This window comes from Bidens hawaiensis, unplaced genomic scaffold, assembly GCF_021521415.1.
Source record: "Bidens hawaiensis isolate Kalapana, Puna unplaced genomic scaffold, B.hawaiensis_p1.1 tig00014233_1, whole genome shotgun sequence".
NCBI lineage: Eukaryota > Viridiplantae > Streptophyta > Magnoliopsida > Asterales > Asteraceae > Bidens > Bidens hawaiensis.
In genome coordinates, this window is record NW_027492227.1 from 284,379 (window position 1) to 356,467 (window position 72,089).

Below are 72,089 nucleotides of genomic sequence, written 5' to 3' on the forward strand. Positions count from 1 at the left end.
CAAATTTTTGTTACCAATCATGTGCCGGGAACAGCCGCTGTCTACAACCCACAGATTGTTTACTGCCCTGTTCAACTGTTCCTGCACAGTTAAAGAAGAGATTAAAATCTAGGGACCCAATTAAATCTGTCAAACGGCATCCCGTACTTTGATTGCCCAAAGGCAGTTTGAGAGTAGTTTCTATAAGTTCTGAAAGGATACCTTATTGAGAATTGACTATGAGGCCATCCAAACCTTACTGGATTAACTGAGTTATAATTGTTGGTTTGGTTGTTAACTGGGAAAAACTGAGATTGATATCTTTGAAATCTTGGTTTAGTCCAATGTCTGAACTTTGGTGAGTTAGCATTCTTACCATTATAGTAATTTCTATTCGTTTTATTCTCAGTTTTCTGAGGCCTCATACTTCTGAATCTCTGATTTAGAGGACAATCAGCAATCAGGTGTCCTATTTGATTGCATCTAAAACAACTCTTGTGTTCAACTTTCGTCTCAACAGTTGTTTCAGACGTTGAGGTGGCATTACTATTCGTTGTCTAACATATGGTGGGACAAACGGGTCTAGGGGAGAGTTCTTTTCAGTTGGCTTATATTCCTCCCCAAGTTTTAGTAACACTACCTCTTCTTTTATCTCACTAGATTCGGATGTCTTGTCCGAATTTAATGAGACAGAACTAGGAACAGAAATCTTAACATTCGAAACAGGCTTACTCGTTTCGTTTTTACTAACTTCAGGTTCTTTAATCGAAACTTTGACATGAACTGTCTGACTAATCTCAACATCAACAGATTTCTGATTACTAGGATCATACGTATAGTTATGGTTATATGGTGGTGGAACTTCAGAAAATCCAACTCCCCCTTTGTTAACTGGGGAACGTTGAACACTTACGATGTGATCAAGCATTGCTGAGGAATTTCTAAACTGTTCAATTTTTCTGTTTAATTCCACCACTTTTACCTGGTAATCAGCTATCTGTTTATCCCTTTCAGCAATTAGTTTGGTTTTTTCCTGTAACACTTCATAACTAAGATCAATTACTTGTATTTTTTCAGCTAGACTGGCTTTAAGACTTCTGATATCTTTTTCACTAGCTTTTATTTTTACCGAGTAACTGTTTTCTCTAGTTTTAGTGTAATGATGATCTTCTTTTAACGTTTTAAATTGAGCGTCCAAACTAACAAACTAATCAGTTACTGTTTTCAATTGTTCAGACAGATTTTCACATTGCATACAATGAAGTTCAGAACTTACCTAAGAGAGCTGATCGTTCACTTCTGCCATATAAGCTTGATTTTCTCCAGTCTCTTTCTCACTTCCTGCAGTTTCGATGTTCACCAAATTTGCCTGTTCGAAGACTTCCTCAACCTGTAGATTCCAGTTATACCCACCATTGTGTCTAGATAACATAGCCCTATTCTCACTACCTCCCCCCTTCTGTTGTGCAGGCCTGTTCTGACTACGTTCGACTCTCTCATTGGTACATTCCTTGGCAAAGTGACCATTTTGTTGACAGTTGTAACATCTAACCTTTGATTTGTCAAACCCTGGTCTTTCTCCAACGAACTTTCTGCCTGTTTTCTTTATGAATCTTTTAACCCGTCTTACTATCATAGCCATCTGCCACTACAGATCCATCTCTTCTAGATCATCAGCATCAATCTGATCATAGTCTTCATCCAACGTTGCGGGATCGACTATTTTACCTTTGATGTAATTCTCATAAGATGCAATGAAAGATGCATAGAGAGCAAACTGCTGTTCAGCTGATTTAACACTCATGGGCATCTGTGAGTAGTTGTTGGTTGGAACATTTGATGAACAGTTACCAGTTGTGGCTTGAGGTTTTGAAGAATTATTTCCTGCAGCTACGAAACATACATCACCATCCATGTTGAGAGTCACATGACCATCCTGAGTTGAATTTGAGTGTGAGTCTCCCTTTGAGTAATAAGCAGAGGATTCTGACTTTGAACTTGAACTTGAAGTAACTTTCGCACCATACATTCCCGGATCCTGAACCTGATCAGTTGGTGTCTCTTTCCGAACCATGTTAAGTTCAAAAGTTCTTAATTGATTGACTGCTGTTTCCAAATCGATATTGGCAAACTCTTTATCTTCTCTCATCAAAACCGTGTACATTTCCCATTTCGGTGGAAGAGCATCAAGAAGTTTCTCTACGATCTCCTCTTCTTTGTATACAATGGAGTAATTGCTTAGTTCGGTCATCAGGTGATAATATCTTGTGATGATATCATCAAGTGATTCATTTTTCAAATATTTGAACACCGACAATTGGGTTTTTAGTAGCTTAATTTTGGATGCACGTATCCCCACATTACCTTCATATCGATTTTCTAGCGCTTCCCATAGCTCTCTAGCGGTTTTGTATTTCCTGAAGGTGTGAAGAATCTCTTGTGGAAGAGCCATGGTGATCGCCGCATGAGCTTTACTCTCTGCCTCATACATTTTCCTCTCCTCCTCATCCATCTTACTGTACTTCTTTATTTGATCACGACCCTCAAACAAGGCCGTTGGTGGAATGTATCCATTTTGTATGCACACCCACATCTTAGCATCTTGATATTTAACATACTGTTCAAACCGATCTTTCCAAGCAACGAAATCGGTACCCTTAAGCATTTTCGGAGCCTTAGTTGCTGAACCGGCCTCAACTTCCATTTTCACCAGTTCCGTAATGTTTATCGAAGTCATTGCTGAAAGTAACACAACTCAAAACACGAGGAAAGTATAAAATATTTTTTTTATTATTTTGAACAGTGCCCAGTAGGCGAAGTTTTGCTTAACTTCGCTTAAGCTTAACTTCGCTTATACTCAACTTCGCTAAACCTTAACTTCACTTGCTTCTTAACTTCGCCTGATGTTAACTTCGCTTAATTCAAGCGAACTTGTGAGAAAAGCGAAGTTAATGATAACTTCGCTTAAACTAATATCTTCGCCTAAACCCTACGAACAGTGACGGCAACTTCGCCTGATGAACACAAGGTTTTTGCAGGTTTTAATTTGACGTATTGCGAGGTATGCGAAGGTATAATGGGTTATATTTGATAGTGGGAGATGGGTAGGACACAAAAACTCGGTATTTCAACGTAAACTCGTCCCGCGAAAAGTCGAACGGAACGATTTCTACACTCGTGTGATAATCCCGAACCACACAATCACGAGCAAAAGCTCTGATACCAATTGTAGGTTCCCAGCCGGATCTACACGGAAGTATCTCGTACTACGTAGGTGCGGAATCCCTACGTAAGACGATACGAGCGTAGGATGCGATATACGTTAAACCCAAGCACAAATACACGTTACAATACTTAAAAGACACGTTGTATTGCAACTCCTTTAACACGTGATGTACAAATCACAATTACACGTTCTTCCAAAACTTACTTACAAACAAGCCGTAACCTAGAATATAAAGACCTCGACAACTTCGCCTAACAGACTAGGCGAAGTTGTCACTAACTTCGCTTGTCCACAAGTTCGCTTATAACAGGCGAACTTGTGAGACAACTTAACTAAAACATCAAAACAAAACAAACTAACACGATTACAGACACTAGATACTGAACTACTGACATCATGTACCAACAGAATTGTCTTGGATGCATTATTGTCACGGGTCTTTTTTGAAGAAAATAATAAAAATATTAACTTTTTAAGATGATAAAAAGGATATATTGAAATATTAGTTTGTCTAACAACTAGCAACGTGTAACCTGATTATATGACTCTAGTGACCATTTGAATACAAATTAGGTTGTTTTAGCTTTTTTTTTTCTTATCACCTAAGGGTAAGAATGTCGATTTTTTTTATATTTGTCACTCAGTCTTTGAGCATTGGATCTTATTTTAAAATTCATTTTATACTAAGAGACAGTGTTCTTGAACGAAAGAAAGTTTGGCTTGGACTGTTAAACAAAATAATGATGGTTTCGCTCAGAAGACATTTTTGTGTAAAGATTACAACGAAAGTGTCAAGTGAATGTTGCGGGTTGAGAGTACACAAAGGCTAGAATAGGGACATAATTGCAATGTCCTAGTGTATGTGGGATCGTGGGGGCAGTGAGGGTGTAATTAGGGGACAATTTCATATATATCCCTATAAAATTAGAAAATATCATATATATCCCTTCAAATATTAAAATATCATATATGTTCCTTTCTAAAAATAGAAATGCCGAACATATCATTTTTATAATAATTAAAATATTATATGTATCCCTAATTAATATATTTCATTTTTTTTTTACTTTTTTTTATTTTCGCCTTTTTTTGTTTTATAATTTTTTGTTATTTTTCAATTTTTTTTGGAATGATTTGTTAATCCTTTTAAAGAAGTGGGTAATTTATCATTAATGAAAGTTTATATAAAAGTGACATATATGATATTTAAAATTTTGCAGAAATATATATATATATATATATATATATATATATGATATTTATTAACTTTGTAGGAATATACATGAAATTAATCCTATAAGTAAAGTAGGATGCTAGCACTTATTGATATACAAGAAAGGAATTAAAGAAAGTATCGTATTGTGGTGTTGATTGCTCTGCTTGATTCACAGGTATCCCTCACAGTCACGAATCCTTGGACTCTGCACACCGGTTCGTGATACGAACATATAGTTCACCGGTTTGAAACCGTTCAAACTAGGTCCTAATAGCCCACTTGATGATACTTTAGGAAAACTTAGTTATTCAAGTTCCCAATCATTTTAGTGATGATTGGAAAGTCTCTCTATACTGTTATATAACTTGATCTTTTCAATGTTTCATATATTTATATTAGTACAAATTTACAATCACATTCAAATTGTCATTCACAGACATATAGACCATCATCGACTAACACAACTGCCTCCTCAGCACAAAAGCATGTATTATGAACCAACACCCTTTGGGTTCCATCTTAACCTACTCATCAAATATGTCAATCTATTTTTTTTAAACCACTACAAGTGCCCTTGACGAGCACAACCTATGGTCCCTTTTGTTTTTTTTTTTGGTAATATGACATGTAATCGTAACACATAACATTGTTGTGACAATTAAACGTAAGAGGTAATTCTCTTCACTTTAAAAATTCACGAACAACACATAATCGTCCCTTTTTTAATTTAGAACGCTATAAACTTTGGCAACTTCACATTGTTTGGGAAGATATATTTTTTTTTCCAGGAAAAGAAACGATTTGAGCGATAAACTAAGTAAATGTTTTGAATGATGATCGATTTGATTGGTTTATTATTATTTTAGTGAATACCTTGTAGGTTCTCAAAATGACATTTTAATCACTTTACACAAACTTAATGAATTTTTAACCAAAGCTGCTCTTACATAAGTATATCACAAACATGTTAAAAAATTAAAACCTTGTAACCCACACTTACTTTGAAATGTGAATTGGCCCAAAGTATGAGAATTGAGAACCATTAGTGTAAGCAAGTACAATAATAGAAAGTTACGATAACTTTATATTAAAAATAGTTCCAATTACAAAAAAGAGTCAGGTAAGCGGGCAACAAGCTGTGTTGTCACCCCCTTTTGAATGGCAAAACCGATCATACTGAAAACAAAGTTATCGTTCTTCGGCGTCGATGAGTTACTGTGCACGACCCGCTGAACTCTTTTTAGAAACGCAACAGCATCGGGGGCAAAAGACCCAAATGTGTCAAAAGCAAAATGAATGAAGGCGTGTTGATTCTCCACACACGCCTTCTCGTGCTTAGCAATTTTTCCTGCTTCTGCCTTTAGCACGACATGCCTAGCAACAAACCCGGTGTCCCTAAGCCCGACAAGAGGGGACACCCCAGTAAGGTCCACACAAGCATGCTTCCCCCCGCCCATCCAAACACAAGAATGTCCGCTGGTTGGAGAGTAGACCTTCCTTCACGTGGATCCGACAAGAAATTCACAGGAGCCTCTTTACTTGCCGAGATTCCCGCCCGTTTTAACACATCACAAAGGACATCTCTGACCAAATCATGTCTATATTTGAACCCAGGGAGTTCTTTGCAATGAATCGCGTGTTCACCAAAATTATCTAAACAAACCTTACGACAGACCGGGCATTGCTCATCAACTGGGAACAGTGGGATCATTAAACGATATTTAAGAATGGCTCGGTACTCCACTGCTGACATGTGCTGGCTTAACCCTTCGATTGGGGTGACAGTCAAAAAGTCTTGAGCATGAGGAGCCTGAAGACATTCTAATACCGCTCTTTGACGAGAGAACATACCAAACTTTTCTCCCAAACTTTGAACGGTTTTACTACAAAGGGCACTCGCCAAAGCATTTCAAGTGAGAACCTCCCTCCCAAGCACTTTAAAATGAAAAGCATATATTTTCAAACTTCTTGAACGGTTCGATTATTTTTTAATATATAAATGGTTTTCTAAAGCTTACAAACACAATCATTTATACAAAATAATCTTAAAAAATCACTATTTATTTACTTTATGTCAGTAAAAAAATAAAAAATAAAACAAGTATCTAAAAAAGGAAGATGAGACTTCAAAGTTCAAATTTCAAAACTTCATAGTCAGTTAAAAAAATAAAAATAATAAAAAACAAAAATCATTATTTATTTACCTTATGTCAGTTTAAAAATAATAAAAAAATAATAAAAAACACAAGTATTTAGAAAAGTTGAAATCTTTATACTTGTTTAGGCTGAGGGGTGTGGGGCGCTAACCTGGGCGCGAGAGCCCCTCCGCTCGCGCCTCGGGGCGCTAACCCCACACCACCGGGGCGCGAGCCGGGGCGCGAGCGCGGAAATCCAGGCAGGCGTGAGCCTGGTCGTGGGAGAAGAGAGAGAAATAGCCGTTGGGAAGTGAGAAAATAGCCGTTGGGAAGTGAGAAATTAAAAAAAAATATATTTTTTACCTAAATTTACATATTATATTGTTATAACAACTAGAAAACTATATTCTTTTAATTTATGGTGTGATTTAATAAAAACTTTATTTTCTTTCAACAACTTATTATGTCTGCGTCAGTTTTTAGAGCCTGTATTATTTTGTTTATAATTCTCCTATACCATCTGATTTGTTGATGAATTAATTTTTTGTCTTTTTTTATCAATCTATTAATTCATTTTTACATACAGTATATTAATCTTTTATTTATTAATATTTAAAACTTTAGTTAACACTGACATCATTTTAGTATGTCATATTAAAATTTATACAAGTAATTAAACTTTAACCATTAAAATAAACTTATTTAAAAATGTGTACAGGTAACAACACTTTTAAAATATGTAAACAATTTTAAAAATCTATTTTTTATAGATAGATATACTTTTACGAATATAAAAATATGTAAACTTTACTAAAAATATGTAACACATTTTTAAAAACATGTCAACTTGTTTAAAAATTTGTTACTTATTTACGTTATATATTTTTATAACATGTAACTTGTTTAAAAGTATGTAAACTTATTTAAATCTATAACTACAAAAAGGAAAAAAACACAATATGTAAATATGTAAAAAAACATAGACAGAATTACAAATTTTGTCCTTTAAAAAAAGCCAAAAACCGGTTCGTGTCATTTTCTAAGTTTCCTTGCAGGCGGTGTACTTTAAACTTTTTTTTTCTACACGTTATGTCCTTTACGCTAACTGGGTTAGAAAAACACAGTTAAATGCCCTCACGTGAGGTGCATGTGAGGGCATATTGGTCTTTTTACCATCTTCTTCTTCTTTATTTCTCCCTTGTAAACCTTAAACACCATCTAAGCTCCATCATCACCACTACCACCACCACCTCCTCAAATTCCGGCCACTACCAGGATCTTTCTTCTATGTTACCGCCAACCACCCTCTGAACATCACAGCCGCCTAGAATCCGTCTAACTACCATCCAATTCACCTGTAACAATTACCCCCTAAACCGGATCTAAATCAGAAACGAACCCGCGGCTCTTTCTCGCTTCGTCTTCTCGTTTTTCCGGCAGCTTCTAGTCATGGTGGTATGAGTTGTTGCTCTTCCGATTGGTCTTGCAGGTCTCGATATTCAGATTTGGAAGGAAGAGATCCGTGGTTGTTGGTTCACAATAGGGATTCCAAGTTAGGGTATAGGGTTTTTGCAGGAAGATGGTGAAAAGATGATTCGTGGGTGGCGATGGGGGGTGGTTGGTCGGAAAATTAATTAATGGTGAGGAGGCGGTGGATTACCTCTAGTCCAAATTCCGTTCGATTTGTTAATCGATTTGGCGTTGGTGACCAAGACGAATTCCCTTACCGCTCCTGTATCTGAGCCAATCGACATTCATAGAGATATGGATCTAGGCTTTGCATCAGGTGTGACTACAACTAATCTTTCGATTTCTGGTTCGGTTGCATCAAATACGAACAACACTCAATCAACAGATCCTCAATTGATTGATCTAAGTTCTTCACCACTCTACACCGATCCTATTTTTGAGCAGACCGACCTCAATCACGAGGATAATCTGGATCTCGGGTATGCTATCGCACCAACTGTGACCACTGGTCCTCCAATTTCTGGTTTGATTAATTCTCACAATGAGGTTGCCAATCCTCATTTGATTATGCACACAGTAGGTTGTAACAATTATCACCCTCACACTTCTGTGAAAATGAAGAAGTAGAAGTAGAAGAAGAAGATGGTAAAAAGACCAATATGCCCTCACATGCACCTCACGTGAGGGCATTTAACTGTGTTTTTCTAACCCAGTTAGCGTAAAGGACATAACGTGTAGAAAAAAAAAGTTTAAAGTACACCGCCTGCAAGGAAACTTAGAAAAGGACACGAACCGGTTTTTGGCTTTTTTTAAAGGACAAAATTTGTAATTCTGTCAAAAAACATATGTAAATATGTAATAACAATATAATATGTAAATTTATGTAAATTAAAAAAATTCGCTGGAGCCCCTGCTGGTGCCCCTCCACACCAGGGCAGGGGCTCCAGCGGGGGCTCCAACACCCCCCTTATCCAGTTTCTCTCTCTGCCATACGTCACAATATTATTGGCTGGAGCCCCCACTCGCGCCCCCGTTAGAGCCCCCACACCCCTCAGCCTTATAGGGTTCAACTCACTTTATTATTTTCTTGACCAACCCATACATTCTCACTGATACATAGAACCTTCAAGACACACACTCTCATATCTATGTCCGACGACAAACCCACCGCCACCTCGCCGGACCACCCGGCGGACGACGGAACGCTAGAAGCCCCACCACCACCACCACCGCCGGAAATGGATCAAGAAACAGAAACCCCACTTTCACCACCACTCATTTTAACAAGCAAGGAATCCACCTTTTCACCACCACCGCCGCCGCCGCAGCCTCCGTCAACCACCGTCGGAGACTTAATAGAACAGCCGGAAAACCCAATAACCAAAACCCCAGAATCCATGGTTTCTTTCAAAGAAGAAAGCAATCATACCAAAGATCTTTCAGATTTCCAAAAAGCATCACTCACTGAGCTCAAACAGATGGTTCAAGAAGCAATTAACAATAAAGATTCAAACTTTTTAACAAATCAAGAAACCCATGAACAGATCTCAATCTGGGGTGTTCCTCTGTTGAAAGATGAAAGAACTGATGTGATACTGCTTAAGTTCTTAAGGGCTAGAGAGTTCAAGGTAAAAGATTCTTTCTTGATGCTTAAGAACACATTGTTATGGAGGAAAGCTTTTAGCATTGATGGTTTGGTGGATGAGAATCTTGGTGATGATCTTGAGAAAGTTGTGTTTATGCATGGGTATGATAAAGAAGGACACCCTGTTTGTTATAATGTGTATGGTGAGTTTCAAGATAAAGAGCTTTATAATAAGTCATTTGGGGATGAAGAGAAGCGAACTCGGTTTTTGAAATGGAGGGTTCAGTTTCTTGAGAGGAGTATTAGGAAGTTGGATTTTAGGCCTGGTGGGGTCAATACTATTTTTCAGGTGAGTGATTTGAAGAATTCGCCCGGGCCCGGTAAGCGGGAGCTTCGCTTGGCTACCAAGCAGGCTTTGCAGGTGTTGCAGGATAATTACCCTGAATTTGTCGCGAAGCAGGTGAGTTTTGGATGTTAATTGTTGGTTTTGGTTAGTTATTGATCTATGCTATGCTTGTTTAGGATAGAAAATAAAGAAAGTTTGAATCTTTAAACATGGAGATTGAGATGGATTAATGGTAAGTAATTTGAGCAAGATTACATCAGAAGTTTGATTAATAGGGTTTAAAACTTATTTACTGTTTTGAGTGGTAACTTGAATCCTAATTTGTCAAGAATTTGGGCTTTTAATTGGTTATTAATCTATGTTATGCTTGTTTATTATAAGTAATAGAAAAAAGTTAAAATCTTTAAAGAAAGGGAGCTTCATGCTCGTTTAGAAGTTAGAGAATTTTAATCTTGAGTTTGGTCAATGATTTTAAAGATTAATTTTTGTTTTGGATTGTTAAAAGAGTCTTAAGTTGACAAGAATTTGGGCTTTTTTTTAATTGGTTATTGATCTATTTTGTGCTTGTGTATGATAAATATTAGAAAAAGTTTGCATCTTTGAAAGATAGAGAACTTCATGCTCCTTCGGAAGTTAGACGATTCAAATCTTAAAGTTAATTAATGATTTTAACGATTACTATTTGTTATTGATTGGTAACATAAATCTTAAGTTGGCAAGAATTTGGTCTTTTAATTTGTTATTGATCTATGACGTGCTTGCTCAACATAAAAATAGAAGATGCTCAAATCTTGAATCATAAAGTATTTAAATCTTTTAACTTTGATCATTGATTTTAAAGATTAATTGTTGGTTTTGATTGGTAACATGAATCTTAAGTTGACAAGAATTTGGGCTTTTAATCGGTTATTGTCTTATTGATCTATGCTATGCTTGTTTAACGTAAAATTTGAAAAAAAGCTCAAATCTTGAAACATAAAGAATATCATCTTCTTGATTTTTTATCAGTAACTTCAATCAGAATTTATGTTGTTAAGCGGTTAATAAAAACAAATGAAGAATGATGCCCTCTATATATGACTTTCGTATTCGAAATGATTTCAGAATGTGGAATTAACTCCACTTATGAATTGAAAATGACATCTTTATTGATGTTTTGATGTTTATTTAGTGGAAGTCTTTTCACATGTGCACTATTTTGGTGTTAACTTGATGCACACAAAGTCACAAAAGTTTAATAAACTCTAATTCTTTTGTGGGATATTATTTTTAAGGTTTTCATTAATGTTCCATGGTGGTATATGGCTTTTTATTCGATGATGAGTCCGTTCATGACTCAAAGGACTAAAAGCAAGTTTGTGTTTGCCAGCCCCGCAAGAACCGCAGAAACCCTTTTCAAGTATGTTCATTTTTTTCTTTTATTTCTTTGAAATATATATTTTGTTGTAAATTTGTACTTTGACATTGGTCATTTTTGTTGACTTTTCACTAGATATGTGAGTCCCGAGCACGTCCCTATTCAGTATGGTGGGCTGAGTGTGGATTATTGTGATTGCAATCCAGAATTTACTGTTGATGATCCAGTTGCAGTTGTTATTATTAAACCGGCCACCAAACAAACTGTGGAGATTATCGTAAATGAGGTAATTGAAAATATAAACTCACTAGCATAGTAGAACATGTATCATCATCGGTTGTGACCCAAAACTGAACCCAAAACCTAAAAGTTTGGTGGTTTCGGTTTAAGCTTTGTGTGGTTAATTCAGTTATGGTTCACAAATGGGTAAGTCTTTCGGTTAATCGGTTTGACCATCATTTTGGGCTCGGGGCTAATGGTGAGCAAACTAGTTGATTTGGGCCCAATAAAGATATAACAATATTTATATAAGTAAAATAGCGGCTCAATATAACATGTTAGTTTATAATAAAACTATAAAAATAATTTCTTTTACATAAAATTAAGACGAGGTTCCAACAAAAAAAAAAGACAAAGATCTATACATATGCCATTAAAAAAATCCATACTTTACATATATACCAATGTCTTTCTGATTAAAAAAACATGAAATATACCGAAATCTGAATTAAGTTAAATCTTGAGTAAATGTGTTGCCAATATTATAGAAATGCATTGTCATTTATCATTAAATGGTTGTCACACCCCAATCTACGGCGGAAATGCCGGGGCGCGAACTGACTGTCACAGCTCTCAAGGTTACTATCATGCACAATATTTAAATGACAATATCTATCAATTGAATTCAATTATCAAATAAATCAAATACAAGCAAGTACATAATTCATACAACAATACAAATTTTATATTTTTTGATTAAAATATTCTTCTAGCTTAATCCTTCACTAAGTCTTCACCAACCTGCATATGCGTATAAAATAAAGTTTTGTCAACAACACATGTTGAGTGAGCAACACACCAGTTTAAGTGTACATATAGTATAGTATAAAAATAAGTATTTGCAACAAAGTCATATGAGAATAACAAATTAACCAAATGAGAAAGTATAACTGAGATGTCGAGAAGCACAAAGGCTAACGACTGGTGTATGATCATACTAGACTGAGATTATGTTGGACATCTCCGAATGCGGAAGCATACAAAGCAAATAAGCACATAAACAAGTAAGGTATAAGTTGTCAATACATAAGACAAAGTTGCAGTTTTTAGTATAAGTATGTATGAGAAATATATTTACGCATGTGTCCCCAAAACGTGGAAAACAAGTAAAATAGGGGAATATGGTACTCACCTCAAAGACGAACAAAGGGAGATTAAGATAACGGGAAGACGGAAAAGGTCACACGCGAACGTTAAATCCTAATGAGAAGCGAGAGCAAACGAATATGCTAAGTAACGAGTTTATTATGATTACTAGTTAAACAATATTATAATGTTTTAATATTATATATCCAAGATTTATTATATAAAATAATTACTCTACTTTATAAAGAAAACATAACTTAATAAATATTATTTATAGTTTCATAAATATTCTATAAAAATTAGTTTACTTGATTAATAAATATATATTAAACATTAGTTTTGAAGTTATATTATACTTTTATATATATATATATATATATATATATATATATATATATATATATATATATATATGCCTTTAAGAATAGACATGAACGAAAAATGGAAGTTAAACGAATATTACATGGTCGGCTTCTATTAAAATAATATTATTTAGTTATTATTATTAATATAAATAATAATTGGTTTAAAAGCATTTTAACAAAAATTTAACTAAAAACTGGGGGTGTAGGGGGTCAAACCCGCGACCTCCACCCCTTAACGTGCGTCCTTAACCAACCGAGCTACCAAACACAATTGTTTATGAACTGATTCAAATATACATATACAACAGTCGTTCCTATCATATTTGCTTATAAACCCTAATAATCAAATCGATCCAATTCGTTATACTGGATCTAATTGACCATAGGGTTAACGACGAGAATCAAACGGCGATCAATATCATATACTTAATTACCTCGCTCGTTGCTGGATCGATGGTGTATTGACTAGACCCGACGGCAAGCCAAGGAGTACGAACAGAGGGGTAGCAGATCGTTAAAATTCAATTGACTGTTAGGGTATGGTCGCGAGGTGGTATAGAGGGTCCATACGAAGTTAATTGAAATATATCGATTGTTTTCGTGTTCCACAAGATCATTAGGGGTCGGTCACGCTAAAAAGGAAATACATATCAATAACGATTGAATTAACATATTTAGGGTGTCGGTTAGGCCGTCTATAACAATAATAATATAATTACGAGATCACCTAACAAATATATCGTGAATATTGTGGCCCAAGATAATCAAATTTACAATCGGGTGCAAGAAATCAAATATGGGTCGGGTTAAGGAGTTGGTTATCCTGATCTTGAATTGAAGGTGGGTTATAACATAATTTCATTTTCAGTCCCTAAGATTTAAGAATGGATACAAAAAGAGGTAAAACTTCATATCTTGGGTTGAAAATGCCAATATAGGAAACTTATCATTATATAAATTAATTAATTAAAAATTTTAATAATATCGAAACATTGAAATGAGGCGGGTATTTATTTGAATTCGAAAACCTGAGTTGTTACAATGGTCAATTTATTTGCAGAAATGCACGATCGTGTGGGAGTTAAGAGTGGTTGGGTGGGAAGTGAGCTACACTGCTGAATATGTGCCGAATACTGAAGGTCACTACACCATTAACATACAAAAACCAAAAAGGATATCGCCGACCGATGAACCTGTTATAAGCCACAGTTTTAAAATCAAGGAGCTTGGTAAATTACTTCTGACCATTGACAACCCAACTTCAAAGAAGAAAAAGCTGCTTTACAGGTTCAAAGTTGTTCCTCTTTCAGAATGAAGAGCCTTTGATCTCCAGAGTTATGACGGGTTTGTGTGTTGTTTATGTTTGCTAGAATTTGGATACCGAATCTTTTGTTTGTTTAGGTTTTTCGTGTTGTTTTGTTTGTGACCCGTTTTTGTTGTTGTACTGGATACCTTTATTAGGCTTCTTTTATAGGGTGGAAGGATGTGTCATGTGTATGTTAGTGGTTGTTTGATATGAATATGGTGTTTTACTTTTGTGCATAGATATGAATTTGGTTTGATATGCAGCAGCAGAGCCGCAGAGGTGATGCTCAATCGTTGACATGATAAACGGTTAAAATCGAAACAGGTGGCTGGTTTGAGAGTTAAATGGTACATTTTGGTGGTTTTACAGTTTGAGGGGTAGAGGCCGACCAAATCGAATCAGATTTTTGAAACTGTAGTTAGCGATTCGTTCTATAATTTTTTGTCAAACGATAAGCTAAAAAACCATAGTAATGACCATGAAAACCATTATATTTTCACAAGTTTGGTAAAATATAACAATGCAACACATTTACTCAAGATTGGCCATTTGTGTTTGGCTCATGTATCATAGTATTATTGATAACTTAAATAGTATAATTAAAGCAGATAATAACTAAACTTGCTATTCCCAAGTTTTTAATAAATAAACGGCCGTTGAAAAAAAATCTATTCAGCTTAAATTGTTTATTGAGTGAGCTAAGAGCACCACATCAGATTTCAAAATTTTCTAAAAAACTCTTATTTTCTATCATAACACTAAACCTCCACAAACCACAATTAAAGAAAATATTAAATTTGTATGCATACATATAATATATATGCGTATGTGAGAGAGAATGACATAGAGGCCAATAATGGTCGTCCACCATTTCGTTTGCTCCTGCAAACTTTCACCAAATCCGTGAAGCCTTTGTCCCCCTCAATGGCATATGTATCCAAACCTCGGGCTTTAAAGCCTATTGGGGGTGCTCTTAAGGCAAACGTATATTAAGTTATTAACTAAGTTTTAAGCTTATAAAAATTCAAGATTGACTGACTCGGCTTGTGATTTTCGACCCGAGCTGGAAGTTAAGCCTCATATTAAACTTGACTTAGCTCGCGACTCATGCTAAGTTATTTTGTTTTTCAATATATACTGTTTATATGTTTTTCTGTACAAGTCTTGAGAAATAAAGAAAATTTAAATACAACAGTCTTATAACTAACAAACTATATCATTAATTCATTATACAAAAAGGCAAATAAAAATATTACATTAAAAAAAAGGAAAACTACTTACATTTACATTTCTCAAACAATCATTTGAGTCACATGAATCATTAAATCAATCAAATTGAGGTTTATACAATGGAGAATCCTCTCCAAGCAAAAGAGACCTTAAAATAGCTTCACACACATCACTATCATACACAAGCAGGTGACCACCATCAGGAACTTCATGGTACTTGATCCATGGCAACCTTTTTGAAACATACCGTTGTAGTTCAACCGGTACAACTTTGTCTTCATAACCTTGCCACAAGTGCATACGGCATTGACTTTGACCAAACGGGTCGCTTAGACTCAACGGGTCAAAATCCCATTTCCCAAACGCGACAATGAAATCTTTACGAAGACTATGGAATATCGGTTCATCTTTTAGTTTACTCTGTTGCAGTTCAAGAAAAAAGATACATTTTTTTAAATCTTTTTGTTAATGGTAAATTACAGTTTTCGTCCTTTATGTACAGTTAACATGTAATTTCATTAGGTACAAAACAACGTCCGTGAAGTCATATATTGTCACATTTTTCGTCATTTCCACTAACTAGTGTTAACCTTTTCTGTTAAAGAGTTTTTTTTCAAATGACCATTTTACCCTTACAACTTAATGAAAAAATGTGTAATTTTCAAACTTATGCTCTTTTCTTTCTTATTCGTTATGCTTAACTTTCAAACATAACAGACATTTTTTTCTTGATTACCTCATTACATAAAGGACGTTTCTTGTTAATTAATCGAGTTCGTGTTTAGTTATGGTTTAAAAGATAATACAAAGGTTACCTTGCTAAGCAACTGATAACCAGGAGTATTTTTCAAGACTTCCAAATCTTTATTACTAAAGAATTTCGGGTTTCTATCAAGAACGGAAGAAGACGGGAACATTTTCTGAGTCAGCCACCAGTGTAACAACCCCGGGGTGTGTCGGGCGATCCAGACTGCCCATCTGGAAAGATTCTTCCGGTAATCGTCTTGTATAAGATCATGAGGAAATGATGACCATCTGTAATTAATAAAGGGAACTACTAGAGCAACTCCTGCTAGCCTGTATGAATATCCACCATTTCAATTGTTTTTGTCTCACAATGCATAATTAATACATGTGTCAAAATAGACGTGCCAGACAGGTTGGATAACGAGTCAAACAGGTAAATTTGATACAAAGAGAAATGAGCCATAAAGTTTCAAACCTTTTTTCTATTATAAAGAATTAGTGTGTTAAATATAGTTACTAAATTATATTATTTTATTATTACTCAATATTTTTTTAATTTTTTTTCATAAGATGATTTAAGAAGTTTTATATCGCCCTGCTTGCGGTGCGCGCATATAATGTATATATGTGTGAACCCTCGGGCGGGCAAACGTGAAATTGCACTAATTTTGACGTTATTTTACTAAACTCGTGAAAAAACGTTAAAAATGGCGGAAGGTTAATCAGGCATCATGTGGTGGCGTTGATAGCCGAAAGACAAGGGTACATGCACCAATCGGCAGTGTCCCGATGGCTGAGTATTATGTGCCTTATGACCAAGGCTTGATGCAAAACTACTAGGGGTGAGCATAAAACCGAATTAACCGAACCGAAACCGAATAATCGAAAAAACCAAACCGAAAAAAACCGAACCGAAGCATTAACCGGCGGTTAAATTTTTAGTTTTTCGAAAAACGGTTTTTGGGTTTAGGTTAGGTTATATCCATTTTAAAAAAACCGAAAAAAACCAAACCGAACCGATTAATTGAACCTATGTTTTCTACGTGTTTTTGTAAAGATATTATGACCAGAAACATAACACCAAAAGAATCTACCATTGATGGTGATGAAGATGATCAAGATTGGGTCTAAACTTTGAAGATAAATAAGACAATGAATGAAGATTCGGGAAACCTTTAGTTTTTTTTTATTAAGAACGTTGTTGAATTTTAAACTCTACTACTCAAACAACTTTGTATTTGTTTGGTTCCACATAACACGTGCCTATTCTTGTATTTTGAATTCAATATGTATGTGGTACTATATTTTTTTTTGAATTCTTTTTTTTTTTTGTAATGTCTACTCACGATAACCTAAACCGAAAATAACCTAAACCGAAACCGAAAATAACCGAAAACCGATTGGTTGGTATTCTAAAATAACCGATAGCTTAGGTTTGGGTTTTACCCAATAACCGAACCGTACTCACCCCTAAAAACTACTATCGAGCCGAGGGTCTCACCGGAAGCAGCCACTCTATTCCTAAAGGGTAGAGGTAAGGCTGTCTACATCTTACCCTCCTCAGACCCTACCATAGCTTTGCTATTGGTGGGATACACCGAGTACGATGATGATGATGATGATGATGTTTAAGAAGTTTTATAAATATATGAAACTTTTACCATAAACTTAGTGTTTGGATGATTTTTGCCCGGTGAGGCTAAACTTATACCCTCTATACACTGAACGCACACCACGAAAGTAAAAGTATATAAATGATGTTACAGATTAAAGGGGGTAAGTTTAGCACAACCCATATTCACACGGTAGACCTATTTTATCTCTCTATATAAAAACAGAACCGGACCCGTTTCGAATTTACACCACTACATTAGACCATTAGTAAAATGAAAGGACAAATTGTGTTTATACCTGTGGGGTGTGTCCTTGATACAGCTCCATGTGGGATATGATCCTACCGAGACACCAATGAGATAAAATTTAGATCCAAGCTGCAACTGGTCTGCAAGTTCTTGAATATCACTTGCTTCACTCTTTAACGACCGCTTCAGAAACGGGTCACTTTCTCCATATCCAGCTCTATCAAATTGCACAAGGTAAATCCCCAATTCATCCATCAATTTCTGCAATTTACAAACAGTTGGTAATTCAATTCTTTAACTTAAATCCTAAAAGGGTTTGATTCTTTCATCCTTTTAAATCCAAGATTTGAAATAAAACACATATATAAATACACAAAACATGAAACAAGATTAGGGTTTTATGTATTTATACCTGGGAAGCCATAAAGTTCATATCTTTATTGCTAGCAAAGCCATGAACAAGAATGATTCTGTAATTTGATTGGTTCTTGGGTACTCCTCTTTCTTTGTAAGCTAAATACCTTCCATCACTGAGTTTGATTCTACCATATGATGATAATAATTTGGATTCAACATCATCTGATGCAGATATTGAATCACACTCAGAAGGTGGTGCAGGTCTTGTTGGCTGATCAGGTATCCTCAAACAACTCATACCAAGACAACCCATCATCATCTTCATAACCCTTTTAAGCACCATTTCTGGATAAAAAGATTGAATCTTTATAACACCCACATGTCAATATCAACTGAAAGAGTAAGTTTCAAGAAATGTGGTTTTAGGGTTTACCTTATGGAAAAAGAAAGGATCTTGATTGGTGGTGTGGAGTGATGACACAAGCAATCAGATTTACACACTCAATTTGGTAGTACAAAAGGAGGAAAACACATAGATAGATACAGTATATGTAAATGGTATGTGTGTGTGTAATTATGGGTTGATGGTGATGATGTCTTGTTTTCGTTTGTTGTGTCTTTCTTGCTAAGGTTAAATTACAAACGGCCAACAGCTAAAAAATGCTGGCACTTATTGGTGGCATATTCTTTTAGAGAGTTGTGGATATTCAAATTCAAGTGGATAATATGATTGTTTTTTAAAATATGATTTTTTTTTTCGAAAAATAAAAATTAATAAATAAATAAATAATTAAAAACAAATTTAAGATGACATAGATTATTTTCACACCATATAGGTTATTCAAACATCAAGTGCTTTTATACAACCCGTATAGGCCAGATTTATGTCATAATGTGTCGGAGTGTGTCTTAGTGTATACGGGTCGTATAGACCTATACGACTCGTATAGAGTGAATAAGTTGTCATAAAGTACATTGGTCAATTATAAAGGGGCTATACGGGCTATACGGGCTATACGACTCGTATATCCCATATACTAGCTGTATACACTTGTCAACATATCATGGGGGTGATGGTTGAATATAACAACCATTTTAGATTAATTAATCATAAATTCGTACATATAAACAACCAATTTTTTTCATCGAATTTTAGATTAATCATAAGGTATCTAAGTCGTAGATGAAGTGTGATCAACGACCTAAGACCATCTCATACGCTTCATATGATTTTCCTTTTTCCTATGGGAACAACCTCTATAGTTTATAAGTTCAACCTGTCATCTTGTATGACATGTTTCAACTTTTACGACCCGTTACTTGATTACAATAATTTAGAACATCTTAACACTTTTGACATGTTTAAACAAATGGGTTACACACTTACACATATTGTGTTTGACTTGTGTACTTTAAATGTATTTGGGCATTCATATGATATTATGATTGAGCTAGCATAGGCGGCCATGTTTCTCCTAGTAAAGAACAAGACAATAATTTAGCAAGATGATATCGAGTAACTTATCAGCGGCTTAACTCATTTAGTCATTTACACCCATATTATATTGTGTTTAGCTTCGCATATTCCACATACAACATAGATGAACTAAGTTTTATATATAATTTGTTTTGGTATTGAAGCTCAAACCGAATCAACCAACTGGATATTTATAAAATTACCAAACAAGCTGAAGGTTTTTAATGTTCTTGATTTTTAGTTTCACTATTTGTGATGTTTTTTTATGAACAAGAAAACAAGTTGTACGGACCAAAACAGCCTGTAGCATTATGCATTTATATACTTGTGTGGTGATTTTTATAAGAAAAGAAAGCTGTGTGGACCAAGGCATGATGGCAACCTGTAAGTCTGTAACATTATGCACTTGTTTTTTGCTTAGTGCGATACTACGTTAAGTTTTTGGCCCCTCTTTAGTGTTCATAAGTTTAACTGTTTTAATTCGTTAAGATGGCCCGGAACTTTTATTGCGTGTGGAAGTATATCAGGCAACATCAAATAGCATATCTCTATAGATTCCAAGTGTAACATGATCTTAGCATATTTCTATAGCATATCCCTGTTGAATTAAAAGTTTTCAAAGTTTTATTTGTTTCAATAAACTTACTCAATTATTCCTCCAATTCTATGCAATTTTTTAGTTAAAAAAAATCGAAATTAAGTGAGAAAATGAAAAATATATGAATCTTGATTACTATATTTGTTTTTTGCCATTTTATTTTGTGATATGTTCAATTTGCTTCGCCTAATGTCAAAAAGTGAATCCTCACAACACTGTATCAAAATAGCGTCTATAATATCAAAAACAAAACAACTCGTCCTCACAAATCCAGTGGCGAAGCTTGGACTGAGGCACCGAGGGGGCCGAACTCAAAATGCATACAAAATTTCACAAACGAGGGGGGGGGGGTTCAAATTTTCGGCCGAAAAAGGCTAAGCTTACACTACGTATAAAAATTTTCGGTTGAAAACGGGTAAATTTACACTATTGCGCAAAAAAACAGGGAGTCGGGGGCCGGCCACCCCGGGCCTCCCATGAACAAATCATCAACAAAATAACGAACCACTCATTAACAAATCATTAGAACAACTCTAGTAATAGCCCCTCAATAATACAAGAATGAATGAATGATTTTGTAGAACTTATTTTTCTTTTGATCTTACCTTTTCTTCTTCAATTGATATATGCTTGAAGATGTTAGAATCAAGATTAATATGCTTTGAATATGTGTGTGTATTAATTAGAGAAAAAGGGTGAAGATAAAGATTACACAAGAGTCAAGACTTCCTTTTTATAAGCCAAAATACAGCACACGAGTGTTGAAGTCTAGAACGGTCGATACATGTGGTCCAATTGATCGTAGACGCCCAGTCCACCATACTTTATAATTTGTGTTTTGAATGTACACTTTTCACTTTGTTTCCATATATTTACTTTATCACAACATGTTATGATTTAACCTTGTCACATCATAGAAGAATTAAAATGGAAGTGGATTAGTTGATTTTGTTTATCAAAAACATATAACTATGCATTCCCATTTTGTTTAGACTTTATTCATTTTCTGTGCAAGTTTAGTCTTTTAATTAAGAATCATATGAAAGACCTTTTTTTTAACTATCAACAAAGAAAATATAATAAAGACTAGCAAGAGCTAGAAATGATACAAGTACCAAAACAACAAAAACAGAGCCAACCACAATCACCCAATTGCAAAAATTACAATTTAAAACGACACTAATCCTCCATGTGAGACTCCTCCTCAAGGCTTTTATTTCTTCAACCAAACTCGAAAGTTGAATAGGCACACTACTATGACAAGAGCATTCCTCTTCTTCCATGAACATCACGCCGCAATTAGACAAACTGCTTGAAGAACGTTTTCTTTGTCTCTAGAAAACCTCGAGAATTTGTGAACCTCCAACAAATCCCGAAAACTATTCAAGAAAGAAATAAAAATATGCTTCACCGACTCCTCTAGTTCATCGCATATCATGCATGGGTTTGAGTGTACTGTATATTCCTTTTCGCCAAAACAACAAAAGTTGGAAGCCGATCAGGAACTGCATGCCACGCCACAGAACTTACCTTCCTAGGAACGATTCCAATCGAACACAAACTCCGGCTCGGCGTAGGCGTTCGCGACAATCTTTACTTTAATATCGCAGATCGAAAAGCCACCTGCTTTATCACCCAACCAAATCACCCTATCATCCCCTGGACCCATTCTAATGTCTTGACACAATTGAAGAAGACAAGGTTATTCCTCAATCTCAACTACCCCTGCTAGCTCACGAGACCAATCCCGTTTCCCACAAATCCACTCTTGAAGCACATATAACCGATCAGCCACAACACAACCCTTTGATTTTTCAATAGAAAACAACTAGAATTTCACCCGGCGGGCAATTAGAAAAAACCTCAACGTTGAAATCCGGGTGTTGGTAAAACTCAAGCGTTACGTCGGTGAGTTGACGCGAATTCAGTTAGTATCATTTACGTTCTTTACGATATAGACACCATTAGTAAAACCTTAGCGTCCAAAAAGTATATTTTCGTCAAATTAACATATAAAAAAGATAAATTATTTAAATTGAAGTTTGTTTGATCAATAAACCGGGACGACGGTAAAGCCAAGCGTTGTCAGTCCAGGCATTGAGGCGATAACTGGACACGAATTTGGTCGGTTTCGGCTATGTACGTTACGGTACCCGAGCTAAAAAAGGGGAAAAATATATAAAAATTGAGTGGACCAGTGGGGTGGTGTCAGTCGGTAAACTAGGGCGTTGGTAAAACTAAGCGTTGTCAGTCCTGAACGTTGAGACGTTGAGTCTATGCGAATTGGGTCAATTTTCGTCACGCTAACAAAACGAAAACAAAACAAAAAGCAAAATGGTGTGGACAAACAAGGTGTCACCAACTGGCCCAATGGCAACTTAGCGACACCAAACTTGTAAATTATATATATTAGATAATTTCTGGAATTGAACACACAAAATAGCAGCCCAAGCCACCGATCCAACCAAAATCATGCTTTTTTTTCATCTTTAACCTCATTTCAGAAACCATTCTTCAATTCTATTCCCATCTCCACACTACCGAATAAATCTTAACTATACGGTTCCAATGACACGGGCTCGAAAGTTTAGCTTGAATGGTGGACCATGACCTCGACGAATGGTGAACAACCCAAGTCACCTTCCATCACAACCTACGTTTTTTTATTTTTAAACCGCCACCACTATTTTGCTCGCAATGGCACATTACCCATCAACACATGCTAGGGTTTTATATGATTTTATTAATGGGAAAATTCTCAAAATAGACCTACTTTGGAAAGAGATATCATTTTTGTCCCCCGAACTTTAGAATTCAAAAAATGTCTCCCAAACTTTAGATTTCATTTTTGTCCCTCAAACATCAAAATTCCAAAAATGTCTCTCTCTAACTCATCTTTGACCATGTGTTAGACTTCTAGCATGTGGTCAAAGATGAGTCAGGCCTCAAAACACATGGTCAACGACGTGTTAGTATTCAAACACATAGTCAAAGACATGTTAGCATTGTGTTTGTTTTTTAATATTATATTACTATAACTAATTTTACTTATATTTGGTTTTTCTTTTATAACTTTTAATATATAAAGTTTTTTTTTATTATTTCAAATATACCAACGAGACATGCTTATTTTATCTATGGACCGATATAAACGTACTCAAACTTGAGCCGTGTCAAATTAATATCGAAATGTTCAATAAAATTTGACCCCGCACGATTTTAAATAAAATTTATGTCAAAATATAGATAAAAATAAGCATGTATCGTCGATATATTTGAAATAATATAAAAGTTTATATATTAAAAGTTATAAAAGAAAAACCAAATATAAGTGAATTTGTTATAGTAATATACATGAAAAAAAATAAACAAACAAAAGGCTAATATGTCTTTGACTATGTGTTTGAATGCTAACATGTCGTTGATCATGTGTTTTGAGACTAACTTATCTTTGACCATGTGTTAGGAAGTCTAACACGTCTTTTACAACGTACTATATAGACTTCCTAATATATGTTTAAAGATGAGTTAGAGGGGTACAATTTTAGAATTCTAAAATATGAGACAAAAATAAAAAAAATTTCTAAAGTAGGTCCATTTTAAAAACTTTATCTTTTTTAAACTCGGTTATTTCGTTCATAAATGACTTGTTAATTGATTAATCCTAAATAATCATGAAAATTAAAATTTGGTCCGACGAAGTAACTTTCTTTCTAATATTTTCAGGGCATGGATTGGTGAAGCTTGTTAGTTTTAATCGTTATGTTCATAGGTTATGAAACGGGTCAGCTGCAACCCTTGGTATTTTACTGATGTTAAAGCTTTTAAACCTAGGGTAATTTTGTAATAGGTAAGGTAAACAACTTGTGTGTCAAGTTGTTATATTAGATAAGTTAAAATAATAAAAGTTAGCATATCTAGAAAGATAAGGTTGTAACTTGCAACTAGTTGTGCAAGTTGTTCTAGATTATGCAGATTTTATGTTATATGTTTTAGTATAAATAGGTGGCTAAAGTGTCTTGTAAAAGTGTGGTGGTTAAATCCCTTTAATACAAAAAAGTTTTGTGACTTTGATTGCCAACAATTGGTATCAGAGCTGCAAGATCAAAGGGCTGTTAAAGAAAAAAAGAAAAGAAGGCTGACTGCCACCCAACCCAGGACTTGTGACTGGTTCAAGGGCTGTTGAAGAACTGATATGTGATACATCGTTTGTGAAGAAGACTGTTATCAGCAAGGTTTGCTGTGGTCGATTGAGGCTGATGAAATCGATCTGTGATATATCGAATTGTGAAAGCTGCAGGAAAAATCGGAGGGGCTGTGAACAGCTTCCAGAAGGTGTGCGTGAGACAGTTTAGTCGTGTGAAACGACTGAGTTGGGCTGGTTGTGTGGAACAACTGCCAAGGCGAAGGCCTGAGTGATTCAGGTTGTAGTTTCTGTTCAGAGAGTGATCATAATCTGAGTGAGGTTGTAGTTGAGAGAAAGTAGACGACAACCAACAATCTGCGTGGAGCGTATTTGTAACCAACGGGTGATCAGGTAGTTTGGTTTGGAGATGGCAGAAGGTGATGTGAAGATCGCAGAAGGTGCAAATTCTGTTGTACCAACCCGTGAGCCGAGTAACGTGAGTTTGCAATGCCCAAAACTGACCACAACAAACTATACTGCATGGTCAATTATGATGGAGACAATCTTGGCAGCGCACGGTTTGCGAGAGGCCATACATCCTGTGACGGGAGGTGCGGTAGAAGAGAGAAGGAAGTTCATGGCAAATGCCATGATATATCAGTCGATACCTGAAGATGTTCTTCTTCAAGTATCAAAGCACAAGGATCCGAATGATGTGTGGGAAGCACTACGGGTCAGATATTTGGGAGCCGAGAGGGTTCAAAAGGCTCGCTTGCAAAACACTTAGAAGTGAGTTGGAAGCAATGAAGATGACTGAGACAGAGACGATTGACGAGTTCGCGGGAAAGTTAAGCGGGGTGCAGTCAAAGTACAAAAGTCTCGGGTCTTCACTTGATGAAGAGCTTGTAGTGAGAAAGTTTCTAAATTCCATGCCAAAGAAATACTTGCCAATAGTTGCCTCGATTGAGCAATACTCAGACATTGAGAATATGGCGTTTGAAGAGGTGGTGGGACGTTTGAAGGCTTATGAGGAGCGTGTGAAAATTGAAGACTCAACTGAAAGTTTTCGTGAAAAATTGTTGCTCACTCGTGATAGAGAACGGATTAAAGGAAGATGTGGCAATTGTGAATGTTGTCATGGAAGAAGCCGGAATCGCGAAGTAGAAAGAGGCCGTGAAAGCTTGTCTGGTTCGAGAGGTGAAGGACGAGAGCCAAAAGGAAGACGTGATAAATCGCGGGTCATGTGTTATGGATGTGAGGAATTTGGTCACTATGCCTTTGAAGAGGCCAATCTAGTCCAAGAAGATGATGACGCTACGCTACTGTGAACATTAAACGACTAAGGGGGTGATTGTTAGTTTTAATCGTTATGTTCACAGGTTATGAAACGGGTCAGCTGCAACCCTTGGTATTTTACTGCTGTTAAAGCTTTTAAACCTAGGGTAATTTTGTAATAGGTAAGGTAAACAACTTGTGTGTCAAGTTGTTATATTAGATAAGTTAAAATAATGAAAGTTAGCATATCTAGAAAAATAAGGTTGTAACTTGCAACTAGTTATGCAAGTTGTTCTAGATCATGCAGATTTTATGTTATATGTTTTAGTATAAATAGGTGGTTAAAGTGTCTTGTAAAAGTGTGATGGTTTAATCCCTTTAATACAAAAACAGTTTTGCGATTTTAATTGCCAACAAAGCTAAAAGAATTAATTGATGCATTTATGAGTTTATAAGTCTATGATAGAAAACTGAAATACCCACAATTTCTTGTAAAATAATAACGCGTTGTTGACTAATGACTATTGTTGAAGACTTGTATTTTCCAAAAGATCTTTTGTACGCTATAATTAAGGTCATGTATTTGATGTATATCTAGCCTTCTAGAGAATCGTTAAAAGCTTTTAAGCAGCTTTTAAGTTGATGTCGAGAAAAAAATTGGGTCTTAAGTAAAAAGGTTTTTTATTAAGTAAACAATTAATCTTTTAAATGAGTTTATTAGGTTATGTTTTGGGTTGTGAATTTTTTTATTTTATTTTATTTTTTTTTTTTTTAAAATAAAAATTGGCTTAAATGAATTTGGTAATTGAGTTTAAACATTAAGAAATATAAATTTTTTCAATACACACAAATGTATTCAAAATTCTAGACCTACTCAGGCAATCGGGTCGAGGACAGTCGCACTCCTCGCCCCTTTCGGGGTCCAGCCCTGGTGCCATATCTTGTCGTAAGCTCAGATAAATATTTTTCTTATTTTTCTTTTACATTATACAAATCTTAGGTAGGTATTGACCAACAAATATTAAAGGCATCAGTTACATAAAGCATAGCATACATTTTGTTTAAATTCCATGACAACTTTTTAACTTACATCAGGTTTATTAATTAAATAAATAAATGGTGGGTAGGGTTTCTCAAGTCTTAGTTTGCAATGAGGATACCAGATATTCAAGTATTAGCATATGAGACACTTAACCTCTTATTTTCTTTTATATTATTAGAGAGTTTAATAATTCTTTAATCAGCACAAAACGCCATGTGCGCTATTCTTTCACAGTCTAGTGGGCATCGTCTAAGTCTTTTCAATCCTATAGCTTGTATGTGCTCATGTAACCACATATGAAACGAAATTACATATAATTAATAGGCGCAATCCTAACTATTCTTGGTAAAATAACGAATCACGACTTCTTTTAATTAGTTGAGAGCTATCACAATCTAATGGTAGTTTCACCTTTCACAATTGAGTCATGTGAATATCAAATAAAAGTTTTCCAAGATCAACCCCAATGAGGGGACTAAAACACGAGCCACCAACCTTAGCATCAAACTGTTCACTTGTCCAAGTCGCTCATAACACCTTCTTTTCGTTTCTATCTCCCCTCTTTTCTAATCGCATCCAATCGTTTGGCTCTATATATCCTTTTACGAAAAAGTATGTTTTCTATCATAACGTTTTTTTTCTTAAAAACATATTCGATCAAACTCCCCTAATGGAATGCTCTAATAGAATATATCATTAGTTACGTATACGTTAAATTACAAATCAATATAGACCATCATATAAATATAACTATTGATCATTGTTGTAAAAGTAGGTCTACAAGGCCGAGTACTCTTCGAGTACTCGCTACAAGGTATGGTGCCGATGAGAGTTTCTTTAACTCCGCCTAGTTACTAAAAATTGTTCAAAGGTGATCAACATTAGCCAGAATCACATCGAGTCGGTTAACTTGGGTCTATTTTCACTTAAAATTACAATATAATTCGTATTTCTATAATATTAAGAACAGATATCATTTTTTTAATTAATGATTAACATTTTTTAAAACAATTTTGGTGTTTAAAATGTATTTCTCTTATTTATATTGATATTCAATTAGTTTGTTATAAATATTAGTAAACTTATGATATTTGAAATATATATATATATATATATATATATATATATATATTACCCAAAAATTAATTTTCTTTATATTTATCATGTCCGAGTACTCCCCAAGTACTTCCTCCAAGGAGGTCGGCCGCCTAGGGACCGCCTAGCGACTTTTACAACATTGCTATTGATAAACCTTAGGGTCCTTTTCTGCCAATCAACTATTTGCCCAATCTAGCTCCACTTAGTTATGTCTTTCTCTAGAAAACACTCACCAAACCAATCCAATTAAACCTCACCACCATTCATTCATTGATAGGTATAATCAACCCTTTATATAAACCATTTCACACTCTATTTTCTCTTCTCCATGACCATAAACTAAACACCATGTGCTTTGAAGTTTCACCTTTCTTTGGATGGCTCAACCCATCATCGGTGTCGTCTTCGTCATCATCATGGTCATCCTCTAATTCCCATGACACCATGATGTTCTCTAGAGAACAAGATTTCCGCGGTGAAACAATACAATGTCTACCTCTACTAAGTCAATTACTCAATAATCAAGATGAAGACGATAGAGGTTCAAAGATCAAAGAAGAAGATAACTTCGATAAAGTGACAATTGCGCTAAACATCGGTTTACCTTGTTATAGTATAGAAACCGCAAGTGATCATTCGGTGATCACTGAAAAGTTGTTTGATGAGTTTAAGGAAGAAGATGAACAGAAGAATTCAGATATGAAGATGAACTTTAATGATAAGCATAACCATGGGTACAACGTTAAGAGTGATCATGATCAAACAAGGTTTTGGATACCGACAACATCTCAAATCCTTGTTGGACCTATGCAGTTTGTTTGTCCCATATGCAACAAGACCTTCAATAGGTACAATAACATGCAGGTATGCCTTTCCATATATAGTATATTTACATTCTATTAAATTATCTCAATTAGGGTTTCTTTCCATATGGATATTATATTATATATATACATACATATAATCTTGATTCTTTGCTGCACATATATTGCTTCTAAGAGTTGTTAAATAACATAAAAAAGTGTTTAATAATTAAGATGATCATCCACAATTTGCTTTATAAATAATTTCATATTTAATTTATGACATTTTGTAACATGACATGCCTAGATCATCAATCATACAAACAAATATTCCAATAAATATTCAGGTGGTCCGGGTGTTAAAAGAACTATGTTGATCCTAATTTGGTATAAAATAATTTTAGGGTTTGACTAATTTATGTATCGCTTAATGTTCGATTTTTCACCTCTTATCACAACTCCTCATGAAGCTCTTAATCTCTCAAATTTCTATTGGAATTGCTACCACCAGACGAGCAACAAGTCAAGATTAAGGAACCGCAACACATGAATCATCCGCAGTGTTCATATAAGTATATATGGTTGTCTTTAAGAGAAAACATATAAAAATGTGTTATCATATTCTACATGATAGGATCCAAATATTTTTTTCTATTTACCAAAAAAGGACCTAATTCTGGAACAATATCATTCATAGATTCATGATTCATGCATGATGAAATTTTAGATACTGTAGCCCTTTATTGAAATAATCAATTCATTAACATCCTTTGAGTAGTTGAAAACTTGAAATTGAGAAAAAAATGAAGCAACTTTATTATAGTGGAAGACTGACCGAATATATGTTGACCATGTTTATGTTGAAAATGCTGCCCGTTTTTCAAATGGACTGTTGATCCCATGAACGTGGCCATGATTGATATTATTAAATAAGCAACACTCCGATTTGCTATTGAAACTGCGGTCACAGATAATAACATGGCAAATGATATTTATAATATTTTGACATGCTTAATAGATGCACATGTGGGGGCATGGTTCTGAATATAGGAAAGGGCCAGACTCACTTAAAGGCACACAACCAGCAGCCATGCTAAGACTTCCATGCTATTGTTGTGTTCAAGGGTGCAAGAATAACATCAACCACCCTCGAGCCAAACCGTTGAAGGATTTTCGCACGCTTCAAACGCACTACAAGAGAAAGCACGGGGCTAAACCGTTTACATGTAGGAAATATTGTACCAAAAAGTTCGCGGTCAAGGGAGATTGGAGGACACATGAGAAGAATTGTGGCAAGTTATGGTATTGCACTTGTGGATCGGATTTTAAGCATAAAAGATCACTCAAGGATCACATACGCGCTTTTGGGAATGGGCACTCACCGCATCCTTGTCTTGAAGGGTTTGATCATGATGACAAAGAATGTGTTACAGGTTCTGACGATGAAATCACACGTTTATCGAAGTTAATTAGCCAATGAAACTATTTATAGTTTGATGCTATTAGCACTTTAAAGATTGCTAGTAACAATCATTAGAGTTCTAGTAGAATCAATACCTTCTTTATAATTTTCTCATGAGTATTGTTGTAATAAGGCAGGAAATCCTCTTAAAGCCTTGAAGTCCATAAATTTTCATCTTTTCATAAGTGAGAGGAAAAGAGTAGGTGAAATGTCTCTCCTTGATTAGAGAAAATTTACGGGCTTCATAGTTAGCGGTTGATTTCCACCATTTGAATCTATAATTCCGTTTTTTGTGTTTTGGTAACTTACAACTTTCGTTTTAATGTTGTTTCTTCGGCTACTAAATTTATGGCTTATGCTTGTTTGTTACATGAGATGTTTATGACATTATTTTGATTCATGTTAACAGTACTTTAAACCTTCAAACTACATCAAATACTTTCGTAGGACTTAATTTTAATGAAGCAAATTTCGATTAAAAGAATGTAACATAGTTCTCCTTTAAGCATTTACACTACATATTTTCGTTTATCAAAAAAATAAGATCTTTTAAGAATATATATAAATATATAATCAAAAGCGTTGTTATAGATGTAAGATCGGGTGATCAAGTCAGCAGTGCGTCTGTAATTCAGATGACCCTTAAAAGAAGCATTTTATAACTATCAAAGTATCTAACACTCAATAAAAACTTTATCACAACTACTAAAGGCGAGCTGTCACGAGTGACAAAAGGGCCTAGTCCTACAAAATCAACATCTCCGGTATCAGCGGCATTACTCCAACTCTCTTATATTTAAATGTTTCTTTTCTATTTGAAGTGTGAACAAATAGTTTAAATTGATAAAAAGTCTACTATGTAGGGATGGATTAATGAGAAAAAGGGGTCCACCTACTCCAACTATAATATCTTTGTCATATAAACTATATGTAAACTTCCTAAATTAAGTTTAGTCAAAAAGATCTTGAATTCCAACCCAAAAGAGGGGCAACAGTAACACAATGTCAAATCATAACCCAGACTTCCAAAGGGTCTTGCAAATGTCATTTTTCCATATTTATGATTTGTGGTTAGATGATGATCCTGTTTTATTTTGGACAAACGTTGTTTAATTAAAATTGTATTAGAAAATTAATTATTTTAATTTTCGTTACAAATTTAATAAACCAACATAAGCGTATTTTAAGTTATTAGATATATAACCGTAGTGATAACAGCAAAGCAGTTATCATTGTCCTTTTGTCTCAAACCCTAATATATTTTGTTTGATCATACGATACAATATCTGGTTCATCATACTCTCACAAATATCATACTCCTGTCTTGCTCAAATCAATCTGAGTTTTATCTGGTCAAAATATTTGGAAACCATAAATAACTTTGATCTGATAGTTTTTACACGACTCTCAAATATCCAAAGATACTCGTTTGTAGAAATTCCCTAACACCAAATAGTTGAGCAGCAACAAATAATATATGTCATAGACTCATAGGCTAAGGGTTAATTGACAGAACAAATGACGACTAGGGTTTTACAGTTTTAAATATTCCTAGCTAGTATGTCAACAAGAAAGACGAAGCGTGTGAAGGATAAAAGGAACACAACCTATATTCATGCCTGCATTACGCTCATCATAGCAAATTAACATGTATGGCTAATAGTATTTGTTATATAAATATTTGTTACTACTAAATTATATTTTTAACACTTTTATATACTAGTGGCTTGTCTAGACTCGTAAGTCTAGCCAAAATCGATATATAAAATTAGGCTTGAACTCTTCTATCAAATCATGAACTCCGCCAGATAAACTCAAGCTCACGGCTCAACTCGTCACACTCCTAGGCATATGTACTTTATGTATATGTTAAGTGGCCATCACACTCCAAAAGCATACATACATGTTATATAGGTGAAAAAAAAGCATATGCTTATTTGAGTGACTTAATTGCGACAAAAAAATTGTGTAACCTAATTAAAACAATACTAAAACTTTGTTGCTATTATGTGACGATTTCCTTTTCAGTAAGTAATATAACTAATGTAGCCTATTCATACTCGCTAGTTTACTAAATGATAGTGCATCTCGTAGTATTGACATGGTTTCACGTTCAAGTTGTGTTAATTACTTAGTGCGTGACTCTTTAGGATCATATATATGTCACAAGTATTGATACATGGGCATATATACATCCAACAATACGTAGCCACAACTCTCGGATAGTCTTAAGAATAGGCAAGCTGAAGCACCATCTAAGCTGAAAATCAAATTTCTTGTCCTAACAATCATTATTCAGACTAGTTTCTATGCGGAAAGTTTGATAACTTACCGTATCAAGAGCATGCCTTATTACATTTATCATATACTCCAATACATTTTTATCATACTTGTAACACGCCTGTCTAAAATTGGCTAATGTGTCATTATCATAGAGTTAGATGATAAAAATACAATTCCATAAATGGATAATCATTATAAGATTAAAAAATTATAAATTCATTGCATTAATTTGTACAATGGTATTTTGATACTCTTGAGCAATCTTCTATGTTCCATCACCCCAATTGGCGTGATGGTATGTACTCTAAGCCCTTATGGTTCAATTATTTAACATGGATAGCATATGGTACCTAGTCCAAAATAGGCGTGTTGGCAAATAACACAAGCTATTCCCCTTGTAACATATTGATATTCTTTTTCTTACGATTGAGTATACACGTTCGCGTTTATACAAAATGTATCATGGTGCTCAGTGCTCACTGAGCTTAAAAATTTGAGATGCTCTGAACTCGACTCACCATCCACAGATGATGGTGTGCCATTTATACCACAATGATGAGTTTGTGGCATTCCTCATAGAAAATGTAGTGACTTGGTAACATATAATGCATGCACATATTATTAATAAGCAATTTTTTTCTTAACAACGGTCATGAAAATGTCACAAAATCTTATTTCGATTTAGGCCATATTTGTTGAGCCGGCCTTGGTAAAAATTTTAGATGTTGTGAACTCAACTCACCATCACGGATAATGGCGTGCCATTTATACCACAATGATGAGTTTGTGGCCTTCCTCATAGAAAATGCATACATGTATGAAATATGATCGAAATATATACATGTCTGAACTTGTAAACTAGCTCATAAACATTTAATCCCAAAACATGCAAACTTGTGAACAAGTAATTTGCAAACATGTAAACTCGTAAACATGTAAATAACATATTTCATAAACTAAGTAAAACATTTTTGAAACGGTTTAACTTTCAAAACATTTCATAACAGTATAACGATGGAGTATATATAGAAAATCAGGAATAAGATGGCCAAAGTTTAACTACATGTATCAAAAGACAAGGTTTTGAGACTTTCAGGCTATTTTCACCTTAGTCGATTGTAATGCATCAAAACATTGTTGACTTGTCACCCGCGTTCGTTAAAATCTTTTAGCTTGTAATGCTAAAACACGATGCCGATTTGTTTATTAATGTTCTTATAAAGTTTCTTGACCATTTATAAATGGAGTTTTTTACAAACATATATGTTAAATAAAGTCTATTTTTAATGATTTTGTGAAATTATAATAGTTTACTTAAAACAAATGTACTACAATAATTATAATCGGCTTTCAAAAATGCTTTCATATAGACACAATTATTGGGTTAAAATCTGAATTGAGCCAATATGTGGGCTACGGGAAAAAAGACGTTCCACAGGTTCAGTTTATACAAGCTCAATATTAGAGTCTACAAAAAAACAGGTCCGGTATGTAATCCTGAAGTCTGAGCCAAACCCGATTAGGATCAGGTTTGACAAGAACCGGTATAATGAAACCGGTCAAACGACCCTGAATTGGTTACACATGATCTTTGTCTTTCTTCAGATCGGTCCAAAGCCTCAACTCGTTGAATTCAAACATGAACAAGGAATTTCGTTGGATTAACTAAATGAACAGACACGAAAAAAGGTCATGTACGTTCAATTGTGTACGTGAACGTTCCCTAATGTCTTTGTTTACGTTCGCTAATGTTAGTTTGTTCATTAAAGGTTTGTATCATATTCTGCAGATATTGATCCTACTGGTGCTGATACTGTCAGTGGCATAACAATGGTTGATGAAATAAATAGTTTTAGGATTTAGTCCATCTAAAATGGCAAAAGATGTGACATCAACAGTCTAATTTGCACAAAATCATTGATGTCATTGTCTAATGTCTAGTATGATGAATAGCATCATGCATGACATTCATGTATGTTTGTATACCTTTTAAAACATGATTACATCAACCAATCTATAAAAAAGTGTAAACCAATTACCACATCTAAAAACTGTCCACATTGTCACCTATGAATAACAACACTAGGAAACTTAAACTTATCTGAAACAAAAGGTACAGCCTTAGGATTGTTAACAAGATCTTGATACAAATCATACTCAGCCTCATAATCATGCAAACTCAGCTCCTTTTTCTGATTAGTATGATAATGATGTTTAGCCGAACCCGATTTACCAAACCCAAACATACTAACTCTCTCACACAACCCCAAAGCAACCATAACCGCCTGCATACCCGACGAGTAATGAAACTCTGGTCCACCATGCGACTCACTCCACGCCTCCAACGACTTCCCAGATTCCACAAACCGTTTCACCGAATAATACTTCACAATTCGTGCACATAACACGTCGAGTTCCGGGTCTGTTATTATCAACGGCGATCTATGCGACGAATTGCAAACAGTGTAATCGAGAAAATGAACCGGTTGCGACATGTACATTATTATCGGCACGTGATCGCCATACGGGTGACAAAAACACCAGCCTCTGCGAGAACATAAGTGCAGGATATTGCTGTTAATAAACGAAACGCTCGTTTTCGACCCGACAAACCGTTCATACCCGCCGATTCTCGCATTATTTAACCGAATCACAAACTCGTGACTATCAATTACTTCACCTAGACTAGCTTTCAGCAAAATCCCACTATTACCCACCACAGCACACGTCTTATACTTCCTAAATTTCGAACCTTTCAACACGTTGACCATGTTTGACTTTGACATTACATCAGGGTCAAACTTACGGCGTCGCCACCAGTCTTGTAAACACCGCCGGAAATTGAGCTGCAGTTTGTGTAAATTAAGCTCGGTGGGGCCACCCCTGACGGACTTAGCTCCGGTATCTAACCGGTAGCGTCCAATTGACCGGAACGAACGGTGGAGATTGAATTTAGGGTTTTGAAAGTCGCCGTCCACCAAGTGTTCGACGTTTTGCCTCAATGAAACATCGCCCAAATCCACGGCTGCATATGATAATAAAGTTTGATTAAAGACCGTGTGTGTTGGAATTGAGTCGGTGAGGATATAGCGGTCTCTTCCGGCGCCGGAGACGATGATACGGAGGCAGAGAGTGACGGCGGCGGCGGCGAAGACGAAAACTGCACTGAATAAGGGGCGGACTGACCGCTTGAGAATCATATTGTTTAATGGGTCTAGTTAAAGTTAGAGATTAAAGAATTGATTTGAAATAGATGAAAGTTGGTGGATTCATCTTCTTCATTGTAGTACGATTAAACGATGAATTGCTGAGTGAATGAGTGATTATTATTGAAGTGGTTGTTTATCTTGGGAAGGTGAGATTCCATTTTAGTCTATTCTGCAGTTTAGGAATACGACGTGACGTGACGTGACGTGACGTGACGTATTCTTAATATTTATTTGTTTAATTTTGTGTTACTTTTGGTAAAATGCTTTGCTTGATGATTCAAACATGTCAAACACGATACAATAAGATATGATGATCTGTAGTATTAATCAGGAACACACCATGATAATTAATCGTGTGATTTTTTCAAATACAAACACGCACAGGTTTACTAACATGTCAATATATTAAGACCTATTTAAAAGCACTATAATTTTTAAAATGAGCATAAAAGTTTTATTATATATATAATTTATAACATACTTGAAGCAAAAAACCACAAATTTATAACATACTTGAAACAACAAATCATAGTATCCATTAAAAATATAATATCCGATTTTAACGGGAATGAGTGAAATCTTGTATGTAAGTATGACTTTAGGAGTATATATATTTTTATTTTTTTAATTAAAAATCTATAAAGCTTACTGCCATGTTAACAAGTCTTTAACCTGTTAAGACGCGGATTTAAACATGTCTTAAACAGGTCGACTTGTTTAGGACACAAAACATGTAAAACTCAAACCCAAACCTATTAAAACCTAAATCATATCTTGTTAACAAGTTCGTGTCGTATATTGGCATCCCTACACTATACATGGCGGCTAATAAAGGTAAAAATTATATTTATATAAGTATTAGTTAATGCATTGTGGAGTAGACGGTTTATTTTTATCTGTTTCTGATTATTTAATTTTTGTATCGTTCGGTATGATGAAACTATAAAAGGGAGGAGGGGGGGTTTGTGTGGGGAAGGGGTGGAATATGGTGACAAGTGACATGTGGTGGAATTAGTTGGTGAATGAATCATTACATTGTAAAGTAGTACGAATTAAGAGCCATGTAAATATAACTACTACTTTTCTTGGAGAAAAGTTTTAGGCTGAGGGGTGTGGAGCGCTAGAAAGGGCGCAAGAGGCCAGACGCTCGCGCCCCGGGGCGCGAGCTCCACACCACCGAGACGCGAGAGGGGCGCGAGAGGGGCGCGAGAGCGGAAAAAGAGGCAGGCGCCAGGGGGCTCGCGGGAGCTGTTGCGCGTGAGGGTGCTTGGGGAATGGTGAAAGAGCCGTTGGAGGCTTAATGTGAATAAAAAAAAAAATTTTTTTTAATAAATTCCTCTATATATATCACAATATATATCACATATATATTCCTAAACCAATACATACCACACCCAAAACCCCATTTTTTTTTAAAAAATAATGTCGTCGTACTCGTCTGATTCCGACTCCTCCGAAGAGGATGATTTGCTTCTTCATGTAGGGGGAGTTTTGACCGCAGCCGTGGTAAATCTCTTGCAAAATCAAGCCCATCAACCCCGACTCCCGAGGGTTAGAGCACCACCTCGTGAGCGTGATCGATCGGGTGCTAACGATACTTTGATGAGGCATTATTTTAGCCCTCAACCGGTATACGCGGAGTCGGATTTTCGAACTCGTTTTCGAATGAGCAGGCAATTGTTCACGCGTATAGCGAGTGATTTAGAGGCACGGTATCCCTTTTTCCAACAAAGGGAGGATGCTAGGGGTCTTCCCGGTTTTACCCCTCTTCAAAAATGCACGGCTGCTATCCGTCAACTAGCGTATGGCATCTCGTCGGACGCTTTGGACGAGTATTTACAGATGTCGAAAAGGGTTGCACGTGAATCCCTTCATTTTTTCTGCCAAGGTAAAAAACATTAATTTTACTTTTTATTAAATATTTATTACATTTTTTAATATATATTGTACGTAGGAGTCATATCGACTTACGCTCGGAGATATCTGCGTAAACCTACAACGTATGACATCCAACGCATATATGAGGTGCACGCAGAAAAACATGGTTTTCCTGGGATGCTAGGTAGCATCGATTGTACGCATGTTGGATGGGCTATGTGTCCAACGGCCTGGCGAGGTCAGTTCCACCGTGGTGATCATGAAGGGCCGACCCTCATACTTGAGGCGGCGGTGTCACAGGATCTTTGGTTTTGGCATGCTTTTTTTGGTGTTGCTGGGTCAAATAACGACCTTAATGTTATCGATCAGTCACATTTGATCAACGATCTTATCGACGGGGTTGAACCACCTCAATCTTTTGTTGCAAATGAAGAACTCTTTAAGTACGGGTACTATCTGGTCGATGGTATTTACAACGAATGGGCTGTGTTAGTTCAAGCTTTTACAGATCCAGTCGCCGACAAACGGAAGTATTTTACGAAGAAGCAAGAGTCTGCTAGAAAAGATATTGAAAGAGCTTTTGGAGCTATAAAAAAACAATATTATGTTCTGGCGAACCCGATACGTTATTGGACTCGGGAGAGGATAATGGACGTCGTCTACACGTGTCTTATCCTACACAACATGACGTTAGAAGACGAGGGCAAAGCTATATGCCAAAACTACCAAGGTGACATTCCGCCACAACTGTCCACAATCAGTGATCAACAAAAACTTCATAACATAGCAAATATCAAGAGCCGTGAGATACACGGGGATCTTCGACATGAGTTGGTTGAACATTTGTGGGCGAGGCGACCAGAGGATCTTGTATTAGATTAGTTTTATTATTAAATATTATTGTTTGTTTAATTTTTAGTATGTTTTTTTTATTATATGAATTTTCAAAAAAATGTGTGTTTTTTTAAATAATTTTTGCGTTTTTTTAATAATACGTTTTTTTACTACATTTAAAAAATAATAAAAAAATAAACCGCTCGCGCCCCCTCTCGCGCCCCTCCACACCATGGCCCGGGGCGCTATCACCACTACCAACACCCATCTTATCAAGTTTCTCTCTCTGCCACACGTCACAATATTATTGGATGGCGCCCCCACTCACGCCCCCTCTCGCGCCCCCCACACCCCTCAGCCTTACAAGTTTTCATGCAATGAGATCTAGTCATCATTGTTTCCATCAACCAATGGTGTTTAAAATTTTACATAATTTATTATTATATGTTGTATTTCGTGTTTAACCTTATGGAAAGGATTATTAAATTAAAATACATTGAATATGCTATGTATTGTGTATTTCTTTTTATTGAATTGAAATTCTATAAAACAATATTTGAATTATACAACTTTATGTTTTTGTGTTCACTTATTTTTATACAAGCCTGATTTTACATATAATTCTTCTACTAAGTCATTTGTCTAGTTAACTCTAGATTATTCAGGACTCGGTTAGATTCATTTACAACATGGCGTCTTATTGTTTACATACAATTCTTTCGGTGCTGGTAAGTGAAAATGGAATCCTTTTTCGCTTGAAGTAGATTAGTTACAACAATTTTCTCTTAAAACGGACAAATAAGAGCAACTTTCACCTGGAATCAAAAGCAATTTTCGTCTAGAATAAACGACTAGCTGAAGCAAATTAATCACTGCAGGATGTTATGTCACCGCAATTTTTTTCTTCAATTCATTAATATAATTTTGAATTATTTAATTTCATAATCTATATAGGGTAGAGTTGAAAGTTGATGGCATGTGAAACTCCATCAATGTTAGTTGAAAGCTAATTCACATTATCTATTAAAACAATTTGAGTACAGTAGAAACTCTATAAAGTAATACATTTAAGACCACCAAAATTTATTAATTAAAAGAGTTATTAATTAATCGATAAATTAATAATTATTAATTTATATATGTATATATCGCAATGCAATGGATGTCGAAGATGTTCTGACTCACCCATAAGAAAATATAGTTGCACAGTTGTTGACTGATGAAGAAATTATTGAAAGCGTTATTGGAATTAATAAAGATGATATCGATGAAGAATATGATGAAAGTTCTACAATGGAGCCCCCTTCGCGAAACGAAGCTATTAAAGCGGCAATCACATTGAACAATTTCTTTTTGAGCTATGAGAAAACAACACCAGAAGTTCTTACCATGCTAATAAAAATTAGAGACGAGATTCAAGGGGGAATTGATTTCAACAAAAAACGAAATACAATTGAGTCATTTTTCAAGAAACCTTTATAAATCATTCATGTAATATGCTATATATAAGGAATTATTAATTTATATTTTATATCGTCGCTGGACGGAAGCCATTGAAAAAGAATTTGCGAACTTTGACTCCCTGTGTTTCTCCAGCGGGTTCTTCTGACTTCTGCCGTCAGTTGACTTACCGTTGACTCAGTGAAGTTACCATTATGCCCTTTATAATAATAACAACACATCTTCATCATCCAGATCTTCAAAGTAAATACATATCTTCATCATCTACCCAGATCTTCACCATCATCATCTACCCAAACCTAGATCTTCATCATCATCATACCCACACCACCACCAACGTACCTCTTCACCAAACCCGGAAACCCTAAACCCATAAACCCCAAACCCTAAAACATAACTCCGACAGAGGTGACCGCCAAAAAATCAAGAATATGAATGAAAGATGTCCGGATTTGAATTTGGACGGAGGTGACCCGGAAACCCTAGCTGCCACCTCCGCCGCCGCACCACCACCGTCTTCCTGTTTCCGGAACCCTAGCCGCTACCACCACAACCATCTTCATCCGGTGACAGTTCATGTTGGTGGTAACCCTAGCCGGCGCCACCACCGCCGTCATCCTGTTGCCGGAAAAACGAACAGGTCTTCTACACCACCATGGAGCCATCGCCGCCACACATCTCTCTCTCTCTCTCTCTCTAGCCGCCACCACCACCGTCTTCCTAATTTCTTCAATTTACAATCTTGAATACAGAATCTTGAAACCCTAAACTCACTTGTTGGAAAAGGTTGAAAGTTGGATTAGTTTCAAAGTGGTTTATGCTTTGGATATGAAGATGATAATGAGATTTAGATGAAAAATGAATTGTTATGGATGGATGTGGAATTTATGTTGCTGTTGGTATGATTAAGATAAGGGTGATATGGATATAAGGACATGAGGATGATTATGAATGATGATGATGATAAGATTATGATGATTATGATTATTATTATTATTATTGTCGTTTATTATTATTATTATTATTATTATTATTATTATTACGAGATGATTACCAAAATACCCTTGGCATTCGTCAGTCAACGACGGTCAACTAACGGAAAGGAGTCAGAAGAACCCACCGGAGAAACATAGGTAGTCAAAGTTCGCAAATTATTTTTCAGTGGCTATTCCATCTCCCGACGATATAAACCAGGGAGGAAAATTGTAGATTTCTCTTATCAAAAATGTATTATCTTATAATTTTAGCGAATTATAAATTTAACACCCTATCCCCAAGTCGGGACCGACAAAAAGTTATTATCTTAGAGAATTTATTAAATAATCGAGTATTAATTTATCGAGTTTCTACTATACAAGACTTTCTTGAAGCTCCATCAATGTTAGTTTAGAAACTTTAATAAACTTTCATTTTTGTATAGATACAACACGAGGGAAAATAATGTAGCCCAAAAGTAAAACTTATATCAAATGAAAAAGTAAAAACATTAGAAAGTCAACGGGCCTGTTTTGACTTTTAACTAGAAGTCCGGCCCATCTCAATAAAGCAAATGGTACTTTGCAGTTTGTATGCAACTCTAAAGGAAACTAGGAAAGTGGTGTCACTTTTCCTTTATTTCAAAGAGAGTAACCTTCGGTTTTTGTTTATATGGTTTGTTCAAATATGTGATTTTATTTCAATAGTTTCAAATTTGCGATTTTCGTCCATGTGGTTTCATTTCGTTTACAATTAAACCCGAGTACACTAACCCCGTTAAGTTTAGTCGTTAAACCCATCAGCGTGCCCCTCATATGAGGGGTATTTTTGTCCCTTTACTCTCCAAATAAACCCAAGTCCTAATTCACAAGGCCCATCACGTGAAGGGCTGGGGTGTATTTAGGGAAAAGAAAGGACAAAAGTGTCCCTCACGTGAAGGGCGTGCTGATGAGTTTAACGACCAGACTTAACGGGATTACTAAATTTGGGTTTAATTGCAAGTGAAATGAAACCACAGGGACGAAAATCGCAAATTTATAACTATTGGGCTAAAACCGCATATTTGAACAAACCACAGGAATGAAAACCGCAGTTCACTCTTTCAAAGATTAATAAAGTGAAAACAAAAAAGAATAATAAACTCTTTGAAACATTTAAGGTTAAGGCATTGTCAATTCAAAGTATGTTGAAACAAATACATATTTCTGAAACCAAATGAGCAAAATGAAAATTTGGTAACAAAGACCAAGTCTGCAACTTTTTGAATTTGTTCGAAGTTTTCAATGGACCCACCATGTTGATTCTTCATATAACATCAAAATGATTTAAAGTAACTATTTTTATCATAAAAAAACATTATGAGACACCAACAATATAAGCATTCCATGAATCTTTCTGTTGAAAGCTTGTAACTTCTTCATATTTAATATCTTTACCATCACCGAACCCTTGAATGCTTTTAATATTCTCACTGTCGGGCATTTGACGGATCCAGAAATGAATGGACCGAAATCCTGCTTCTTCCATACAATCTTTAATCTCCGGTAACGACCACCTAACACAAAAAAATGAAAAATTAACCAATGTTTGGATATTAGTCAAATATATAAAATACACTTTAACGATAATGAAATAAAAAAGTATTACAGTCTCCAGCTGTATGAAAACGCGTGGCGAAACTTCTTGTTTTGATGTTTATGTAGAGTATAATGTAGACTGATTCTTGTTTTCCTTTGAATTATGTCAAATCCCGTTTGCTCCCATGTATACTGGCAAGTTATGAACGAATATAAGATAATATTATAAAGAAATGGCAAGTCGAGCCCGAGTTGGCTACGCTCGTTCCTCACTCGTTTGACTCATTTAAATAAAAATTCAAATTTTAATATATAATAAATATAACAACGGATAAAAATATTGCAACAAAAAACAAAATTAATGCATATATTATATCGAACCTACCTATAGATCTTAACAAAAATTGAGAAAAAACAAAAGTAATGCATATAATATAATAAATTCTCTACTGCATAAACTTTGCATTAAGTGTGTGTCAAAATTTTATTTTATAAAGCCACGAGCGAGCTCGAGTTTGACTTTTCAAACTCGTTAAAATAAACAAGACAAGCTGGCTCAGTCTTTTAACGAGCTGGAGTCGGCTCGGCTCATGCTCTCCCGCTTGGCTCATTTGAATTAAACTCCAAATTTTAAAAAAATAATAATAATATGGATATAATTTTTTGGTAAAAAGCATAATACTACATATAATGTTTTGAATCTGCCTCTCAATCTTTAAAAAAATTGGGGAAAAAAAGTATATATAATATTATGAATTCTCTACTTTATAAATTTTGCATTATGTGCATGTTAAAATAAAGGTTCGTTCTTTTATGTATCAACGTGTAAAAAAAACTAACGAGACACAAGCTGGCTCGAGCTTTTTACGAGCCATGTTTGAGTCCAAGCCCAACCTGGCTTGGCTTTTTTATAGCCCTAATAATATAGGATATGTAATTACCGTAAAATTAGGAAATTTCCTTTGCATCCTAAGTTCACATTCAGATGAGGTGCCGCCATAAAGATCCATAACAAAGATCCCGCCTTTTTTAGACAACGCTTGAAGGGCATTTTTGAAATATGAAACAAGCTCACGGCAAGTATGTAGACAACAACAGCTATAGTTAAATGCACATATAATATCTCTAGCTGGAATTGCATCAACGGTTTCAGAACCGCTTTCATTTTCTTCAAGTGTTACATTTTGCACCATGCCTTGAAGACTGCATTTCACCAATTTAGCTTCTTGAGGCTGCAAAACGTTCCCGTGGTAAAGGAAGATTCTAGAAGATAAATCCGCCCCGATTTTGTTCACATTATTCTCCATGCACCAATCGAGCGCCTCAACGTCCAAATCTAAACCTATAGACGTCCTTCTCAAGTCACTTCTGAGCCACTCAGTACTGTAATCGAATCAAGTGCTTCACAATCACATATTAGTGTTTCTAATCTAATACTTTCCATTTATGGAAAATTCTATGATTAACATTGATTTAGTTTCTTTAAAAACTCGAAAAGTATGAACAGTTAAAAGAATTAAGGTTTTCATCATCAAGTTTAAAGCTTTACTCTTCTACTGATACTTAAAACACATTTATTGTGAGTGAATTACCAAAATGCAGCATGATACATATCAAGAAACATTTAATTTCAGAAAATTCATGATAATCATCAATTCATCATCGTCGTACTCAGTAAATCCTACCAATAACAAAGCTATGGTACTGAGGAGGGTAAGATACAGACAACCTTACCTCTACCACCGGCTCGATAGTAGTTTCGCATCAAGCCTTGGACAAAAGACACATAACACACAACCATCGGAACCCTGACTGATTGGTGCATGTACCCTTGTCTTTCGGCTATCAACACGACCACATGATGCTTGATTAACCTTCCACCACTTTTAATGTTATTTTCACAAACGTCAAAATTAGTGCAATTTCACTTTTGCTCACCCGAGGGCCACACATAAATACATTATATGCGTACACCGCAAGCAGAACGTTAAAATAATATTAATAGCCTTAATATTAACAATAATAATAACATTAAATTCATAATAATAATAATAATAATATTAATAACCTTAAGAGAGCAGTGCCACAAAAATCCTCTTGAAGATGAAGAGGTGCTCTGCCACCAACATAAGTCAAAAAGAACATTTGTAGATAACTAATGTCTCCTTTAGGTGACTGCAACAAGATTCAAAAATACTCAATAAAACCCAAATTAAATCAAGGGTTTTGTTTAAATCACTAATACCTGTACAGATTGCTGATAAAGCGAGAATTTTGATGGAAGATGATGCTTATCTTCGTTATCGTCTGATGGGTTTTGGTCGTCTGATTCTGGTTCTTCATCGGAAAGATTAGTGGGCTCAGATTGGATTAATGCTTGTGGCTCATCGTCTTCAAGGTAGTATGATGCGTCCTTGCGATTACGATGGTTTTGGTGTTGGTTTCTTTGCTTCTTTCCGTTCTTACCCATTTTGCGGCTTCGTTCTTGCTGTTCTGAGTTTCAGTTGGCGGCTGTATTGGGAGTGTATTTGCATTGTTTGCTTTCCTTTTTTAGGTTCTTCCACTTTTGCCCCTCGCAAATACAAAGCCCGGTCATCTGGTTACATATATTAGCAAAAGGTTATTCACGTCCTTGATCCAGACAGTGCTAGTGACTCGTCCCGTCACCAGTGGCGGATCTAGCCAATAATTTCAGGGGTAGCAAAATGTTTTTAAACGCATATTAAGAATTTTTTTTTGCCGGTTTCGCGTTTACCGGGGCCTGATTATGCATTTCGCGTATAGCAGAGCCTGGTAACGCTATTTGCTAAGCGCTTGGTTACGCGTTTGACGTGTTCCAAGCCCGGTTCGCATGTACCAACATTTAGTTACCTGTTCCCACACATACTAGCACCTAGTTAACCCATTTGCAATGGCAAATCCAAAATTTTTATTAATGGGGCAAAAATAGACAAAAAAAACAAGTTGATTCAAAATGGGTCAGGTCAAAATAACCCAAACTTGTTTGCTTAACAATATTGTAAATTTATTCAAACTTGAACTAAATATTAAAATGATTTTATTGATATCTTTCGATCAAATCAAACACATACTCTTATAATCAGTAGTTTTAGAATTTACTCAACAAAAATTATTGATAAACAAAATATTTAATTAAATAAGAAAATACAAGATAATTATAAACCAAAATCAACAAATTAACTAGATTTGATTAATAGGTAATATGAAATATTTAACTATAAGATGATTTAAATTAAAATCAAACTAAAAAAGTATAATATGTAACTATGTTAAAGTAAAAGGGGTTAATGATAAGTTTTCTTTTATGTTTAACCCATGTTTCAACTATCTCCCTCAATTCTCTTTCTCTCTCTCTTCCAACATATTCTTACGCCATGGGGATTTCGGTTAAATTGCAGGTTTCTTAATCTTGAAAGGTATAGTTGTGTGGTTACAAAAGTTTTTGAGAGGCAGCGTAATATAGCTTCAGGGGTAACGTAATACAAAAAACCATAAAAAATAAAAAAAATTCACTTCGCCGGAAAAGTTGAGCCGCTACCCCTCACTCTTAAATAGGTCCGCCCCTGCCCGCCACCACCATTTCTGGTGAAAACGCACCGCCATAAGACTAGGGGTGTTATTCGGGTTACTCGGGTTTGAGAAATTCATTTATTTCGAGTACTCATACCTGACCCTAATCTCCTACAGGTTACTCGGGTTTGGGTTATTTAGGTTTGGTTTTTATGAGTATGGGTTAATAGTGTTTCAAGTATTGATCTAAAAAATTACAAAAATATGTATGTGCCAAAATTCAAGCAAATATAACATCTTCAAAATTTAGCTTACAGCCGCCAACTGATGCAAATAACAAACAACACATTCCCAAATGCACAATCCTTTAACATGTCACATTAATACTGATAAAAGGTGAGTCATGTTAACACCGGTCAAAGCTAAAACGTTTTTCTCGTTAAAGATATGTATAGTTGCAGGATAACACGTATTTCCTTTTTTGTATATAAAGTAAACTGAGAAATATTTATATATTTTGTTTCTAAAACACGTTATATAACAAATGAAAGATATACAATAATTGAATATAATATTTAGCCAAACGGGTTATTTGGGTTTTATCCGGAACCCATTGAAAAGTACTTGGTATTCATCTCGTATCAGTTCGGGTTATACTCGGATTTGTTAGATTTAGGTTTGGGTTTCATGAGTATGAGTATTTTTGGGTTCAGGTTAATATTTTTTCTGGTTGGGTTTCGGATTGCGGATAAAAATGACAGCCCAACCAAATAGCCATTATGGTAAAACTGTGGCTTTGCATGGCATTTTTATTACAAATGAGACTTAAAGCGGAAACATTCTATTGAGAAAGTCAACAGGGGTAGTGCTAGGGCAGTGCTCCTTTGGTACCATGCCCTCTTATAATAATCTATATAGTGGCAATTCGATCAGTGATATTTATAACTTTCTCTTTTTTCAAATGTCATCAAGAACACGTATTTTTTATTTTCAACCATACAAACATGCTTAAAAAACCTTACATTTATATAGCATTGCTACTAATAAGAAATTTTATTCGACGTGTGTTCGTGATATATTCGTTTGTTCGGTAAATTCTTAACGAATGAACACGTACAAGGTCTTGTTAGGCTTAATTTGTTTGCTATGTTAGAGCAGGTTAAGTTAATGTGAGGAAATTACATGATTCCCAAACTTTAGGCATTGCACTTATAAACGTTTTAAGTTTGGTTCTCTTTATTTAAAAAGTGACCAAACTAGTGAAATAAATATTTACCTTTGGTTTCTATATTGGAGCCATTGTTTGGGTTGGGCCAGGGCGGCCCTATTTAGGAAACACATTGCTTTTGGGCCTTTAGTTTTAGTATTAAAGGTATATCAACTTTTTGAAACATTTAACTTCTTTAGAAAACACAGTACGATTGGTTTTAAAATGCACACTTTATTTACATACTCAAAGTCAAAGATCCTTCGAGTTAAAGACTCGCACAAATTTGAATTAAGATTAGATTCAATTACTACCAGCGACCAGATCTATAAATGGGGGGGGGGGGGGGTTACAAAGGAACAACTAATTAGTGAATGTGACCGGTTTTTAGAGAAGAACAAGATGATGCGATTGTTTGCATTGAATGAGAGCTCATGACTCTGATACCAATATAGATCTCTTAAGTGTGTGTTAGAAAAGGTGCAAGCAATAGTGTTGTTGTACTAATAATTGCAATTCAAAAGGGGGCGGCGGCGCAGCTTGTTGCCGCTTATCTGCCTCCCTATTGTAATTGGAGCCTTTTATTACAATATTATAATTTTGTTTATATTAAAAAAAAATTGCAATTATGGTGTTTAGAAGAGAATAAGTTAAAAACCTAGCTCATGTTGACATAATACTACCTCTCTCGTTATCTAATAACATTGTATCTGCTGAAAGTTGGTTAAAAAGAAAGATTGGTAAAGCTCTTTAACCTTATTGGTTGGTATTTATTTTTAATATAAGAGTTATACTCGACTAACTATTATTTTTGGGTTGCGACTTGGTTACGAACTCCAACCTAGCCTCTAAACACCACAAAGCCAACTAGTTTTCATATTGCTAATCCATAAAAGCAAAACAAAAAGGGTTTCATGGCAAACATTTAACTAAATACCAAATGTTAGTTTGCATTAGGTATTCATATGAATTGAATTGATTTGATAATTGTTGGAAAATATGTGAAACATAAATAAAAATAAGTAACTAGTGAGTGTTATATGAGTTTTAACTCAAGAATTTCAATTCAAGTTTTAAATTTAAAAGGTTCAACTTTGATGTCTTAAAATTTTGAGTTAAAGACAAGAATGATGTTTCAAACTTTGTTCATGATTGATGACGAGGTAGCCCAGTCACTAAGACTGAAGCAACAACAAAATCCGAAGCAGAAGCAAATATTTTGGCTTCAGTTCTTCAGTATCTCGATCGCTTCATCATCCATGATGTGACATGAACAATGTAGTTGACTAACTTTATCTGATAAGTAAGTCTGAGTAAGCCATATGCACATAGTGAGTGTACTTTCACCAAAATGGCAACCCTCGGTCCTGCACCGTAGGAAGAGAAGTATAAGACTTTCCTGATTAAGCGAGTGAGCTGGCATAACAACTTAGCTTGACCAGAACACTTCCACTATATAAATATACTACTTTGATTCCAACTCTACACTTATTGCAGAAGCAGTTCCTAAGCTGCTAAAGTCTTTCGCCGAAGCGATCAACCTGTCTACGGATGTCTTCAAGACCATCTCACTCCTTGCTCCTTGCATGTACATATCTTTGTTGTCTTCTTTACTTATATTCTTACTTCATACAAATGGCTAAAGTTGAGCGTCAGAGTTCTTTCGTGTTGGCAGGTTCAGGCGAAGGAAGACGACGAAGCTGACAACCATTGGGAATGTGGTACCCCTTATTTGTTGTAACAACTAACAATACTGATAAATACCAAGGTTCTTTAGTATCAAAACGCACCAAAAACGACTAGCGCAAAACACAAAGCATTCTCCAATATCCTTATTCCTTCTCTTGATTCAACTTTCAATTTCGGGTGCTAGAGACTAAAGTCCTTCGCAGCTGCATAGGCTATTGTACCCTGGGAGATAGACAAATTCTCTTAGAGGACACTCGGAATCTATTAAGGGACCCGATTTGAACATGAGTCGTCAAACATAACCGTCAATATGTAGTTTGTTTCATTATTGCGGTATAGAACAAAGTTAAAGACTTGTCATATTAAAACTCGTGCCAAGGAAATTACAAGAAGGCGTTTCATAAATTCTTGTGGAAAACAACGGTTGGACTCAATACACATCATGTGTTATATAAACTTATAGACTGTTCATTTTAAAACATAAATGCAAAATGTGAGAGGCGAATAAAAAGAGCTTTCTGGAGTATAGATTTATCTAGAAAGTTTTACCTTTATCTTATCATTTTAGGTTCTATCTACAACTTTGATATAAATGAAATTTTACGAACATGTTTGATTGTAATTTATAAATATAAATTATTGATGGTCAAAAGCCATCAAAAGTGGTCCCATAGACTATTTGCAATATCTTTCAGAAAAGAACAAAAACAAAGACATTGTCAATAGTTAATTGGGAGGTCCGATTGGATTCATGTGGCGTTAGTTTCAAGACAATAAAATTTGTTGCTGGATTTTCTGTATTTCCAAGACAATGAGATTTCAGTACTTTTTTTAAAATAATGTTTAAACTATTACTAATATATGAGTGAATCTAATATGCCAACTATTCATATTTATTTTAACGCTTAAGATCTGACTAACCGAAGAACATCATCTGGGAGAAAACTCATCACGATAAAAAAACATTTTTGAGTCATGATTTGAACTAATGCCATAATATTTCTTGCCTTAGCCATCACTCCCATACAATTGGACCACAATACATTGTCATGTATTATAAGTTGTTACGAGTAGGCAATTTGGTTTATTGTAAGCTTAACCGATTAAGAAAAAAACTAAACTTTTAATTAAAAATCTCAAGCAAATTTATTTTTTTTTTTTCCTGTCTGAAGTTGTTTAAATGATGGGGTGATAAACTGTAAATAGTTATTTGGATGATTGAGTGATGAACATTCAAGCGTTTGGCCTATAAATGTCTCACGTTTCAACATAAGTTTTATTTTATTAATTTGTATAAGTTAACAAGATATTAAATGCATAATCTTCACTTGATATGATATATTATATCCTTCACTGGTTGTCAATATTTAATTATCAAAAACTTCCATTCCAAAATCTATATCCATCGGTAGGGGCGTTCTTCCGGTTCGTTTTTCGGGTTTCGGGTTTTTCGCGTTGGGTTCTGGGGGTTTCAAAGTTTTAAATTTTGACCCGAAACCCAACCCGAATCTCTCACGGGTTTTTCGGGTCCGTGTTTTTTCGGATTGGGTTAATCGGATTTCGAGTATCCTAGAAAACATAACAAAAAACATACAGATTTAAAAAACTACAATGCTAAAACTAATATAACATATTATTCTTTAGTCGTAAGCAAATAATCAAATAATAAACCAACATAACTTGATAAAACAATCCAAAAGAAGAGTATTAACTCAAACCATAATCGTCTTCAATCGGACGCTATTTGGTAGTTCGATTACGGTTGCTATTAGTAAGAAACGGAAAACATAAATAGCAATAAACGATCAATCTATAATAGGTGTAATGGCAACAATCGATTAAGACAAGATTCTGATAACGTTAGTGACCAAGACTTAGCCTATTATACCTAAAAATAAATTTAATTTCAAAACCAAAAGTTTATTTGGGTTGACCCGAAACTTATAAATCAAACCCGAGAATCAACCAGAATTACTTCAGCCCGGGTTAGTCTTTTCTCGGGTTCGGGTTTTATGGGTCGGGTTAGTTCGGGTTCGGGTACGTGTTTTCTCAGGTCGGGTTTCAGGTTTCAGTGACAGCCCTATCCATCGGCAAACACAATAATGTTAACCACACGGAAATGGGATTATAGAACACGCCATGGTATTCTATACCCGTCAAGTGGTGGCAATTAAGCATGCATCTGATTTCCCTCTAGATGTATCAGCTTCTAAATTTTACTTCAGCTGGTTTTCTACCATAATATTTTGAAGATCACATACCCAACATAAACTATGGTTTACCAGATAATATTGGCTAGCAAAGGTTGAAAGGGTCCAATAGGTTAAGAAAAACATGAATACCCCACTTCATGAAGACACACACATGACGGTTTTTACCCCTCAGAAACTAACTTCAAATAATGGAAAAAATCTAAAGCTCGATCAAGAACAATGTACATTCATGTCGTAAGTTGTTTGCCATGTTTTTATGTTTTATTTAAAAATCAATAATTTGTAAGATATATTTGTATGGTTAATAATTGGATGGCCAGGGAATGAATTTAATACGTTCCATAAAAATTTCCCCTACCACAATAAAAATTGATAGTGACAAGATACTTCAATATTACTTCACATGGATTACAGGCATTTCCACCTAATTGGCCTGTTATAATTTATCATATATATTGGTGGTCAGAACTCACAAGTCCCAAATATGCTACATGATATTTATGAAGTTGGCGAATGTCATAAATATAGTATAAATTATAAAACCTATGGTTTAATCGTGTCAGTTAACAAACTAAAACTGTTGGTGAGTTTACGGTGTTAATGATTTTAACATAATAGGATTTATTTAACATACAAGAACTGAGAATAAATATTATTATAAGTTAAAATGTAAGAATAAATATTGTTGTTAGTCGTGTCTGAAACAACGCCTTGATGGGGTCTAAGACGCGAAGCTCTTGACGGGGAGTCGCACTGTTAGTTTAATGTGGAAAATTATCAAAGTACAGGTTGGAGTTGTTTTGTAATTGCATAGACTAATGAAAATATACATGACAATGACCATCATCTGAAATTAGTTATCAGTGGCACAAATTTATTGTTCATCAATGGTAACAGTGTTTAGCAACAACCGGGCCCATACGTGGCAAATCGTTATAAGTGGAATTTACTTATAGAGGCCATTTGGCTGTCAACAGCAACTGAGTTATTCTTAATAGAGTTCCACTTATATAGCTCTCCAAGCAAGAACAATTATAATCGCCAATTGCCAAATGTTGGGTCATTCTGTCCCATATATAAGGAAGTCTAGTAGTATAATCTTGGTACCTATTTCTATAACAAATTATTCATATTCATTCTTGTTATTCTTCATGAATTATCATATTAAACTTTTTCGTTATCAATGTAATATTTCAATATGATAGCAAACAGGGCCGTAGGCAAATTTAGGGAATGAGTTCGGCTGGACCCGTACATAATTTTGTTTTAATGTTATATATTAGTGTATTTTGACATCGCACCCGTAGATATTTCAACATCGAACATTAGAAAATCCAAATTTAAGTGATAAACAATCGGTCGTCCGTCCATTGAAATTTTCCGAACACATAGGGAAAAATTTCTGGCTATGCCACTGATAGCAAACACGATTAACACGATATATCTATGAACTACAAATTCCAAATTTACAATAATTAATAAATTCAAACACGTCCATGTATATATTTATTTTAACAACGGATATTATATAAAGTACCGACTAACAAGAAACTAGCCGGCCACAAACAAGAAAGGAAAATTACATAAATAAAGGAGGATTCTTCAACCACTCTAACCAATTAATTTTACTCTTACTCTTTCTACTTGAATACCAAGTAAGTAACATCATCAAACAACATCGCATACTTCATACATCTTTTCAAAAACCAACGGTATCATTTCGAAAGTTCCAAATTTCCCACCAGACGACATATATAATTGCACCCACAATTTCTTTCTTGAGCACGCTTAAAGACGAGTTCTCAACCTACTCCATGAGATCAATTGGGAATCGCAAAGCTGGCAACTTCAAATCAAGCCATCTTTCAACCAAATCCGAAATCTTATTAATCGAGGTGCACTCTCCAAAAGCATGAATAACGGATTCTAACCCATCATTACACAAGGGGCAAATAGTAGACGGGACATCTATCCTATTAGTAGCCAAATTTGTCCTAGTTGGCAAACGATTTCCCAAACCCTCCATCTGCAAATATTTATTTTCCGAGGCAAACAAGGAAACCGATTGGTTTTCCCCTCGAGCTAGGCACTAGGGAGTGTACTATTATCAATTCTCTCCCGAATACCCTTAACCAAGAATTCAGACGTCCCTTGCAATGACCAAACCCATCGATCATACCATTCGAAAGCAAAAATCTATTAATCATATCTTGCATTTCTAGAAACTGAGCCATTTCGGCACCCCCCTCGGAGATCCCTACGTCACTCCCACGACTCTTTCTCACCCTTTGTGCCACCAAACAATTCTTTACCATTTCTAATGCGTATAACCTTGGAAACTTATCAGCTAAACATAGGCTATGGCAACAAGGATGATTCCAAAACAACGTTTTAGTTCCACTACCGATTTGTTTTTTAATCGAATTGAGAGGTACGATGCCAGAGGCATTAAGCTTTGAATTTGATTTTAACATTCTCTGCTAAACGCTATAGCCTTTAAATAAAGAAAACACGCCTTCTTCCGTACAAATAAGAAAACACACCTCCATCTAAACCGTACAAGGAAGAAAACAAGTGCCAATACTGAATGAAGGTTAATCCCTACAATTAGCATACTTATAAATTCTGAATTTTTTTCATATCTGAAGGAAATTTCAGAAGTTACATTTTCAAACAAATTTTAGTAGGTCTCTTAGAATGTAACCAAAGAACTAATTAAATATATTAGGAAAATTGGCTTTTATTGGTCCAAACTATTTCATTTTGGTTGGCATTGGTCCCAACTTTCATTTTGGCCGGCAATAGTCCCAAATTTCACATACGTTTCTTCCACCGGTCCACGACTAACGGAGTACTAACTCTGTTAGGTCATTGCCGACGTGTCCATCTTACTTGTCAAAAACATATGACATGGCAGCCTACGTGGATATTAGCTTCTACTTAACATGTTACACTCACAATCGATCCCCAATTCTCCATCCGGCACACCCCAATCAAAATCCCCAATTCTCTCAAGTCCTAATTACATGTCAGTCCAATCGATCGAACGACGAACAAGCAACAAGCCCTAATCTTTAGAAGGGATAATCAAATACGTATCTCCTTCCACACTAACGGGGCATTTGAAGTAGCACCACCGATATTAATGTATGTTGGTGGAAAAAAAATACTTCATTAATGTTAGATGCTGACAAACTTTCATACTTTGAGCTACTAGATTATGCAAAGGAGTATGGTTCATACAAATCGAAAGATGGTCTTTGGTTGTATTGCAAGATTCCAGATGATGATTGTTTAAAACTATTAGTTAGCAATAAAGAAGCCTTTGAGATGTTGTCTTTGATTGGTTCCAGTTCCAGACCTGCACAAGGTATGGTTTTATATGTTCAAACTGATAAGTTAAGAAAACTCACAACCAATACCAGTAGCCCTCAAGCCTACCCCATTATCTCTCCAGCCCAAAACCAGTAGGCTGCCATATCATATGTTTTTGAAAAATAGGATGGAGACGTTAGCAATGACATAACGGAGTTAGTACTCCGTTAGTCGTGGACCGGTGGAAGAAACATATGTGAAAGTTGGGACCGTTGCCAACCAAAATGAAAGTTGGGACCAACGCCGACCAAAACTAAAGGCTCGTATATTTTTTAGGTTGACATAGAAACTAGGTAACAAATACACGGGTCATTTTTGAAAATTTCATAAAGTTTTTGGGCTTGAGGCGAGTAAATAAAATGACTCTTAAAATCACGTATTTAATGTGTATTGGTTTTTATTAATTCCAATTATTATCTTTTGGTTGCAGCCAATCCCAACTAACGATTTGGCTGATGAAGTCTAAATGTCCCGTCTTTTAACGTATTTGTTCCCAACGGTTCACTACTAACAGAATCCTAACGCCGTTACTTGCAAGTTGCCAGAAAAACGCTTTGGTCGGAAAAATCACATTTTTGCGGGAAAACTCAACTTGAACACGACCACCAACTAACTCACCACCAACCAAACACCCCCACTTGAGCACAACCAACCGATCCCCATGATGGTTCTAGGGATCCGAAGAACTAAATAATTTGGGCTTTTACTAAAAAAGACTCCTTGAGGTCCGATCTAAGGTTACAAAGATGCTTGAGACGAAAATGATGAGTTTTCTAGAATAAATGTAAGTTTTCAGGCAAAAACGTTTTTATGGCGAACTGCAACTAATGACGTTAGAATTCTGTTAGTCGCATACCATTAGGAACAAATATGATAAATGTGGGATCGTTATCAGCCAATTCATTAGTTGGGACCGAACAACGACCAAAAGATGATAGTTGGGATTCATATACTCTCGTTTTTAATTATTTGATAACTTTGCATTCACGTGTTTTCTTGACTAAATAAGCATTGTTTACATATGTTAACATTTTGTATCATAGGGTCTACGAGTGTCATTACTATTTTGGGTGTTTGTTAATTTATTTATTTTTGGTTTAATGCATGTGTTGGTACGAATCTAATCGATAGCGACCACATTTGTGTCCTTTAATTATAAGTTGTATGTGTGCATATATTGTTTTAGATCTTTACAATCTATTTTTTTGATTTAGTGATGTTGTCGTAACAAACTTAACCAATACCAATCAAATTCATGTCACCTTACCACAACATGACGTATTTCTACTTACTTTTTATTAATTTGGAATGTGAAATTTTGTACATTAATAACCCAATAACCTTTGACACCTACACAAAAGCTATTCATCATATTATATAGAACTATGTATAAATTCGAACTATGACTTTCTTGTGTTTAGGTTATCGAACTCTTTAAATTGAGGAGCTTCGTTTCCTCACTATATCCAGACTATATTGTCTTAACTGGACTCACAATTTATCATATATATTGGCATTTCCACCAAAACCAAGTGTTAAATGAGTCGTTTTCATGTTTAATATTGGTGTTAATTGTGTCGTTTCTAATATCCTAAATACAATAAGAAACGATTTGTCAATCCATGGTCAATGGGATGGAATCAATGATCACACCAGTAATCTTATTATATTAAAACTATTCATTTGCACCCCCACTTATTTTCATCTTTCACCTAACTCTCTGACAACTACCACCTAACTTCCACTGTTGTTGCCGTTGCCACCACCTAACCGTCACCACCATCACCCGACCACTAGTGCAACCACCTTCGTGGTCGACACCACCTGACCACCACCACCACCACCCCCTGACTGCTACCACATTGTGATCACCACTGTCAGGGGAAATCCGCTGCCCGAAGGCCAACTGCGTTGAACATAGTTTCGATTGAATTTGAACTTAAAACCTTACAGCCTCCGACCCAAATCTTAAAGTTCATTGACAGATTTCTTCGTTACTACTTACTACCATCCAGATATTGATGGGATCAATACCTACAGAGCATTAACTTATAGTGTACCGAAATGTGTCTTTAGTCTATTTATTTCTAATCCGAAATTTGTCTAACTAAAAATGCTGTAAATCATAATTAATGAGGCTTGCTTTTAACGTAAAGAAAACGTGCCGGTGTTTTGTCAACAAATTTATGATTGTGGGTGGTAACATAAAGCAGACTCTAAATTTTAAACCCTGACGTGATAGTTTACCATATATTAGGTTGTAACACTGATAGGTAGGGAACAATATACATTATACAATATATGAAAAGCATGGATGATTTGATTTCTGATTAGATTACCGACGATAATTACGAGGAATCAAAGACGGGATGTTTAGCGACAAGTAATAACGACCAGTGTCATGCCCATTTCATCGACATATTAGTGAAGGATTCGGCGTTATGTTTGTAATCTAGCGGGGAACTCCTCCATCATAACACACCCAAATATTGATATGCCATTTGTAATACAAGAATGTCGTAATTTTTAGGCTTGAAAGAGCCAACGGTTCCCACCAAGTCAGTGCTACCATAAATGTTTTACCGACAGATTAACCGTCGCAAATGGACCGCCATTGAAAAGCTAATTGCCGGTGACTAAACTTTTTTGGGCCTTAAGTAAAATAAGTATTTTGTTGGCTTTAAACAATTTAACTTTTAAATTTGCATACTTGGTTATGATTTGGGTTATATAAAAAACATTTGTATAAAAAATATGTCTCAAATGAGATTAAAACCCACAACCTTTTGATTGGGAGTCATACTCCTTTGCCGGTTGCCACTAAGCCAAACTAGTTATTATGTAATTGAGTTTAAACATTAAATATACATATTGGTTTTTATAAAAATACATATAGTTTTTTTTTAAAAATTTTCGGGCCTAACGGGGTGTCGGGCCGAGGGCCGTCGACCACCCAGCCCTCCCTAATGGTTGGCCCTGTGACAGATGTCCTGTCAGCAATAAGTTCTCCCATAAAAACCAACATGATCCGAACTTACCAGCATAGGTACATGTCGATAACCCATTAGTGGTGGTTGGTTCCTAGAGTTATGGTATCAGACAATAACGTTGATCAGCGACACATTTCCGACGACCTTTTAATTTACCTTATATTTTTTGTTCATTTTACTGATTTTGTTGAATATACGGTAGTAATCATGGATGGATCCGGTGCTTCGCTAATTTCAAATACTAAAAATCAATATCATTTCAAGTATGAAGAAGCATATACAATATATATAAGATAGATATGCATTAAAAGGTCGGATCCTATGAGTTGTGTCCATCTTTAACCAAAAAAAAAAAAAACTATAAATTTCCATTTTGGTAGGCACTCTAAGTACTGGTCCCTGTTATACCCTATCCTAATAGCATGGGCTTGATTTAATTCTAATTGAGGACCATATATGATCAGCCTAAAGCCAACTTGATGTCCCAAAAATAGTCAATGGCATGTTGCATTAAAATGTTTGCCCGTTAGGTGTTCTCGTATTTTCCGAAATTAATATTCACTAAACGTAACCCGACGCGTTTTTATATTCTGAAAATTTTTACCAATAAAATATCACGTTTATCGAGTCATTATTATTTTAATATTTATTGAATTATTAAAAGTACTTTGAAATATATATAATTTTAACCTTAAACAAACCTTTAACCAATTTTTGTTCCCTTATTCATAATAGAGGGATCAAATTGCAAAACCTGATTATATTCCTATATTAATTAACCAAACCCATATAGCATACCCGAATACCAAACCGGTGGCCCGTTTAGATATCTTGTGCCACAATTCTCGTCTTATACTTGAAAATCAAATCAAAAACTTGTTAATCTCTCCTCAATCGGCCTAACCGACATAATTAATTTGGTAAATAAGATCGTTTTGATACAATTAAACTAATTAATAAACCGTCATAAAACCCGTTTATTGATATACATAAAAACGATTTTGATAATTCAATTAAATATGCATATACAACCTCATAGCCATCTCTAACAATAACCCCATCACCGATTTTGGTTCCACTGCTGTGGATGCTCGTTTTGGATCTTGTTCTAGCCTACGCTTCATTGAACTAATTAACCCAGTGTTCGTCTTCGTGATAGGTAATTAAATATATGTCTGTGATCGCCGAAATCCGTTCTACATTAACCCTAACCTAAGATAATCGAGCATCGAGCCAACTGATCAATTTGTTTTTCTAGGGTTCTTAGGTTTTGGGGGTTTCTGTTTCTTCAGCATATAAAAAACTGTTTCCATTTATACCCCAAATGATAAGGTAGAGCAATTGGTGGGTTCTGTTAGTTGGAACCGGGTGGTCGCGGGTTCGAATCCGGCCACCATGATTCTAACATTTTATTTTCTTTTTAAGTGTTTTTAATTAATTATTGTTACTAATCTTAATAAATGAAAAATCATATTAATTATTTGATAAACATTATTTCATTAAAAACCGACATTTAAACTAGTCTTTTATCCGAACTTTGGTTAAACACTATATATATGTATATATAATCGATATTTAAAATATAATAAAGGTTTTTAATATATATATTTGGAATATCCCGTTATTTAACATATTGTATAAATCCAATTGTTTTATAAAAAGATTATAATTTACGTAAATATTATTTATTATTTACAATATGTATTTAAAAGAAATCTTTATTAACAATATATAAATACATTTAACGTATTTTTAGATTTAAAGAAACAAATCTCTTTATGTAGACTATAAAACTTTTATAAATATTTATTTAAGTATTTTTATGCATTTTAAATAATCATGTTATTTACGATAAAACTTGGATAATGAAATATACTATTTAATAAAATTAGTAATAAACTAAAGTAATATTTAACTTTCGTTAGAATGCACTCGATCATCTAATTCCGAACTTCTATATAGCTTTATGAGCATTGTCGAATTCATATTTAATTACCGTAACTATTCTTTATTAGGATATCTCGTTGTTTTTCCTGAAGAGCTTGATCTATCTTTAACTTTCTTGTTGAATCATTATCTCTTGCTTATTTACTAATGTGAGTAATCACTTCCCCTTTTTACTTATTTTTAAACCTTTTTGGGGACATGTGCGTATCGTATATATTTTTATATTATATAGTACTCAACCGCAACTGTTTATCCTTGTGTGTTTATCAGTTTGCCTAACTTGCTATTTGCTTACTTGCTTTGTTTGAATGCTACTTGCTTATTTCGGCAACCGATGTCCATTTTAATGGCCCGGTTTAGTCCTTGCTTTGGTAACCAATGTACATTTATATGGATTGGTTGAGCCCTTTCTTTATTGTTGATTTCTTTATGGTTTGCTTTATTTGTGGCTGATTATCTGTGTATGTGCTATGACTTAACTGTTTATTCTCACGGGAACAGTTTGCATCTTTCTTTATTTATTATATAATATTATTGTAGTGTCTTAAACTGGTGTTTTACTCACTCAACATGTGTTGTTTACAAAATTCTATTTTATACGCATATGCAGGTTATCATAGAAATTTAATGCAGGTTGGTGAAGACTTAGTGAAGAATTTAGTTAGAAAATAATTAATCAAGATCATTTGTAATATAAGTTGTATTGTTGTATGAATTATGCAATTGTTTGTATTTGATTTATTTGATATTTGAATTAAATTAATAGATATTGTCATTTAAATACTGCATGATAGTACCTTGAGAGCTGTGGCAATCAGTTCGTGCCCCGACATTTCCACCGTAGGTTGGGGTATGACAGGTGTTGCATAAGAAACTTTTTTTGAATCGTGTTGCATAAGTAATTAATTGCATAGTAAGAAAAAAATTGATCACATTTAAAAAACATATTTGAAAATAATTTATTTAGTGACAATTAGCGTCAAGTTAGTTATATTTTTATTTGGTTTACCGTGTAACACAAATAACTTTCATAATATCATGGTTTTCATGACATGGACCATAGATTAAAAACAAAATTTATCCATGTATGTTCTTACTGCTACCGTAACGTATCTCAAGTTTTGACTCTTCATTTCTTTTTCACTGCCTCATGCGTGTCTTGTATGTCTTCCGCTAAATTCTTTGATTTGGTGTTTCTATGGATGTCAACAGGTCATGTTTGGTGGGGTACTGCTAATCTAAGTATTATACTCGATTGTAAATTCATGTCTCATGATTGGTCATTACGCGTAGTGTAATTACCTATCAGGTGTTAAGTACGCGTAATGACCTATCAGGTGTTAAGGCAAATATGTATAATACTTTGTTTTATGGGAAGTTAAAAATACTGAAGTGCACTCATATATAAGGCACATGACTACACTTGAACCTCTCCCCCTCAAAAAAAAAAAAACCGACGCCCGTTAGACAACAAATGGAACGGGTGACATTAATTTAATATAAAGAATGATTCATGTACTTTTTGAATATGAATGAAAATTGCAAGTTGGTATAAAACTAAAGGACATAAACTATAATTTACTTAGGAAAAACAACAACATACAAAGCATGTCGCTGCAGCTGATACTTATAAACGGTGACATTGGCAAATTAAGAAACCTACATTTTAAGTAATTTACAACTTGTAAAGCTTAAGGTACACCTTCTATAGCATGTAGGGTAGGGACAAACTTGTCAATTAGAAAATATGCTTGGAAAAAGTTACAACATTGCCCCCTCATCTTTACTCAACTTTTGTAAATTTAAAAAATTATTACAACTTTGAACCTTAATATTTACCCATGTATTCTTTTTTATTTTAATTGTAACCAACTTCCCACAAACGATTTTCTAAAGTTAATAACTTTATCATACGCTAATATATTTTTTTTAAATTGCACCATAAAAATGAGCATTTTATTGACTTTAATTTGGGTATGGTATTGCTATAGTTTTTTTCAATTAAAAAAATTAACATGTTACGTATGAGTGTTCGCAATTCGGTTTTAACGATTTCTAAAAAAATATTATATTTGTTTAAAAATTGCACCATAAAAATGAGCATTTTACTGTCTTCAATTTGGGTATGGTATTGCTATAGTTTTTTTCAATTAAAAAATTAACATGTTACGTATGAGAGTTCGCAATTCGGTTTTAACGATTTCTAAAAAGTTGATATATTTTTAAAAATTGCACCATAAAAATTAGCATTTTATTGTCTTTAATTTGGGCATGGTATTGCTATAGTTTTTTTTAATTAAAAAAATTAACTGTTTGCTATGGTTTGAACATTCAGAAACCAGCTAATGAAAAGTGGTGATTGGTTTAAACGTTTTGAAGATTTCAAACGAACTTAGCATCCGTAATTGTTACATGATTGCTAGAATTTTTGTTTCCCACCGCATCGCGCGAGCACCCGTCTAGTAATGTATATATGTGTAAACCCTCGGTTGGGCAAAAGTGAAATTGCAATAATTTGACGTTATTTTACTAATCTCATGAAAATAACGTTAAACGTGGCGGAAGGTTAATCAGGCATCATGTGGTGGCGCTGATAGCCGAAAGACAATGGTACATGCACCAATCGGCCAGTGTCCCGATGATTGAGTGCTATGTGCCTTATGTCCAAGGCTTGATGCAAAACTACTATCGAGCCGGGGTCTCACCGGAAGCAGCCTCTCTATCCCCATGGGGGTATATGTAAGACTATCTACATCTTATCCTTCTTAGACTCTACCATAGCTTTGCTATTGATGAGATATTTAGGGTATGATGATGATGATGATGATGATGATGATGATCAAATAATGACACACCATAATAAAAAATCGGTTATTCAATAACGGTTAACTGAATAATATGTTTTGACTCTGGTCAGTTAATTCGGTTTGATTCGATTTGGTTAATTAATTTGATAAAGATATGAATACGACCTCTAAACCCTGATATTAATACTTTTTAAAGATAATATCTTTACACGTGTGCTAAAACATATATATTTAAGATAGAGATATCTTGTGTCCATCTTTAAACCAAAAATGTTTAATCCTTTTCCATTGGGCAGGCCAAGTATTGGTCCCTGTTTTAGCCCATGTGTAGAGGTAGGGTACCAAAAAGACCCAAAAACTCTTAAGTACCACCCGCGGGGCACTGAGAATCCTCTTATAAGCCACCCGCGGGGCACATGGATCACCCGCACATCACGATAGAGGAGGAGCATCCTCATAATACGCGCGGAAGCATCCGAGCATCCTCAGGAGTCGTCCGCAGGACAAGACATCTGTCCGCATAATAACTAGAGGACAGTACCTGCATGACAGTTGTCACCATTCAAGTACTCTCTAGAAGAAGGCTCATGATTCTTACTTGGGGAATACGTGACATACTAACCAATGAACAAAGGACACCTGGCCAAGTTGTTATAACCGTGCACATGGCCAGGGTGTGATCCGTCCTATCGATTGGCGACACGTGTCTAGGTTGTTATACCCCTGCACATGGGACGTATAGCTCAACCTATCACATTAGGACGCGGGTCCAGGCGGTTATCAAAGATCTTCTAGAAGAGGACAGCTGCCCCAATCATCTTCCATCATCCTTCGGCTATAAATACCTTGTCAAATGGTATGAGGTATTCATTCACTCACCTATATTATGACTATACTTAGTCTATATACTTCAGTACTTTCTTCATTACGAACGTTACTGATTATCACGCCGAAGGTTGGTTATAGGAAGACCCCCCCCTCTTGTCCTTCCTGTGACGAGACTCACGGTGTCTGTTTTGCAGGTTCCGGTCACTGGACTTTGGGAAGTTATACTCATATCCTAGTTGTAATTATCATATTCTACCCTGTGGACTCATTGGATCCAGAACCCATACCTGGGGAGTGGATCCGTGTTTCTTCATTGGCGCCATCCGTGTTTGGTGTTAGAACAACAATAGTTTTCGTTGGTTTTTTGGTTCGTTCGATATGAGTAAAATTTCTGAAGGGCCGACGGGAACTCCTACACCCGATTCACGTGTAACTAACACTGATCTACCTTAGGGTCTTTGTGTTTTTGCCCGAATTACGACCCCATGTGGTCGTACTCTTGAACGTGTTACAGCTCCGGTGTCACGTATCACCGATGTAAAACCTGGGGGTTTTACCCTAGAAAACGTCACGGTACCAACCGGTACCACCCCCCGGATAAGGGACGGGCTTCGGCATTGGAAGGTTCTAATTTGGGTAACCTCCGACGGATTACGGAAGAAACTCGCCTAAAGCGGTCAGTGTTGGATCTGGAAAATGATTCAGGCGACTCTGACATGGCGAGATCTCATCAACGTAATTCCAGATCCAGAGGAGCCTTAACTCCTGAAGAGTGGCTCCACGTGCAACAACAAAGTTTGGTGGCTGAATACGAGCGTAGAAAACGTAACGAGCGACTTCACGCCCGCACTTTGGATTATGAGGAATCCCCTAGGGGATCTCCTTCTCCTCCACCAACAATGCGAGGAAGTCAAACCCGTTACAGTCAACAGACGGAATCAGAGTTTGGCGAACTTCCGAGGTTACGTCCTCGTCCTCGCATAAATATGCGGATGCCATCTTACTTAGACGAGTTTGATGGTTACGATTCATCCTACCACCCGGGAGATTACAGTATGTATACCGGGGGCAGTAGGATGAGTTCTCAGGCAAAAAGTATTCGTCCGCATGACATAGTCCGCCATACCGAATACCATAGCAATGCGGAACAAGACTTTACCAAACCATATCACCCCGCGACTTTCGCTGAAAAATAAAATTTCATAGCAAGTATTGCCACAGCACCATTTCCTGTCAATGCTAAAATACCTACATCAGTGGGTAAGTATAATGGTATGACTGATCCTAGTGGTCATCTCCAGAACTTTATTGCGGTTGGTGGTGTTAGTGGTTGGACGCTTCCCTATTGGTGTCACATGTTCGCATTGACACTAACAGGGGCAGCAAGAGAGCGGTTTGAAAAGTTACCTAACGGTGAAATTTCTAGTTGGGACGATCTGGTGAAAAAATTTTCCCAACACTTTAGCAAGCAGAAAAAACATACGCGAGACCAATCAGAAATTTTGGATGTTGTCCGCCACGATAACGAGTCCATAGAAGATTTTATCACCAGGTTCAATGACGAGAGCTTGCACATCGGTGGAATCAGTAAAGACATGCTTCGTGGTGCCTTCCGCAAAAACGTCAAATGTGACGATTTAGTCCGCACACTTACGGGCAGAGATGGAATGCCAAAAGAGTGGGACGACCTTATGACTGCGGCAAAGGTGTATGCTAACACTGAGAAAACACTGAGGAATAGTAACCCGAAGCAAAAATTTAAGTTGAATTTCAGAATCCGAGACCTAATAGACAGGCGAAAGGCCCTATATGGTCAAGGCTTCAGCCAAGTGTGGAAGTGTCAAAACCATTTGATGCAAGATCCCTCATAGGTAATAAGAACAAAGCAGGACCCGCAAGCCGAGGTCCCAACAATTGGACTCCTCTTTCAAAGACTCCCGCTGAAATTCTCACTACAGAGAATATAAAATTTAGAAAGCCACAGCCACTAACAAAAAGATTATTCTTGGATGCTACCAAGCATTGTTCGTATCATGACGACATTGGTCATAATACGAATGAGTGTAGAACATTGAAAAATGAAATTGAGACGGCTGTGAAATCTGGAAAGCTCAAACACTTGGTAAAAAACGGAAAACCGGACAATGGAAAAGCACCTGTTCGGGACATCCAAGGTCCGAGTAAGAAGCAAATTAAAGATTTGAACGTTCATATGTGTTAGGCCACGATTTTTATACTGAGGATCCTTTATCCTTAACTGTCTTATGGATAGTTTATCCTTGAAATATATGTCAGGATATAAAGGATCGACGATCCTCGGTATTGTTTGTTTACTAATGATTGCATTTAGTATAGTGATGTGTTAGACAGGTGTATCAACTTGGAGACGCATTTACAACAATTATCCACATGGAACACCCTATAGCTGGAACATGGATATAGGATCCTAATTCAACACAGCTGGTTATGGACGAACTCTCTAGAAGATCGAAATTTAAATATCTCGCTACTGAACGACTATACGCACGTGGTCAAAGTCATGGAGCGGCTAGTGGAGGACTTCCGTGTAATTAGGAGATAGTGTTATTATTGTTATATTATTTAAACGGGTAATGCTCGAATAGGAAGGACACTTGTATTCTCACACACACTAGAGCAAATTCAATAATTCTCTCTATACACTAGCTTACATTGTAATTTCGATCATATACTCCACAAACATTTGTAACCACTTTTCGTTGATTAATTAACTTGACGGTGACAGTTTTCACCGTCCGAGGGTTTTTTGTGCCGGAGACCGAGATAACCATATACTCGTAGACCAAAGGTTATCTTGTTGATTATTGACTAAGATACTTCGACCAAAGATTATCCTATTAATCCTTGACCGGAGCTATTTTACCAACGATTACCTCGATAAGTTTTGACCAAAGTAAGACTATCTTGGTTAAGGGCTTTTTCTCTCGTGATCAAATCATCGTGTTCATCAATATCACGCTCATACATTAGTCATTATTGTGTTAGCACCTTACCTCACATTTACAAATTTGGATAATTGATCCTTAGCAGATTTTTGTCCAAAACAGTTTAGCGCCCACCGTGGGGCAATTGGTGCTATAATCCATATTATTCTCATAAAGCTTTATTTTTCCATACCCTGAACACTCACAATGGCCTCTCAATCTACCTCTGCTTCGTCAACCATGCCCTCATCAATTCCTCTCTCATCGAGGACCTTGCCACCAATGCCTCCGCCAATCACGGCAGCACAACGAACTACTACTGGAAGCAGAACGTTAAAGCATATATGGAGCAACAGAACAAGACTAACCAGAGGATCCTTCGTGAGATAGAAGATCTCAGGAAGAACAAGAGGCCAGCAGAAGATCTCACTCCCCTAGTGCCCAGGATGCTGGATTTCACCGGTCCGGGATCCTTGGCTCAGCCTTCGCAAGGATCTTCACTGTTTCAGCCAGGATCCTCTATCCTGCAACCAGGGTCCATGGGTCAACCAGATCAAGGATCCCCAATGTTTCATCCATGATCCTCTATCCTGAAACCAGGGTCCATGGGTTAACCGGCTCAGGGATCCTCAATGTTTCAGCTAGGATCCTCTATCTTGCAACCAGGGTCCATGGGTCAGCAGGCTCAAGGATCCTCACTCTTTCAGTCAGGATCACATATCCTTCAACAAGGGTCCGTGAGTCTACAGGCTCAAGGATCCTCGCAATCTCAGCAGGGGTCATCAATGATACCGCCGGGATCATCTGGGTGGTATGCTTAAGGCTCCTATGATTACCAACCTAAAGGATCCTTTGTTCAGGATCAAGGATCTTCAAGAATGCAGCATATACAGTCTTCCGAAGTCCATGTTGGAGACATAATTCCCATGCAAACCATAGCTTCAGGAGGACCCACTCCTATTGCCGACTCCTCTTTTCCAAGATACTCGTCTGGAGTACCAAACACCACCCAGCAGAGAGGTAACTGGTACGATCCTATATCTTTAGATACTAACCATGTTCCCATGCAGGATTCAGGCATCAACCAGGCCATGGCTAGGGAATTACAAAAGCTAAAGGATATGATATCCAGTGTCCCGAGAGTGATACGTCCAATTCCTGAGATACCGGAGGGGAGTCACAAGTTATCCAGATTCGCTCCGCCCATATGTGATGCTGAAATTCCGAAGCGATTCCAAACTCCCAACATGAAGACATATGATGGGAGCACTGACCCTGAGGAACATGTTGCCCAATATAGGGAAAGGATGGAAATTAATCCAATTCCTGAAAGACTCAAGGAGGCTTGCCTTTGTAAAGGATTTGGAGCCACGCTAACGGGAGCTGCACTGAAATGGCTACTAAGTCTTCCACCTTTTTCGGTTACATCTTTCTCTCATTTAGTCAATTTGTTTAACACTCAATTTTCATGTAGTCGGAAATTTGAGAGGTTAACTAGTGATTTATATCGCGTTATCCAGCCTAGTAATGAATCCCTTAGGGATTTCGTTACAAGGTTCGGTAAGGAAGCTCTAGAAATCCCAAACCGTGATATGACTACTGCTGTTGAAGCATTCAAGATGGGAATTCAAAAGAGCTCCCCTTTTTATGGTGATTTAGTGATGACTCCATGCAGGACATTAGATGAAGTCAGAAACAGGGCATTAAGGTACATCCGCTTGGAAGAAGATAAAAATATCCAGGATCGTCTCGGGGGACAAACAAAACAAGAAACACCCGAGAAGAATAAAGGATCCTGGAATAGGAACAACAATACAAAGCCATACGCCAAGTTCAACAATCAGAACGTGCGGGCAGTTGAAGAAGGAGATGATGATGAAGATTACCCTTGCATCTCCGACTATTGTTTCTCTGTAGATACTCATGGCTTGATTTGTGCCATGAAGGATCTGGGAGAAAAAGCAAGGTGGCCCCGGAAGAATGATAAGGTCATCGGCTTCAAGGACAAGTCTAAGTGGTGTGCCTTCCATGAAGACTTTGGCCATGCGACAGACGAGTGCATTGGCTTGAGGAATGAAATTGGGTACCTCCTGAGCAAGGGCCACTTTAAAGAACTCTTGGGAAGGAAGAAATCCAAAACCCAAGATACTGAAGACCTCCCACAGAAAGCAACACCACCACCACCAGATGCACATGTGATCAACTTCGTCTCCAGGGACTACGAATTATTTCGAGATTCCTGTACCATAGAAGAAAATCCCGTAGAAGAATTCGAATTGGATGATCAGAGAAAACCGCTCATCCCCACTACTCGGGTGACTGATCAGAGAGTCTTTTTTAACTCAAGGATCCAGGATCCTCAGCAGAACAAGTCCGATGTGCCAGCAGTTAATTTTAACTCAGGAGGTTCAGACGTATGTGGAACTTCTTTCTCTGCAACAAAAAGATTAGCCAAGGAGATCAAGATGGACAACAGAGATCATCCAATAGTCTCAACCACATTAACAACTGACAAGAGAATCTTCTTCGATGAGGAAGGCAAGCTAAACATCCAAGATCCTCACCATGATGGTTTGATTATTACATTATTTATCTCGAACCATTATGTACGCAGGATCCTAGTGGACGGGGCAGCTCGGTCAACATTATCCAGCATGACGTCCTCAAAAAAATTAACATCCCGGATTCAGAAATCATTCCTAGAACATCGGTGCTAGTCGGTTTCAGTGGTGAAACCAAGAAGACATTGGGGGACATCAACCTCCCAATTTAATCAAAGGGTTAAATACATACCAAAAATTTTGTGTTATAGATAACCTTTCCTGTTGCAATGTTATTTTAGGTAGGCCTTGGCTCCATGGAATGAAGGCCGTAGCTTCAACTTATCACCAATGCATCAAGCTACCAACTCCTTGGGGAGTTGTAAAGATAGTAGGTGACAAAGCGGAGGCTAAGAACTACTATTCATCGTCAATGAAGCCAACAGCTAAGCAAACTATAGCATAGAAACTACAGCGACATCCTAGGGACGTGCTGGAAGCTCGGGAGAAAGACCTCAAAGAAGTATCATTGGACCCCGAAGATCCAGAGATAAAAGTGTTCCTAGGATCCAGTATCCCCAGCAAAATAGAGGAGGATATAATATCCTTCCTAGCGCGAAGGAGATCAACTTTTGCCTTCAAACACTCAGACATGACAGGTATTTAGAAAGAGGTAATTAATCATAAACTCGGCCTTGATTTATCTGTTAAACCCGTCCATCAGAAGCGAAGAAAATTCGCTCCTGCGAGGAACAAGATCATACAAGAAGAAGTTGAAAAACTTCTTAAGGCCGGTATGATTAGAGAGGTTCAGTATCGTCGATGGCTAGCTAATGTGGTCGTTGTTTCAAAAAAGAATGGAAAGTGAAGGGTATGTGTCGATTTCACAGATTTAAATAAGGCATGTCCCAAGGATCCTTTCCCATTACCACATATAGATGCCATGGTGGACGCGACGGCTGGACATGAAATGCTCACCTTTATGGATGCTTTCTCTGGATTCCAACAAATTCAGATGGAGCCATCTGATCAAGAGGACACAACGTTCATGGCTCCAACCGGCATATATTGTTATACTGCTAGTAAACATGATGTTCAAAGACCAATTGGGCAAGACTATGGAGGTATACATAGATGATATGGTGGTAAAGTCGAAGAAGGCAGAGGACCACCTTAAAGACCTCGAGGAAGCATTCAATATCCTTGACCAATATAACATGAAGCTAAATCCGTCCAAATGCCACTTCGGTGTTAAGGCTGGAAAGTTTCTGGGATATATGGTCACAAAAAGAGGAGTTGAAGCAAGCCCGGAACAGATCAAAGCTATTGTCAATATCAAATCTCCTGCAAATGCCAAGGACGTCCAGAGACTTACCGAAAGAATAGCAGCCTTGAATTGGTTCATCTTAAGATCCTTCGAGAAGTGTAAAGACTTCTATGATATCCTTAGAAAGAACAAGAAGTTTGAGTGGATTAAAAAACATGAAGCTGCTCTCACAGCCTTGAAGGATTACTTATCCTCAGCTCCGGCTCTGATGAAGCCTGTGGATGGAGAATCCTTGTATCTATATCTTGCTATTTCAGGAAATGCAGTGAGTGCGGTCTTAATAAAGGATCATGAAAGTGAACAACATCCCGTATACTATGTAAGTAAAAGTCTTTTAGATGCGGAGTCCAGGTATTCTCATTTAGAAAATCTAATTCTTGCACTTATTATGGCTTCTACTAAACTGAGACATTATTTTGAAACTCACCCTATTATTTTGAGAACTAACTATCCTGTAAAGAATGTTCTTAGAAAACCAGAGTTATCAGGTAGAATGGCTAAGTGGGCTGTAAAGTTAAGTGCATATGATATACAATACGAGCCAAGAACATCGATCAAGTCTCAAGCATTAGCGGACTTTGTGGCTGATTTCACTAGTGATCTACAAAAAGAAGCTGACTTGGAAGTGCAACAACTAGAAAAGACCAATGATCCTTGGATACTCTTCACTGATGGAGCATCTAACGTGAGAGGAACATGATTGGGGATCTTACTGAAATTGCCACAGGGGGACATATTACCCCAGTCTATAGATTGTAAGTTCCAGGCGACAAACAATGAAGCAGAGTACGAAGCTTTAATCGCAGGTTTGCAATTAGCCAAAAACATGAGGATCAGGTATCTTCAAGTTTATGTAGATTCTTTATTGATAATTAACCACTTTAACGGCTCCTACGCTGTTAAAGGTGAGAAACTAATGAAATATTTAGATGTTGTGAAGGAATGTCGAAATCCTTCGAAATATTTAGTATTACACAGGTACCGATGGAAGAAAACGCTGGGGCAGATGCCTTAGCAAACTTAGCCTCATCTTTGAAGATTCCTGAGGATTTGAAAATCCTAATAATCCACATCCTCACGCCAGCAATAGGAGAACAGGAAATTGGGGAGATAACAAAAGATAAAGAAATCGTGCTCTGGGATCCTTTATCCTCCAATAATAAAGGATCATGTATCCATCCTATCAAGAACTATATTCAGACTGGAGAAATTCCAACCACAGAAAATCCCAAGTCCTTCAAGCTCAAGGTATCCCAATATATTTTATTAGATGATATGGTATATAGAAAATCTCTTGCAGGTCCATATCTGAGATGCATCGAGGATCCTGAGATCCAAGAGGTACTTAAGGATTTTCACGAAGGAGATTGCGACAATCACACAGGTGGAAGAGCGTTATTTTCCAGGATACTCAGAACCGGATACTTCTGGCCAACAATGAAAAAAGATGCAGTGGAGTATTCAAAGAAGTGTGATGCTTGCCAAAGACACACAAACATCCGTCATCAATCAGCGGAACCTCTATATCCTATATCCTCCTCATGGCCTTTTATGAAATGGGGTATGGATATTGTAGGCAAACTACCAAAAGCACCAGGTGGAAAAGTCTTTATGCTTGCCATGACTAACTACTTCTCCAAATGGATTGAGGCAGAGGCATTTGTACAAGTCCGAGAAAGGGAAGTAATATCTTTTATTAAATGAAATATTATAACTAGATTTGGTATTCCCGCTGAAATTGTTTGTGACAATGGTTCCCAGTTTATTGGGAAGAGAACTACTAACTTTTGTGATTACTTCGACTCCAATTCACCCTCAAGCCAATGGCCAAGCAGATTCTAGCAACAAGATTATCATCAACAATCTAAAGAAGAAGCTAGGATCCAAGAATGGAAAATGGGCTGAAGAACTTTCTTATGTTCTTTGGGCAGATAGAACTACACCCAAAAATGCGACAGGCCAAACACCCTTCTCCTTGGTGTTTGGAGCAAAAGCAGTAATTCCTACAGAAATGGTGGACCCTACTGC

The 72,089-nt window shown here is 36.0% G+C and overlaps 4 protein-coding genes and 1 pseudogene across 4 annotated transcripts; 2 read left to right on the plus strand and 3 right to left on the minus strand.

Annotated features, from left to right (window-relative positions):
• The first annotated feature begins 9,137 nt into the window (after nucleotides 1–9,137).
• Nucleotides 9,138–14,598, plus strand: LOC143546156 (patellin-3-like). Its single transcript, XM_077037878.1, has 4 exons — nucleotides 9,138–10,071; nucleotides 11,232–11,356; nucleotides 11,450–11,600; nucleotides 14,105–14,598. Exons 1-4 carry the CDS (start codon nucleotides 9,175–9,177, stop codon nucleotides 14,357–14,359), a joined length of 1,428 nt encoding a protein of 475 aa, XP_076893993.1. The 5' UTR covers nucleotides 9,138–9,174; the 3' UTR covers nucleotides 14,360–14,598.
• Nucleotides 14,599–15,611: 1,013 nt separating this feature from the next.
• LOC143546135 (uncharacterized) lies at nucleotides 15,612–18,913 on the minus strand. Its single transcript, XM_077037863.1, has 4 exons — nucleotides 18,602–18,913; nucleotides 18,239–18,450; nucleotides 16,396–16,657; nucleotides 15,612–16,000 (listed from the first exon to the last, which is right to left on the minus strand). Exons 1-4 carry the CDS (start codon nucleotides 18,887–18,889, stop codon nucleotides 15,677–15,679), a joined length of 1,086 nt encoding a protein of 361 aa, XP_076893978.1. The 5' UTR covers nucleotides 18,890–18,913; the 3' UTR covers nucleotides 15,612–15,676.
• A 9,397-nt stretch (nucleotides 18,914–28,310) lies between these two features.
• Nucleotides 28,311–30,751, plus strand: LOC143546136 (zinc finger protein WIP3-like). Its single transcript, XM_077037864.1, has 2 exons — nucleotides 28,311–29,026; nucleotides 29,984–30,751. The coding sequence occupies exons 1-2, from the start codon at nucleotides 28,511–28,513 to the stop codon at nucleotides 30,443–30,445; spliced, it is 978 nt and encodes a 325-aa protein (XP_076893979.1). The 5' UTR covers nucleotides 28,311–28,510; the 3' UTR covers nucleotides 30,446–30,751.
• A 3,741-nt stretch (nucleotides 30,752–34,492) lies between these two features.
• On the minus strand, nucleotides 34,493–36,035 carry LOC143546138 (beta-1,6-galactosyltransferase GALT29A pseudogene; annotated as a pseudogene).
• A 6,277-nt stretch (nucleotides 36,036–42,312) lies between these two features.
• On the minus strand, nucleotides 42,313–45,148 carry LOC143546139 (uncharacterized). The gene is made up of 5 exons (XM_077037865.1): nucleotides 44,890–45,148; nucleotides 44,713–44,819; nucleotides 43,586–44,027; nucleotides 42,715–42,836; nucleotides 42,313–42,622 (listed from the first exon to the last, which is right to left on the minus strand). Exons 1-5 carry the CDS (start codon nucleotides 45,112–45,114, stop codon nucleotides 42,424–42,426), a joined length of 1,095 nt encoding a protein of 364 aa, XP_076893980.1. The 5' UTR covers nucleotides 45,115–45,148; the 3' UTR covers nucleotides 42,313–42,423.
• Between the last annotated feature and the right edge of the window lie 26,941 nt (nucleotides 45,149–72,089).

What these genes read in the sequence shown, in the direction of transcription:
- LOC143546136 (XM_077037864.1), top strand. Translation starts at nt 28,511, where the DNA reads ATGTGCTTTGAAGTTTCACCTTTCTTTGGATGGCTCAACCCATCATCG. An exon ending in ATAGGTACAATAACATGCAG is followed by an intron (nt 29,027 to 29,983) that starts GTATGCCTTTCC and finishes CATGCTTAATAG; the next exon opens with ATGCACATGTGGGGGCATGG.
- LOC143546156 (XM_077037878.1), top strand. Translation starts at nt 9,175, where the DNA reads ATGTCCGACGACAAACCCACCGCCACCTCGCCGGACCACCCGGCGGAC. An exon ending in CTGAATTTGTCGCGAAGCAG is followed by an intron (nt 10,072 to 11,231) that starts GTGAGTTTTGGA and finishes ATTATTTTTAAG; the next exon opens with GTTTTCATTAATGTTCCATG. An exon ending in TGGAGATTATCGTAAATGAG is followed by an intron (nt 11,601 to 14,104) that starts GTAATTGAAAAT and finishes ATTTATTTGCAG; the next exon opens with AAATGCACGATCGTGTGGGA.
- LOC143546139 (XM_077037865.1), bottom strand. Translation starts at nt 45,114, where the DNA reads ATGGGTAAGAACGGAAAGAAGCAAAGAAACCAACACCAAAACCATCGT. An exon ending in TTTATCAGCAATCTGTACAG is followed by an intron (nt 44,820 to 44,889) that starts GTATTAGTGATT and finishes ATCTTGTTGCAG; the next exon opens with TCACCTAAAGGAGACATTAG. An exon ending in GGAAATTTCCTAATTTTACG is followed by an intron (nt 42,837 to 43,585) that starts GTAATTACATAT and finishes ATAACTTGCCAG; the next exon opens with TATACATGGGAGCAAACGGG.
- LOC143546135 (XM_077037863.1), bottom strand. Translation starts at nt 18,889, where the DNA reads ATGGTGCTTAAAAGGGTTATGAAGATGATGATGGGTTGTCTTGGTATG. An exon ending in ATCAAGGACACACCCCACAG is followed by an intron (nt 16,658 to 18,238) that starts GTATAAACACAA and finishes ATATTCATACAG; the next exon opens with GCTAGCAGGAGTTGCTCTAG. An exon ending in GTTATCAGTTGCTTAGCAAG is followed by an intron (nt 16,001 to 16,395) that starts GTAACCTTTGTA and finishes GAACTGCAACAG; the next exon opens with AGTAAACTAAAAGATGAACC.